Source organism: Xiphias gladius, chromosome 3, assembly GCF_016859285.1.
Source record: "Xiphias gladius isolate SHS-SW01 ecotype Sanya breed wild chromosome 3, ASM1685928v1, whole genome shotgun sequence".
Taxonomy (NCBI): Eukaryota; Metazoa; Chordata; class Actinopteri; order Istiophoriformes; family Xiphiidae; genus Xiphias; species Xiphias gladius.
This window is the reverse complement of record NC_053402.1, coordinates 23,219,923-23,292,011: the sequence shown is the minus strand read 5'-3', so window position 1 is coordinate 23,292,011 and position 72,089 is coordinate 23,219,923. Positions and strand designations below refer to the sequence as shown.

The 72,089-nt window shown below is 44.4% G+C and overlaps 2 protein-coding genes across 4 annotated transcripts; one reads left to right on the top strand and one right to left on the bottom strand.

The window, feature by feature from the left end:
• Positions 1-33,460: 33,460 nt before the first annotated feature.
• LOC120788383 (phosphatidylcholine transfer protein) lies at positions 33,461-39,729 on the bottom strand. The gene is made up of 6 exons (XM_040124174.1): positions 39,573-39,729; positions 38,026-38,143; positions 36,478-36,557; positions 36,159-36,330; positions 35,645-35,712; positions 33,461-34,345 (listed from the first exon to the last, which is right to left on the bottom strand). The coding sequence occupies exons 1-6, from the start codon at positions 39,699-39,701 to the stop codon at positions 34,271-34,273; spliced, it is 642 nt and encodes a 213-aa protein (XP_039980108.1). The 5' UTR covers positions 39,702-39,729; the 3' UTR covers positions 33,461-34,270.
• A 2,917-nt stretch (positions 39,730-42,646) lies between these two features.
• On the top strand, positions 42,647-46,438 carry tmem100a (transmembrane protein 100a). 3 transcript variants are annotated; one of them, XM_040155301.1, is made up of 2 exons: positions 42,647-42,857; positions 45,061-46,438. In XM_040155301.1, the coding sequence occupies exon 2, from the start codon at positions 45,151-45,153 to the stop codon at positions 45,553-45,555; it is 405 nt and encodes a 134-aa protein (XP_040011235.1). In that variant the 5' UTR covers positions 42,647-42,857; positions 45,061-45,150; the 3' UTR covers positions 45,556-46,438. The 3 variants fall into 3 exon arrangements, with proteins under 3 accessions (XP_040011235.1, XP_040011245.1, XP_040011254.1); XM_040155311.1 differs by having other exon boundaries at positions 42,647-42,914; XM_040155320.1 differs by lacking the exon at positions 42,647-42,857 and adding an exon at positions 44,430-44,957.
• Positions 46,439-72,089: the final 25,651 nt, after the last annotated feature.

The following is a 72,089-nucleotide window of genomic DNA, read 5'->3' as shown; positions in this document are numbered from 1 at the left end:
AGGGACGACAGCTCAGTCAGTTGATCTTTCATATAAAGAATCACCCGCAGAAATGTCTAAACGTGATTATTTCATTTAGTCACAGATCTCATTTATCTTCGATCCCTTAACAAGCAGCAGCCGGCTAAGCGGGTCAGTCACTACACACTCATCGGTCCGGGTTTCAGGAAACGTGTGTGTAAAACGATGCGCGGCGAGAATATTTCCCCTTTGATGGGATGTGTCCAGAGTCTTGGCTTTGAATATTTCACTCAGCGTAAATGTCACAAAAAGCTTCAACAAAGGCCAGGGACAAGCTCATGCAGAATCTATGTGATACTGTCAGACAGTGTGGACTAAGAGGACTTTAAGAACCCGAAACAAAAAGAAGAAAACCGGGGGGGTTGAGAGTGAGGGACATTTCGTCCCTTTCAAAATTGCTCACCAATTTCTTGATTTAAGTGCAATTTGTTTCTGACAGCAGAGCAATGCGCGTTTTTGCCGGAGACAGTCAAACAAGACATCCTGCAAAGGAACCAAGCGAAATCATATTACCCAATTATCAGAACCTCTCGCTCGTCTGATGGAAAGTACAATTTACAGCCCGGATAGGAGATGAAATGGCCTGCTAAGTGCACTTTTTGCAGTGTATTTACCGCCTGTGTCCAGCTCAAGTGGGACAATATTCCTGCCTGTAACGGTGCCACAGCAAGTCTCTCAATAAAGCCGGCCAAATTAGCTCCCAAACAAACAACGCTCACTAAGCAGCAGCCATGGAAAGTATCACAATTTGCAAAACCTGTCTAAACTCATGCTCACAGAATCATTCTTTGAAAAATAATTTAATGGAAGAACTTAGCCAGCTGCTACATCAGCCATAAACCATCCGCTTTAGATAAATGCATCTCTGTTTCATTTTGAATGAGCTAATTCACACAAGTACTTGAGCACACGACTCATTGGGTTTACGGTCGAACGATGGTGAAAAGTCTGGAAAATGTCACCCTTATATTTTTCATCTGACCAGCGCGTATCATAAACTATCGCTCCCCCAAAAAAAAAAAAAAAAAAAAAACGCCTGACAGATAGGCTCAATCCAGTGCATTCACATGTGTGACGGTGCAGAGTAAACGACACATACATGCATACGGGCACATGCCTAATGTGTGTGCCTGTACGTGTCCGCACGTGTGCACTGAATACGGATTTCTAACGCACGATGCAAATAAAGATTAAGACCACTCGCTCATTTTGTTTTGACAACTTAAATGAAGTGGCTGAATTTTTTCTCGCAGTGCTTAATCGCACACTTGAGGAAGTTTCAAAGTGAAAATGGCATGTTTTCCCTCCTACGAAATCATATTTCACACACTGGGATATTTCATTTCCAATGGGGCTGCATGGATGAAGTCCAAATATGGTTTTCATTAAGTGTCATCAGGATTGCCAGACTCATTTAACGCCGAGTTGTTTTAGTTTCTTCTAATCCCTTCCTACTGTTTTACCGCAGGAACATTTCGATAGTGATATATTCCTCCTTTAAAAGACAGGCTACTTGAGACAGACGCCTGCTTAATTGAGGAGTTTTTTGTTTTTTTTTTATTCTTATGAAGTTAACCAAACACGATTCCCTTTGGCTAATAAACTGGCTGACATAACCTTTTTTTTTTTTTTTTTTGCGGGGTCTGGTTCTTCAAGACTTTAAAACCTGCACTTAAGGACACACGTTCAAAATGAATCTCTCTGTTCGAGCCGTTCACAGGTCATTGTGGCCTTCCCTGCTGATTTCTCATTTAGTGAGGAAAAGCAGACTTCTCCCTTGGCAGACACTTTCAGTACTGGTACCAAGAAAAGGCACGCTCAGGTAAAAAAAAAAAAACACACACACACACACAACAGAAAGGACTCCGATAGCTTTCATCCATGCAAGGGCGAACCACAGAAGAGTTTTAAAAAACTAAATCATCCGAGCAGACTTTTGAAGATCGATGTGCCATCCGCAGCGGCTCTGCGCAGACGCTCATCGATGGCATGGAGCGGTCGCGGTGTCGTTCAGGAAAAACACAATGCACCTTTCACGTGCTTTATCTCCATCAGTACGTCGTTTCACACCTCGTGCTAATTGAGTCCACGCTGCCAGGCTGAATACACACAGGCATGAAGTGGGTGCTATTCTGTTTACTCTGGCACTTGGGAGGTGTGCAATTTGCTAGTTTGTTTAACACTTTTTTCCACTCCTCTGCGATCCAAGAGCACACAATCACAATAATCACTCCGGCTGTGAGCTTAATTAAAATTAATTGCTACTGTACTTCTGACCACTGACCATGAGTCAAGACGGCAGATTTGCAGTCTTGCAAGTCAGATGATTTTTGTCCTGTTTTAGAATATAAGGACCTATTCTAAATACTGTAAAAATCTCAAGTTTAATAGTCATTCTCAGTCTTTCCTTTATCTCCGGCATCAACCTGAATCGTAAAAATAAAACCGGCCTCCGTTTAGCTACTGATAATCTAAAGATTTCTATGTCTGGTAAGTGTTTCGGTCCACAAAAATCCATTGTGAAGGTTGTTTTATTAAACCTTTACCTATATAATAAACACGTCAGGTAATATATCATTCAAATCAAACCTTTATGTTAAATCAGGTTGTACAGAACACACATAAATATCTGTGGCTTTTAACGAGCACATTTTTTTTTTTCCCACAGGTTGCGGAGTTGATGCTCAGAGCACCCAAATCCCAGTGTGAGAGTATGTTCCTTCCATTCCTCCATAAAACTGCACAGACAGAAACTCTGCATCCAAACAAAGTCATTAAAAACCAAAGCTCAGAACAAAGTGCTCAGTGATCACTCAGAAGACTGACTCTGTATGTGGGCACGAGGGCGACAGATGAGCTTATCACTATCTCCTATACGAAAAGGGAAAGAAACAAGCATGATTGAGGTGTTCTTTGTTAGTGTAGGGATTCTTCAGGAGAAGCCGAAAAAGGAAAAATATATTAAACTTTTATTACTTTCAAAATAAAAAGACCAGGAACAATCATGTGGTTGATAAGATTCAAAAGTCAAACAGTTACACAATGTAAAGTAAGAGTACTGAAACTGGTCAACATGGCATTGTAACAAGTATTTTTATGTTTTGGCTCGTCACTCCTGAACTATGAACTGTTCTTTTAACTTTTTCTCCCTCAGAGCCTTTGGCTCATTGTGTGTACCAATTTTCCTTTCTGCTATAATAATTTTTCCAGTTTTTTTCAAATTTATTGAAAAAAAAAAAAACCCTTTGTAAAGGTCAATCTAAATTAACAGTTTAGACACGGTATATAAACTTCCTAGATTACAGCTAATGCCAAGAATTTTGATCACCCACGTTATTTGACTGTGATGACAAAACCTAATGGACACAGGGTGTCCAAACAAAGGAGGGGAAGCCTATTCCATGATTAGCCCAACTTTTACAAGAAAGCAACGTACTGTCATCTGGCAAGTCGCTGCGTTGGCCAATCAAATACATGCAAATTCGTGGCGTGCAAGTCTGTAGTGGGAACGCTGCATTTCTACTGTTTACCTGGCGATCGTTGCAACAAAAGATAAAATGACTTCCATCATCTCACCAGCTACTGAAGCGACATGCCCAGCAACGCAACCGTTAAATTTTTTTTAGCTGGACCACAACAGCAGGGCCAGCCTAACAAAAGCGAATGTCTGTCGCTGACTGACTCACTGAATGAGTGATGAAGTTACACCATTGGTTGGCCGCGGCCGAGTGTTGGAGTTTCCCCATTGGCCATTGGTCTTTCGAAATGAATTGGCGCAAACAGTTTCTCTTGCGTCATCGGGGGGGCATTTACAGGTAACGTTGCTATTCTAGTACCTTTGTCTCCGGATTTAGCGACTTTTCAGACGCCTTTGGCACCTACCAACAAATCTAGCGACTTTTTGGACAAAGCTACTTTCCGTAGAAGACAGTCGCCAGTATTGCCCCGCGAGCGTGAGGTCAGGCTTTCCCTCCGCAGGTACACGCCTCTATAGGCGTCTCATTCAACTGACCGCACGGCAGCTGCATAGACGTGAACGAGCTTCAGACTTTCTCTCTGAATGATCATTTTACATATATAGCGGAAATCCCAGCAGGAATTTAGCGGTGCACAGCAGCTGCTTGGATATAGCTCGGAAGTGACTGCTGGTTAACATGTGGTCTTCGTGGGCCACGTCGCAGTCACTATTCCATACTTGTTCCGTTGTCTGACAATAGAAACATGTAAATGAGAACAGCTTTATTGGGAATTAAAATGCTATATATGTGAGCGCAGATAGTAGGAGAGAAGCAAACAGATAAAGGGCTGAAACCGGCGGGAAACTAGGCAGATTGCAAATATGACGCGATGATGTCATGAATATTACGTCGTCTAGCGACATTTAGCGCCTTTTCCCGCAGGCTTTAGCCACTTCCCATTAAAAAGCAGTTGTTCACAGCGGCTCCACGCCAGTTTTCAACCACTTGCTTAATTTGCACTTTGACCATACGCGGTCCAGCCTTACACTAGGTTTTGACCTAGTCTTGTTTAGCACAGGGCTGTTTTTGGTCTGAAACGCTCACTAATGTATGGAATAGACGGCACCACCACGAGGACAGTTCATCAGCAATTGTGGTTCCTCCTGCAAAGTAGCTAACATGTCAACAAGTTTTCTACAGCCCATATCAACTCTATGTACAGGAGAGACAAGGATCTAAGCTCAAAAGTCAACTTACTAACGATTCAGAACTTTCCACTGCACCTTGCAGTCCTCATTCAGTGAACATTGATGGTTCTGGGATTATCACCACCAAGCTGTAAATTTTCAGTCTCTTTACAATTGTGACATTTATGCTGTGTTCGCGTCATATCGTTGAGACTGTAATTACGAGCAGCCGAGCGGGAACAAAATGGTTCACCTCAACCTCTAAGGAGTAATTGTAGTAGTTGGAAATATTGGGAAATTCTAACGACGACGATATCTCTCACTCGGCGAAAAGAACTACGGACGTGTCAACAAATTGTCGGCAAAATAGCACCATAGGTGGCAGTTACATCAAAATAAAATACAATATTAACACTAATACGATCGACTCAGCCAATAATACAGGAGCTACTGCAACTGTGACTGTCGTTGAGCCTTTTTTTTTCCCCAAAATGATTTGAATTCCTCACTGTGAAATGATTTTCCCCTTAGACGTGAGCCCCATTAATGGCCACTTGCAGCCGTTTACAGAATCAACTACAGTCAGCTTAATTCCATAGGATTCTCATCATCTTGTACCAGTCAAACCCTGATATAAACTGACATTGACAAGTACACAGGCACCACCATGCACTCACTCTTACTTTGCCATGTTGGCGTGACAGAGAGTCCAGGTCAGCAGTTTAAGATCAGTCTTTATTTTACTGGAATCAAAGTAAATACTTGCACTCTTGATGGATGGTTCAGCAGTCCATCAACCCGTCGTGTGATATAAATGAAGCCTGACGACCAGCACAGACGCACAGCAGGCGTCCTCTGCAGCCAGCGGGGCATTTAGCGCATTTCAACGTCCTGCCAAAGCTGAAGCGTTGATCACCACATGGCGATCTGGCTGGATTTCTACAGATCATCAGAAGCCAAAGCTGCAGCCGTGCCAGATGCTCCTGTAAATGAGCAAACAGGCCGGGAGTGAGAGCATAGCGGTGGGTGATGGTCGGGGGCGGGGGGCGGGGGTGACGGGAGGTCTCGGTGTCTGTAGCCCCTACAACACAGACGGCTGTTTGTGCCACGCAACACCCCCACCGACCCCACCTTGGTCTCAAACTCTCAACTCCTAATTCACACTTCATAAATCAAGATGGCCTGTCCTCATGTGAATTCGTCTCTCTCTGTGCTGGATAATAGTGGCACTATTGTTCCACCAAGAGGATTCATTTCAGAGACATAAACTACCCTCAAGGCCGATGCACGGCCTTGATAGGTCTAGCAGCTCCTGGATGTCCGTACGGAGACGTCGTGGACCGAAATTGCAGTCCTCCGTGTCAAGCCACGTCTGGTTGGTTATATTTTCAAATCCTCTGGCAGCTAAAATAGTTCCAAAAATAAGAACACTAATTGGCCAGTGTTTATTTCTGTATGGGAGAAATACTCTAAGTGTTTTTAGCAGGTTGTTTGTGGCACGATGGTTTAACAGTCAGGGCTCTCTGGGAGGTACGGCTCAGTCCACTGCATGGAAAAAGAGCCGACTCTCCCCTTTTTTTAATAAATAAGGTCTTTTATACGAAAATTGGTAATACAGTATAGTTGTGTGTGAGTCTGGCAAGGCGGCGTGTGACATCATGAGTGTTGACTCATGAGCAGATGAGTGATGCACACTGAGCTTTTTGCCTCCTCTCAAGCTCATGCTTAGTGCCACAGAGAAGTAGTAGAGCCTCGCTCTCCTCCTGTCTGTCTCCCTGTCTCTCGCTCCCCAGCTAGGAGTTGGGGGGGGGGGGGGTCTGGTAATGAAGCAAGTGTTTCTATGCGTCGTGAGGGGGCCTGTCGGCTCCACACACAGCAGACCTCTGTCACCTGTTGCCACCAGCGGGAGTCTCGGGCGACAGGCGTGGAGCCAAGCGTGGCAGCCAGTAGCGGGGGGCCCCCCGGCTCCACCTATAGACAGCTCGGCGGGGTGATTTACTCTGCCTCCACGCGGAGGTGTCTACGGACACTCGCGTAGCAGCGGCGGCATGCGGCCAGAGCGATGTCTGACTTTTTACACCCCACCGTCCCATGTCGACATTAAACAAAATGCAGTTCTCACTTTTGGATTAATCGGCAGGGTGATAAACACTGGGAATGGACGGCACGGCTAATTGGTTCTTTCGTCGCTGAACTAGCTGGGGATGAGAACTTTTGCAGGCAGCCTCGAAGTGGACACACTGAAAAGGGCCAGATGCGGTTCAGAGAACTTGGAGCACAGCAGCTTTATACCTATATCGAACAGCCACAACTGAGAGTGGGGTAAAAAGCGTGCTGTCGCAGCCTCCTCCTGGCTGCATCCCATTACCTCCCTGACCTCTCCTCAAGAACTCTGTGTCTTTTGCATTTCTTAGTAGTGAACCGTACAAGTAGCAAAAACAGCGCACGCTTTCTCTACCCAAAGGCATTCGTGGTGTCGCACTCCTCGGTTGCACTCATGAAAAGTGGCGTAGGTAGCTGTGTGAGGAATGGTAAAAGTGCCTGACGGAGAAGTTTATATCCTGCATACTTTCCCACCTCCGCACCTCACCTCGAGTGAAGCCCCGCCAATTTTAAAGCGAAAAAAGCGTCAGGGGAGGGGGATTTCAGACGCTTTGCAAAAATCCAAACTTAATCGGATGCAAACTGACATCTTAAACTTCAAAGTGTTTCTCTTTCGGCCATGCAGCTGCACGATGCCGTTGTTGTTCTCAGCGTGAGCGACAACAAAAAGACAAAGCGTTCAACTTTATTCAAACGAGCCGCAAGTCAGTGCAGCCGATTGGCGAGCACAGTGGAAGAGTATGTCTTCAAAATGACTGCAGCCTTTAGTGGCCTCCCACATGTTAAAAACATGAACATCCCTGTCTGTTTACAGGGACATCGACAAAAAGGAAAAAAAAAAGAAAAAGATCTCAGATTGTAGGGATCCCTGATGCAGTCCATTACATAACGTGACACAACATAACACAACACAGGACTTTGTTATGAACATACAGTAGTTGTAAAGATAACAATAATGGCTTGTGTACAGAAAAATAGCTATGGTCTAACTTTGTATACCTACACACTATTGAACAATTTTACGCTACTTTCTTGAGCACTAGAGACACAAATGCCCACAAGCGCGAGAGACACGATGCCAACAAAAGGCAGCTTCTCTCTAGTGTCAATAAAAAAAAAAAAAAAAACAGGTCAGAGTGAGCGCTCATAAGTTTTTCAGGTGAGCTGGCTGGCTCTCCCCGAAGCCAAAAAAGGAAACACTGCAGCACAAGATGAGACAGAGAAATGAAGACTGACAGCAGGAGGAATGGGACTCGGGACTGGGAGGGGGGGGGTTGGGGCTTGGGCCTGGCCAGCCACTGCAGCAGCAGCAGCAGCAGCAGCCGCAGGAGCAGCAGCAGCAGCACAGTGCTGCAGTGGAAAGGGTTAACACGAGACAGTAAAGTGAATCCAGATGTGCTGTTATTATTAATATCTCTGGCTGATGAATGGGAAGGTAAAATTACAGGCGCCAGCCAGGGAGGCCCCGTGTGCTGCCCTGCCACCCAGGCGCTTCCCAGCTCACCTCCACCGCTCAGGCAGCGGCACACCGGGGTGAGACCGTCAGCGAGCCTCCACGTGGCTTCGGCGTGTCAAACAACCGGGAGCCAGAGCAGGCAATTAGACAGACAGGCAGTAACTTTCGCTGGCCGGCGGTCCGGCAGTGACCAGAGCAACGGGCGACAGACATATGGCTTCATGCCTCACTTTCATCGCAGTCACTGCTCTGTGTCAGGTTAAATTGAAGGAATGATTCCACACTAGCGTCCAACCAAAAATGGGTTTTCTGGAGGACAATCTATGCGGCGATTTACCGACATTTTTGGAGTGAAACTTAGTCACTCAGCCACTTTCATGCCACATTAAAGAATGTTTGAGACAGTGGAACTAGTGCTGAAACCAACGGTGGATTAATCAATGAGTCAGTCTACAAAAAATAATCACCAACCGTTTCGATAAGATTAATTGTTTGAGTCCTTTTTGGAGCAAAAATGCACAACATTTCAAGGTTCCAGCTACTCGTCTCTGCTGTTTTTCTCTGTATCAAATGCCAGCAAGCTAAATATCTTTGGGTTTTGGCCTGTTAGTCAGACAAACAAGCAATCTGAAGACATCACCTCTGGTTGTGGGAAACTGCGATGGGCACTTTTCAGTATTTATTACCATACAAAAACTAAATGATTAATCGATTGAAAAAAACAAAAAAAACCAACACAGAATCAATAGCTAACAAAAAACCTGAATTGAACAAAGTTTTAAACTCGGCGACTGAATTAATGAATCAGAATAATAAAATAATCAGGTTGTATTGAAAAACTAAATGAGAAATTAACCGAAAAGGCCTCACGTAACAGGTCTGTGTGTTCGAGCCTCTGTGTGTTCAAAATCAGCGTGTTTGTTTAACTCCACTGAACTGTCAGGCAGCTCGGTGGGCTTGATAGGAAGGAACCTATAATCACTTTATTGGCTCTGTAAGCTCCTCACACCTCCTCCAATTCACACCTCAGTCGGCCTCTGTGTTGGTTCAACATGTGACTGTGTTGTTGTTGTTGTGAACTCAAACAGACGTGGAGACAGACGGGATTTCACACCATTTCTGGGAGGTTTTTTCTTTCCTCTCCCCCCCCTTTTTTTTCTTCTGTGACACGAGTCTCTGCGTCCTGTTATTTAACAGAAGCTCTGCTGGTTTAGATTAGGAGCCTCCCAAACATTTTCAAAAACATTTTCAAAAAGCTTCAGACCGCTCCCTTAATACAGTGTTTGTGCTACAGACAGACAATCACATGGTGAGACCTTTTTTTTTTTTTTTTTTTAAGTTCAGTTTACCCAAGTTTTTATTTTCAGACTCTTCAACCCTCCTCTTTTAGGCTGACGCATGTTTGTGAACAGTAGATCATCCCAAGTGCTACCAAACTGCACAGAAAAGGGAAAGAGAAGCTTAATTCATGTTTTTACACCATTTCTAAACTGGTTGTGCCTTATGATGATCAGTTTACAGTTTAAGGGCCGAAGTTGCACATTGTAATTGTCATCATATCCCTGTGTGTGCAGCTATCTCCTGCGAGTTGGGAGATTTTATTGCATTTGTGTGTCATTGTAAGTCAAACACTAAATTGAAATAGTTAGGATAGTGTTTTAGATAATTCTGAAAGCTTACCCATTTTGCACTGCAACCTTCTAAAAGTCCTGGAATGTTCTTAGGTCCCTGACTATTTCCACTTCTTTTTCTTTTAGTTTTGGGCTTCTAGCCACGCTAAGCCTGTGTTTTCCATTCCTAAAACTCAGCTTTTCGAGTACGCTCTCTGCAGTGGATGTATTTGAAAACTGTAGTGTCATTCTCCCATGGGTCCGGGAGAAAGAAAAAAAAAAAAAAAAAAAAATTTTGCCGGATGACTGTGCATGTATGAAATTGATTTCATCGTGGGTCTCAGTGCAGTGGCTCAGGAACTACCTTCGGCCTTGCTTAACATACCAATCAAGACCCATGATCAAATCAGAATTTACCTCGTGCGGCCGACTGACAACAGAAACAGAGCTATGATAATGTGGACACCTGCACAGTGTGTTCAGCAATACTGAAACAGAAAACAATGATCACGGAGAGAGTCAGTAAACAGTCAGTCGCTTTAACACCGCTTCCCCACGGGATGCCGTCGGTTCGTCCACGCAGCCAATTTCTACACTTGCTCATCCTGTTCAGGGTCACGACAGGCTGAGGCTTTCCCCTGCATGCAGTGGGGTAGGGGGGTGGGGTGATGGAAAAGTCTGTCACAGGATGACGGAGACAGTGCCAACTGAAAATGGAGTAAGAAGAAGATGACACACCTTTTTTATTGTTTCTGTATTTCAGCGTAGATGACAAACTTTAGGAATTTGTTTAAACAACTTTAACAGCCTACTAAGGTTATGTTAACTGCCAAAACTGGAAGTAGTCTGACGTTCTTATAGCTTGGCAGAAAGTTACAGGAAGAAGGTCGGTGTAGATGGAGGGTTGTACACTTGAGACTGGAGTCGGTGTTTTGTCTCCAACCAACAATCAACACTGGTTCCGTTACTGGTTCCGTTACTGGATCTTTCCCCAAACTTAGCCATGAGGCTGTCGTTGCCTAAACTTAATAGGACCTTAATCATACAGGTTTTTTTAAATGCACTGACAAGCAAGTTACATGACAGGTGATAAATGCGGCTGCATATTAACTGGCGGCATATCATGCTGATAGAGTCCAAAATTTCAGCTACGACTCGTGGTTCGAGGTGCACTCCCGCTGAAAACTTCATACATAATGTCAGTCTCTTGTTGAAGAAGCTGCTTACAAGAGCAGCAGAAGAGTCCTATAGAGGAAGAAAGTCAGGAAGAGGAGAAGGTTCCTGGCTAATGGAGGATGAAGAAGAAGAAGCAGCAGCAGCAGCAGCAGGAGACAGCGGGGAGGGTGTAGTAGAGGGTGGTGGGAACTGAGAAACAAGCATAAATCCAGTAGCGGAGATGGAGCATGGCTGGCCACGGGGCTGTTGTTTTAACTGTCAGACGCACGGCTGCAGGGAGGGGGTGGTGCAGTGGTTGTAGGTGGGATTTGAAGGAGAAGAGGGGGGTGGTGTCCCTCTCGGGTTGCTGCTGTCCCCAAACAGTCCTGTGGGAGCTGCCCCAGCCAGTCTCTCTGTCGCTGTCTGCGCAGCTCCCCCCCCTCCCAACCACCACCACCACCACCGCCGCCGCCGCCCGGCATGGGGCCCCCACCATCCTTCCACATGACAGCTCAGAAGACAGCCTCACGCTGGCTTTACTCTCCCTCCTTTGTGCATTTTCAACACCGGGATACCAGACAAATTATGCTTAATGACCGGCGCTGGTTGCCAGAGGAATGGCTGCTTTGTTGCCAATGCCAAGTGTGTAAATGTTCTGGTGCAACCTTACACAGTCACCCTGGAATAAACAGGCTGGACCAGGTTTGGGTCTGTGGGCGACATGCTGAAGCCCCTGAGAACATTTCCAAAAACGTTGTCTCCGACCGATAACCGAAGTCTCTCAGGTCGACTAATCAGCGGCTGCTGGATGTTCCCAGAGTCTGAGCCTTAGCACCCGAACTCTGGAACAGTTTTGTCTCTTTAGATAATCCACGGCAACTGACAAATTAATAACCAGAGACTCATCCCCTCGTTTATCTTAACAGATGATTTTTGACGTTTTTTTGTGGTTCAGTTCAACGCAGTTGTTCTTGTGCATGTTACTATGCTGCCTGTTTAACGTTTTGAGCTTAACTGTTTTATAATGAAGCAATTTAAAGTTTGTTTCGAAAGGAGCTGCATACTATAAATAAATATTCCACTTACTTAGAGAGAGAAAAAGTTAATTGTCCGGTCAGGACGGTGCTTGATGGGGTGGTTGATAACGAGAAAAACCGTTTGCAGAGCAGAAATCCAAGAGAAGTGTGTAGTCTACAACAACACAGCGCTGGCAGACTACGTTCGCTTTGCTTGCATGTACCTTCATTTTAAACATACCGGGAACAGAATAGAAAAAGGGAGTGAGACCAGTCCGAACCTCGTGTTAAGTTTATATTTTACAGCAGTCTTCACTTTTACTGCATCACAGTTCCTGGCGATCTCCGGTGAGCAACAGCCTTCCTTGTCAACAAGTCACGCGGAAAGCAAAATCGATGTCAGTGAAGCCACACGATAGGATAAAGACAAAGCTGGTGGTATTCTGTATTTATCTTATTGTCCACAAATCCCATAAAAACACCCAAATAAAACAATGACTGTTTCCTAGTAACAAGTAATGTGTGTGTATCCTCTGAGCCACAGAGCTCCATTGTTGTTCAGAAGCTATTAAAAACACATCAATGAGCCACACACTGTTGCACTGTGTGACATGTTCCTTCAGTACCGTGAAAACACACACACACACACACACACACACACACACACGTTTATTTTGTCTCAGTCCCACACACACCGTCCTGCTGCCCCATGCTCACTACAGCACCAAATGTGGATTAATCCACTGCTGAAAATAGTCCCCGACAAATGCACCACTCCCCTAATGTTTCAGTAATGTCTGCTAAAAACTACAGTGACCGGGCAATTAGGAAATTACTGAGCCCTTTTTAAAAGGTTTTGAAGATTTACGTCTTCAGTGTGACGTAACAAAGTATTTTTAGATGGACTAAAACATTGCTAGTATTTGTTTGTTCTTGACATTCGCTGACTAACAAATACATGAAATAATGCCAGCCGAGTCCTTTTGGGAAATCAGACATCTGGTCAGATGCACATCTGGTCCAAAAATTAGATGAAACAGATTCGAATTGAATTTTTCTTTGTGAAAGAAACATACTTGATTAAAAAAAAACTGCTCTCGGTTTGCCACATAGCCTGACAATTTATTTCATCCTTATTATATGTTGCAGTTCTTTAATCCCATGGACTCCTTATCGTATTTAGCATTGTTTGTTGTATTGTATCGTATTGTATTGTTCTGTATTTGACCTTACTGCACTATTGTTTATTGTGTTTTTATTTTTTTTTTAACTTGCTGCCAGCTCTGATTTATCTCCAGTGGAGTTGAATTACAAAGCGACTTTCGAACCAGCAAAATGTTAATTGATTTCTGATCAACGTAACCGAGCCGCGTGGGTAGGGAAAATGCTACGAGCTAGGATTTCGAACTAATTTCAGAAGTCTGAAAAATGAGGAGCGGCGGAGAGAGGAGACTTTTTAAAAAGCTGGAGTCAGTCTGATTGCTCCCCAGGGAGACATTTCCACCCAAGTGTCCCGCAAATGACATGTTTGTATGTAACGTAATATGCTTTCTTTAAGAGGTGACGCTTTAGTGGGAGACACATTCCTCCCAAGGGCCCTGCAGTCAAACACTGAAAATGTGCTGGCTGTTCTCCTCAATCTTTCTTTTGTCAAGCACAAAAATACTAATGAGAGTTCATACCTGCTCAGGTGCCTAATTAAGTTTGATTTATGCACCCTGCTGATTCACAGAATGCGAATTCCTAACAGAGCATAAAGAAGTCCCTTAATTTTACACGAATTCGCAAATGCTGCATGTACAATGCGAAGCAACAATTTGACTATTTTCAAGGTGGAATTTAATCAGATGTTTTTTAGAGGGAATCTTGTGGGCAAATTTATTGGACTATGAAATCACACATCTGTGTTGCACACAAGCAAATTAACGGGCAATTTGTACCAATGAGATCTGTTTTAGTTTAAATTAGACCATCACATAAACACAGAAACAAAGATATTTTCCACTGCTTCAGGCTGTGTGCTGTTTGTTTTCTGAAGCATTTTTCTCACGCAGAATCCGATGTAAAGACTTCCACGGAACTTTGGAGCAGACACCACTTGCATTTGGGTTTGTGAAGAAGAAGGAAAAAAAAAAAAAAAAGTTATAGTATTTAGATCACAGCCATGATAGGTTTTGGCCCTGATGTGGCTGCAAAAACTGACTGTTTTATGGGAAAGTGACCAATTGACGACAGAACAGACGGACCTGGTCTTTGCAATTTATAATTCCCCAAAACCTGATGTGTGAAACTGACAAAAATAAAAAGGAAAGCAGTGAAGAACGGTTTGCCGTAAAAGGTTTTAATTTCGTGGACCCCCAAACAGACAAACGCTTGATTAGATCTAGTTTGTGCTGTTTGTTGTTAATTTATTGTTAAACTGCATAGCTGTCTTTTGTACTTGTACTCAGGGAGGGGGGGGGGGGGAGGTTTGGTCTGGTAAATTACAGTGAACCTCATTTCGAATTCCACGTCGAGAACCACTGCTCCACACAGCTACACTCGTTACACTGGATGCAGCATCGTATTATTTTATGTCACTCTGGCATGACTTTTCAGGAGGTTTGGAAATTAACGTCAGAATTTTTTTTTAAACCAATTCGAAAATATAATTTCAACCATTTTTTGCAAATATGCATGAAATTACAGGGATCAAGACCAGACCCACTGTGTCTCTGCATGTTTATAAAAGTGTCCAGCATTCGTAGGGTTTCATCATAGAGATCTGTTCTAAAACATGGTCCATGATGTGTTATACACGTTTACAGTATATGTATAATACTTACTACAACAATACTACAGAAATAAAAACATATTACAAGGATAGGCTCACATTTCTCTTAAAGCAATACTCATTTTGACATATGCACATTGAAACAGTTAGGAGTCGCTCCATTCGCTCCCCCTGTACCAAGAGAGTCCTTTCCTGAAGCGATCTGCGGGACCAAATTCACAGCTCCTCTTCCGTGTAAAAATGCATTTTGGAGTTCGGCCGAAACGCGTCCCGAGGCTTCCGCGGCGCGAGACGGTCAAATCGAGTGGACGCCTTCCACGCTCACAATCTGTTTTAGTGCTAAAATTCCTCCTTTTTTTTTGTCGCCATCCCTCCGCCACAGCTCAGCGAGGAAACACCGTCCAGTGTATCTAAAAGTGCAAAAAACTAGTACTAAAAAGCCAAAGTTTGGAAGATATCCATTCGATTTGTTTAACTCAGACTCCAGACTGAATTTTCCACAGAAACAGGACTGTGGATTTCGTCCACATCACTTGCACGGAAATCTCTCCAGGAAAGGGAGGAGGAAATCATTACAGCGATGGAAAACTCTTTCAACGTACATATTGGGCGCTTAAGTATCGTTTTAAGACAGACTTCATGTAAATCCGATTTTTAAATTGCATATGAAACACTGCGAATACGTGAGAAGACAATGGTGAGAAGTCCAGAGTCCAGTGAGCACGGAGAACCTATTAATGCCTACGCCCACAGGCCAGTTCATTATCCCTACCAAAGTAAAATGTTATTTGTCATTCTTTCCTATTCAAGAAAATGAGGGAGGAGGTGTGCAGTGGTAAAAAACTACTCTCAGTGCTCTGCTAATCCCAAATGTCATATTCAAATATCCTCCAAGGCCATGTGAAAGGACTAAATTAATTATCATCATTGTTTATTAATCTCTTGGTATATAAACTCTTCAGAATTGAAAAAATAAATAAATCAATCAATCGCATTTTCCCCCAGATCTCAAGGTGACGTCTCTGAATTTCCTTCTTCTGCATTTAATTTAATTGTGTGAACTCAACGTACAACGGTCTAAAACAGCAGAAAGGAAGACAATCGTCACAGTTGAGCAGCTGGAACCCTTGAATGTTTGGTATTTCTCATCACTGTGCTGGATCTAAACCATTAATCTGTTTTCGAAATGGTTTCTGGTTAATATCCCGTCAATCAATTAAATCGTTTAACTGTTTCGGCCCAAGATTAAATCACATAAAAAAGGAGTACCAAATGCACATGTGCCCGCTGAGAGTTCCTTGTGTCGCCCGCCGCCTCCTCGTTGCATTTCAAATCTACAGCAGATAAATGTTGTTTCTTTGGGGAAAATCTAGACTGATAGATGGTCTGCTGTGGTGTGACACGGCAATTTGGCATGGAATGGTGCACTGTCACCAAGGTCCAGTGATCAAAGCAGTCGCAGGGGTCAGCAGGACAGTTCACAGCCTTTCACACCCGTACCGGCCCTCCTTCAGAATCACTGCATATTTTCTCCATCTCATCCCCTGCCGTGCGGACTCAGGAGGTCTGACTTTTGGCAGCGGGCAAACTACTTGGGATTTAGAAGCTTCACTTTTTTTTAAAATGCCATTTCCAACTTTTTGCTAAATGACTGAATGATGATTTCTCACGTTTTATGGCCAAGAAGCTGCCTCGACATCGCTTGTTAATTAAAGAGTGGGGTACCCCGATGTCTTCTTCTTTGGATTCTGTGTTGACAGGGTTCCAGTATCTGCAGGCGGTGCTCCTTTCTTGGCAAACATCGCTGCTCAGTTCAGAGCATTTTTCCCAGGACGACCTACCTGACACGTGGTATTTACAACTACAATAAAAACTTTAAGGTACTGGATACTCATCAAAAATCGCTATTGCGTGCTACTGTCGTGGCAAAACCGATATTTGCCTATTTTTGAACTACTGATTCTTCCTTTCGTTTTGTTAGTTTTAAGTTAAGTACATGTCATTGACCCGGCGGAGGGAGCGAATCCAGTAGCTCCGTCGGATACAGGCCCTTTGGGGATCAAAGAAATTCTCGGCCAGCATGGGTGTTGTTTGACTGTGAAAACTCAACGTTGTGCCCCTGACTAGAAGGGATTCACTGTGAGATAGAGACACAGAGGGGATCAGTGGCCGGCCCAGCTGGGGGGTTGAAAGCAAACAGCCTACTGCCAGTGTGATATATGTTTAAGCCCAATGGGTGCAGAGCAGAGACACCCAGCTTAAGATCTTTAACTCGTCTCAGCAACTAGGATGGTCGATCCCTGCCGACTCTGTGACTCTGCAGCGCTTTATTAAAGAAAAACAGAGAGGATAGTCTCTGCAGAAAAACCTGTTTAGTCATGTCAAATAACCACTTTTGGGTGTAAATACGAGCATGTGCAGCCCTGTGACTCTACCCTTCAAACTCATTTCGAGACTCTCTTGAATCAATAAAAGAAATATCACCAGGTAACTGTCGTATCCCAACACATTCCTCGCTGTCTTTGAAAGGGTTAAATTATGTAACTTCGGCTGAGGGCTTTTATTGCTAAAATGTTCCAGTAATACCTGTAAAAAATTTAGAAAGAAAAAATGTGCTCCACACGTTAAAGGGCACATTACTGAAATCTGGAGGTTCCGTTAAATGTATAATTTATGGGCTGGCGTGACAAATCGTTTAGGATATTGTGTATACCAGATACAGTGGTATTTCATCTGATTATATTAGCTTTTCATGGTTTGTTAAGAGAAACTGGTCTGATAACCAAACACTAGGAGGCTCATTTTGCTGTCAACCAGGAAAAATATCCACTCATCGGTCTAAAATTTTCAACTACATTCCTCCAGAAATTTACTACGCAATCGGCTGATGCAATTTTAATGTTCTCCAGTAAGTCAGCGTAAACAGATGCTGAAACTGGACAGTTTCAATTGACTGGAACGGTGGTGCGTCTTTATGATAAATACGACAACCGTCCACCACCATCAGCTTCGTCTGTTTTTTGCGTTTAGCCCGACACAGCTCTCCTCTGTCCAGCTGCTCCGACCGATTCTTAACGGTGCCGTGAAAATCAATCACACCGTCTATGAACATTTATTGCTCCGATTCAGCTTCCCAGACACTGAAGTATGAAAAACAGTGGCTCTGAGACAGAGGCCTGGTACCCGACCCTCAAACTGACTCACTGTTAAGGTTTTCTTTTTCTTCTTTAAATGTCAGTCCGACGCCAACTGAGGGCTGCGAGCAAAGACGGGGGACTGCTATTTGCCATGCTGTAACAATTAATTAGGAGTCGCTCAAATTACCTGAGTGGTCCACAGACAGTCAACTGAGAAGCTCCCACAAAGGAAGCGAGACCGACTCAGACCACCCAGATCCCTCGGAGAGCGCCGCTGCTGTTTGTGTGAAATCACTTTTTAAAAAATAATGGCAAATAAAAATCGTCTCGTGTCAACCAAGGCCACGCACGCATGCAGCTAAAAAAGCTGAGGCTCTCCTCTTCCCCCTGTGGAGCTTTTAAGAACAACAACGGCAGCGGCACTCAATCCTCCGGCCTTTGCAGAGTCTGCAGGAGAGTGGCAGTGATGTAGGCCGAGCTATGACAGTCACAGCTTGACGGGCAGCGGTTTTCGGCGTCCCGTGCTTCCGCGTGGGGCTGATTTATTTAATATCATGACCCATGTTCACAGAAAAATCTGGTGAGGACAGACGAGAGAAATGTTGACGGTGAAAGCCGAGGAGCCTGTGGTCAGGTCGTCTTTATCGTCTTTCTGATTCTGCCTGGCGGGGGCCCTGCTTCTGTGCAGCCCGATACGCCTTCTGCTGTGCTCCCCTTAGCCTGGCGGAGGTATAGTCCACACTTACTATAAACCAATATAGGATTCTGAGGGTTGACAGCAACTACCTGGTAGTCACTGAGCTTAACAGAACAAAACAGACCGTATATCTGTGGTTATAGAACACTACTGCTAGATTTCAAAGTGACAGCTAGCATATTGCTCCAGGAGTTACTTTGCGACAAAGCGTCTTGCTTGTGTAGTTCAGCGCTTTTCCCACATTTCCCAGAGTGAACTGTGACGCAAATCACAAAAAAGTATTTGTAACTGTGTCTCGTTTGCGTGAAGACTCAGGGAGAAGTTTAATTTCTCGATGAGGAAGAGGCTGAAGAGAGAGCAATGTTTCGGTGTGCTGTGCCCAGATGTTTATACCAAAAAAAATGTTTTTTTTTTTTTTTTTAATTGAATATTTCACACGACACTGACGACAGACCTGCAAAGATACAAACTGCAGCTCTAATCAGTTAAGAAAAAAATTAATTTCAGCCTCTTACAGTCGATTAGAATCAGAATCAGAGGTGGCAACTATAAACTCAGTTTACTGAAGAGCTATTAGAAGAATTTACCAGCACTTTGACTAGTTGAATATTACCATTTTGTCAGACTTTATGCTTTTACTCCCACTACATTTTATAAATTGTATTTCTTTACTCATTAGTCTGACAGCTGTAGTTGCAGGTGAGTTTGCCGATTCATATTTCGCTCACAAAATAATTTGCTTGTCGCGATGCTAATTCCAGCGTCCAACTACGCAGCGGAGTAGGTAACAGATGAATGTGCTGCCTTCTGGACCAGCTAAACTGTTAAAGGGCTGCTTACACATCAGCGTATCAATCATGTAAGACTGTTAGCAAAGACCCTAATAATTAAGTTTATTAGTTTAATTGCTAGTCAGTGCTGGTCAATGCTTCTGTACTTTTACTTAACTAGCATTTTGACGGCAGGCGTTTTTTTTTTTACTTTCACTTAGGCAAAAGGATCTAAACACTTCTTTCAGCACTGAGTTTAACACGTTCAGTAAGTGCAATGTGGCGGCTTTAGAAGCAAACCCTCTCTGCCTGACGCTCGATTCTGAGGCTCCAATATTGCGAACGCCGTTGAATTTCAGTCAGACAAAACGCCAAACTCCATGGCAACTACGGTCAAAACATCTCAAGATGACGGGGAGTCATTTTGAGATGTTTGGCCAGAACCTTAGAGGAAGAAATAAATGACCACTGTCCTTCGGGGAATTTTTCGGGCGGGTAAATTTTAACCAATACCTAAGGGGATGATTTCCCTCTGACAGTGAAGTCTATCCGTGTCTGTCTACTGAAGGACGGTGACACTGGTTGAGGAGCTGAGGTATGGCAGTAGATGAAGCGCTGGAGAGCTGACAGTGAATGATGTGCTGCCGGTCATTCACTCTTGAGATTGGCATCTCCAAAGGCTTTAGGAGCAGAAGAAACACACTGGGGTCAGACTAAACAAAGCCCTTTCCACCCCGGCCTCTCTCTGGGGACTACAAAGGGCAAAGCTGCTCCTCTCAATCCACTCTGAATCCAGACCAGAGCTCAGAGCAGGCGGCAGGTAAACCACTTAAAGAGTCCAGATGATGCGGTAACGCGAATAATCTGTGTCGTATATTCTTCGGGGCAATGATGAACACCTCGTCACTTCAAAGATGTACTTATCTGTCAGGTCAATGCTCGATTAAAATCAAGTATTACGGGCCTGTCAAGCCAACACGGCAAACGTTCTCTGATTCCAGCGGCTGAGATGTCAGAATTTGCCGCTCTACTCCGTCTGATAGCGCTGCAGTTGAAAACAAGCAAGATGGAGATATCGAACTGGTCTTTAACATGATATTTCTCTATTTTCCAAACTAAACGATTAACTGGTCAGTCAAAACATTAACAAAATTAATTAATAATGAAATTAATCAGTATTTCTAGACCAGTGTAAATGACATTATTTTCAAACGGCAAGCACAAGTCAAGGTATAACCTGTAAAGTTTGATCATTTTAACATCTTGTTGTTGTTCGTCTTGTTCGCTTCCTCTCTGATTGGATAAGTCCTAATTTAAATCAAAATTTTGACAATTTTAAACTCAATTTTCACCAGGCACGGTTTTTTGTTCAGACATTTAACATATGAGGACTTTGGTAGGGAAAAAAAAAAGGTTAGGTAAGGTATTTAAATTACTATTATTTTTCAATCAGTACCAAAATCACGGGCATCTTGCTGGCACTAGTATCAAAACATGTCAAATGATACTCAGCCCGAGGTGTATATCTTATACAACAATGGATTTTTTTTGAATTTCAAGAAAATTAATAACATGATTCCTGTCCAGAGAGAGAGCCAGAAAGGTATCAGTAAATCAAAATTAATAGAGTGAAGAAATATGCATGTGGAGATAAAGGGGCTGGTTTTGATCTACGATACATCATGCAACAGTGAACATGGAGGGGGCTGATGTTATTGCACGTCAAAACAGCTGCCTGGACTAAAGTCTCCATCCAAAGTCTATATAAATTTTCTTTAAACAAGCTCAGATTTTAGATCAACTCATCCCTTAGTACTTGTGAGGATTGGTATTCGAGGGTCAAGCATTTTCCTCTCACAATATTTGTACAGTTCAGCCTGCTAGTGATTGTGTATATATATCCTAATTTTGAAGAGTGTGTGTTTGTGTGTGTGTGTGTGTGTGTGCGTGCGTGCGTGTGTGTGTCACTGACAGTTTAGAGCTGCAGAGCTAAAACAAACTACAAAATGTGGAATCATCCCACGTAAGAACTGTGGCACCAGACTCATCCAGACAAGCCTGAATGGCGAGCTCTGTGAGAATCCAGTCGGCCGCTTGAACTCCTTCCAGTGTTTGTGAGACGGCTTAATAACTGAAGAATTAAACTAATTACAAACACAAAGTTAAAGGCAGCAGCGCCGATACATGCCAAGCTCAGGAAACCCTGAGAGTCTGGACCTCGGCCTATCTCCTGATTCCAAAAACACGCTAACAAAATAACTGGATTAAATTGAGGCAGATTGAATAATTTACTGTATGTACACAAGTCTCATTTTGTTAACTCCATTTTGTTTGTGGATGCAGTAGGTTACAGTACATTGCTGAGCCAACGTGAAATCAAAAAAAAAAGAAAACAGATGTGGAGATATGGTTCTGCTCTGTAACTGACGCTAAAACCAAACACAACTCTGCAGTGCAGCTGATTAAGATGCATTTTTCCAGGAAAGAGAGAAGGAGGCAAGAATTCCCGTTGCCATGGCGGCAGCCATTAAACACTTTCGATTCCTCCCGGTATGTGTGGATTCAAGGGCGAAGCCGTAATGAGCAGTGGCATTAATGATACTGCAAGATGTGCTCCTGCCGCAGCCGGGGTCACTGCAGTCAACCGGGTTCGTAACGGGGTAGTTTTTCAGGCGCGTGTTCGAAGAGAGCCGACGAAGAGCAGGATTCAATCATATCTAAGTGCATTACTGGAAAGCGGGAGGAGGATGTGCAGTCATTACCGCTCGTTACTGACGTCGTATGGAGAGAGATCGGGTCAGGCGAGGTGGAAGGGAGCGTCGTCTTTCTTGCAACAGGTTTTTAAAACACAAATACGAGGCCGTGGGTTGAAAAGTTTGACATTTCCCTCGTGCTTTCATGCATACGACACCTCATTACGTGCAGACTAATTAAACTGGGGTTTCAACAGCATTCTTGCAGCGACACATGAATTATATCTATGTGATGCGATAGTGTAGAGTGAGCAACAGCGGAATGATAATAGCAGTAATATTGTTATTAGTATTGTGTGTCCTCCTCCGACTCCCACTTTGTTTGTGAAATGCGACGGTATGAGGGTGACTGGCCTTTGATTCTGGGAATCAGTAAATCAGTCTGCAGACTACAATGAGACATCTCATTTGAGGTATTTGTGTATTTTGGGTTTATTGGTCCCAAAATGCCCCCTATCCATCTCTGACCAACACAGCATTTTTTTTTTTACTAGGGAATACACTGTTAGGAAGTTTATAGAAGAGCACTTAAGTTCACAGACGGGTTTACTGCTGGCTCCGTGCACTTGGTGTGAAATAACAAACGTTTCTCTTAAAACTGCTTCACTGCTCAACAGAAAGTGCGTGGTTACTGAAATCCAAACAGCAGTGGAGACGCAGAGATTCATATCTAAACACATTTCGACAGAAAAAAACAAAAAAAAAAAACAACAACTTTTTCTTATTTGGTGACTACATGTACTTTTAGCACAGTGTCATTCCTGGTTAATTTGATAATTACGGCACAAAATGCAGCCCGCAACAAAACACTGACTGAGGTGCTACCTAAGGCTTAACGAGACATTTAAAGAAAATCTGGCCAAAAAAAAAAAAAAAAAAAAAGGTTATAGTGCCAACACAGGATTGTACAGTGTACCAAACAGTAAGAGCACATAAATCTGTAGATTGTAAAAAGATGCAACTCCGCCGATCAGATGAGACCAAGATCATTTCCTGACACTTCACGCCACGTTATGGGCTCAAATTGGTCTTTTAAACTGGTCTGGTGTCTTGCCTACTGACGGCTGTTCAATCAGAGCTTTTTAGGCTTAGGATTAAAAATGGAGGACATCGTCTTCGCGCGCCGGGGCCAAAGAAATGGCGGGAAGCGCGGATGTGCGCGTCGCTTCAAGTCGACTCACAGACGGACCGGCTCTCCAGTATATTTCTTCGATGGGCGCGACAGACGTTGAGCTAACTGCTCCTACGGCAGCAGCCCCTGTTCCAAACAGAAAAACCGCTAATATGCCCAGATTTATTATGTCTGATTATCAGGCTACTATTTAAAGCCACCTCTGACTTTCCCAGTAGTTGTATTTTTTTTTTTTTTTAAAAAGGCACTGTGGCAGTGAGCCAGGCAGATTAACGAGCCGATGGCACCATGTGATTATCTCATTTGTCCACAGACACCAACATACACCACTCATCAGAATAATTGGAAAGAAGTTATAAATCACTATGAACATTGTGTGCTGCTTTGAAACAGCTTCAGCACAGGAACTGTGCTGCACGATTACACCTGCTAACTACATCGCGCGGAGTTTTCAGCGGCGGTTCTGGAAATCTCGAACAGGATTGACTTAGCACTACTCAACAGTACTGCACCGGTCGGAGGTGAGGAGCCTGTTTCATTTTTTCAAAGACGAAAACTTGACCTCCTTTTCCCGCGTGTCTATTATTCATCTGCTGTTTCTTGACTGGTATTAGTACGATCAAGTGTAATCCAAATAATCACTGAAGGTGAAACGCTGCTCCAAGGAAAGCACTTGGATGGTGCAATTTTTTCATTCCTCGGTAAACACGTCAATGCATTACAAGCAAATTTAACCAACACCCTTATTTTCTGGATGCTTTACACCTTCTGCCATTTAAATAAAACATTTAGCATATCAGCACGTACTTTAGTTTTATGAGTATGGTTTGGGGTGATGATATAATTTGAGGTGTGGGATCCTGAAAGTATTTTCTAGACAGATGAATCTGCTCAGGGGCCAATCAACAATGGCACTTAATTAGACAGCCAGCGAACAAACAGACCGTGGGGAAAATACGCTGACGTTTTCGATTCAGCGTTAGGTGTTAAAACACACAGTAGGACATGTTATGCTGCTCTCAGTTCCAATCCTGAGGAGGAAACTGAGCACGCCGCACTTTGGCTTATCATGAAAGAGAGGAGCTGTCCTCTGATGACAAAGAGCGGAAAACCGACAAAGCTGAGAGAGAAAACAGATTCTTCTCCTCAGTATCCAGAAAGAAACGCTTCACCTACTTTATGTTCAGCCGTTCATGCTGCTTTGTTTCAAGCTGCTTGGCTGACTGCGGGTCTGGCCTGCTGATTGCAGTGATAGACATGGAGGAATCTGCCGCTGGCTGCCAGAAACCACAGAAGAAAAAGGAGAGGACCCTCAGTCTGCCGTCGGTCTGTGCCGGTAGGGTGAGGTAAACACAAGTCGCCCCTCCTTGGTATGCAGGGCTTATGTTGGCCCGGAGAGGAGCTGCGACTCAGAGGAGGTGCCAGTCTGAGGTCTGCTCAGCAGAAAACACAATTAGTTTTAATGAATGCAAAAAAAAAAAAAACAACAAAAAAAACACCCAGGAACACAAATAGCTGGCATTAGCCGTTCAGCCTGCAGCACACAAGCATTACTGTTACGCAATCAAATCCATACTAGCACAGACAAGCAGAAAAGTTAAGCCTTTTGAATTTAGACGTGCATTCACTTTAAGTGTACTGTACAGAGTAGGAGGTCTTATTTGCTGTGTGGCTGCCTCTCCCCACTAACAGAAACTGCTGCACCGCTTGCTTCACTCGTGATGATTTATAGTTTAAAAGCCTCTTGAAAAACTATGTAGTGTAAGGAACCAACTTCACGGGACCGTACGTGCACGCTAAGCCAGTGAAATCTGATTCGTCCTATCTCACTTCTTCTTTCACACCTCAGCATTTATCTCCAGAGTTGTTATGTTTCACATTGATGAGGAAACCGGATCTTCTGGAAAACAATGACATACGCCTGCTCAGGGGCATGTGTAAAGTTAAGAAGAAAACTTTCTGCTGCGGCTAACCTTCTCTGTGATTTGACATGAATGTTAATATAGCGTACTGTGCAGCGCAGGCATTTATGTTCATTTTTTCACACAACACGGGGATCATTAAAGATAATTCGACTGAGTCCCCGGTCAAGCATCTGTGACCCGGGATCAAATCGCTTTTTTCTGCTTGTTCGGTTGTCGGACGACACGAGATAAAAATACGTGAATGAGACCCGCCACGAACTGCGAGCTCCGCTGTATTAAGCAAACACAGTTTGGGAGATCAGAGAACGAGAAGAACGCGGGTTCGACCGGCTGACGCTCAGACTGTCGGAACCAACTGCTGGTCACATGTTGGCTCTGACGCACAGCTTTTGTCTTCTGCCATCCAAGGGGGAACAAAGAAGAAGAGCCATTTTAAACTACCCCCCCCCACACACACACACACACACAAAAAAGGCCTGGAAAAAAGGTAGCTTGGATGCATGTTGTTTGTACTTGTTCTCTAACGATTACAGGGGGACACCAGGAATCAAAATGTGCAGCATAAATAGTCTAGGACTGCCATTCTGCGTGGCTGAGACGATTGTGTGTTCGTAAAGAGGCCATTCATTAAGCAGGTTAAAAAAAAACTAAAAAAAAAACGCTGGCACTGTAGGAAGTCTGTTTGCCGAGAATGAGGATGGAAAAACTGTTTCAAAGACAGAGACAAATATCAAACCTAAGAGGTCTGAAGACTGTTTGTTTTTCCAATTAACTCAAATTTTTATTGAGACGTTAAAAACATTAGGACGGCGATTACAAAAGTGTAAACGGCAGCTGGATGTTTCTGAGTAATGAGGCACTTTGTCAAATATTTCTCTATTCAAAATAAAGTAGAAATAAAGTAAAATCCATAGTTGTGTTTAAAAAAAAAAAAAAAAAAAAAAAAAAGTAGGACTTTGCTTGTAGTTTCCTAAATGCACACATAGATCATATCTAAATTACACAGCCTGAGGACAACTCCCTCTTTTATAGGAAACCAGTCATCTGAATAACCACTTAAAGCTTTGTACAGTTTGATGAATTATCATTCACCGAGGCTGAATTAGCTCAAACTGTCCAGCGTTTGATTTACTCTACTGAAGACTGGCAGGAGAAATACAGCTGTGCTAGAGTCACTGATGCGGACTGCAGTGAAAACCTGATTATACAACTCGTGTAGCCTGAGGGTGAATGTTACAGACATCAGAACATTATCAGCTGGTGTCTGTCCAAGTTTTTCTGTTGGTTAAAATATTTTTTCATTACATTCATGAGTGCGTGTATCTACAGACAAGGCTGTATGTATAACTTTGTTTTTTTATTGTTGGGGGGGGTTGAGGCACAGTGGTGCTAGAGAGGTTGAAAGTTCTGTGAAACCTACTAAAAACAAATTTAATAATGATACAGTTCATCATTTTTTAACTGAAAACTATAGTGTGACGACAGAAAGCAAGAGGTTGAACTTTTTCAAGAGTTTATTGAGTCAAAAACACAGTCACAACTGGTGTAAAATGGGTTTTACATAGGTGTATCCATGACTGGGGATTCATGGGTATCAAACATCAGCACTGACAGGAAGGTTTTTGTTTTGTTTTTTATCCTTTGTTTAGATGTGTTTTAACTTTAACTGAATTCTGCGCTAGATGGTTTACTCATCTCCCGATTCACTGTAAAGCTACTATAAGAAACAAAATATTTAAATAAACACAGCGCGGACACACACACACACACGCAAGCAGGTGGAAGCAGGGGCCGTGTCCGACGATTTCCGTAGCTGTGCCGAAACCGACGGTCCAACAAGCGCCGCGCTCTCGCTCCACCCGATTGGCCGGGTGTGAGGAGGCCAGAGGGCGGGCGGGATTTGGGCTCCTAAGCTCTCGTCTTTGTTCTCAGCGTGACCTCTCCCATCACTTTCGCGTGTACGACAGAGCGCGACACCGCGAACGCGTTCGAGGGCAGGCTCTCTGACAGTGCGCACCATTACCCCGATTTGAATGATTCATCGCGTCTCCCCTTTTAATGGAAGCAGCCTTTTCAGCCTGCCCCCTGAGCGTAGCCATTCGGAGCAGCTACAGACACTCGTGGCCTTCAAATGTGGTCAGACAACATGTCATACGAACTAGCTAGTCTCAAGTATAACCCTGCCTTAATAGTAGGGATCAAAATAATAATAATCTATGCTGCATTATAAATTCATGACAAATGTACCCTTTTACTTGAGCTGTTAAACTGATGTGCTTACACCATGACGCTTCTGGTTTAGATGCAAGAATGTCAGCCATTAAAGTGTCCTGACATCACAGAAAATAACAGGATTTTCTTTCATTCTGTGACAGGAGGGGGGAAAAAAAAAAAAAAGCATCGAAATTCAGAATCTGCAGTTTTCCCCTCTCTATAAATGGGCTCATGGTGAGCTTCCATGTGAAATCTGCGTGCAAACTGGTGCAGGAGGCCTCGCACCGAAATGGCTTGCAGAGCGGAGTGCAGAAAGAGAAGAAAAACGCATTTAAAAAAAAAAAAAGTCTATTCAGGATCGAGGATTCCCTCGAGTACACCAATATCTCTAATAGTAATCTATTAAAAATCACAAAAAAAAAAAAAAAAAAACGACATTGAAAAATAGGCCTCCAAGTGGAGCCATTATTTTGTTACCTCTGGCAGACAGCGAGGCACCTGGGAAATCTGAGCTGACGTTAAGGGGGAGCAGCAGTCCAGCAGAAAAACTATATCACTTTCTTAAGCTAATTAGCCCTGTACATTACCAATCAAAAGAACCTCACTCCGAAACACAATGGCCGGCCAAGAAATATATTTGTCTTCCATTTGTGAGAGACTGGCAGCGGGAAAGACTCCAGGACTGAACATTATTCACCCAAGACATTCCAGGGGATAAAATGTTGCATTAAAGTGGGATCTAAGCGTCTGATTTTTGTCACTGTTATTCCCAAACAAACGGATGAGAACTCTGTTGAAACTGGATCTCACCATTTCAAATCGAATCAGTCAGACAGTGACCATCGAAAACCGGGATCAACAGTGAAACTTTTTTTTTTTTTTTATTGTCACATTAAGAACTAACTAACAGTTGTTTGCCTAAAAAAAAAAAAAAAAAAGGAACAGTGAGCCTGCTGACAGTGATCTTACATTTGTCAAACATTGAACTTTACAATACTACAAAAAAATAAAAAAATCAGACAAACACAGCGTCTGGCAACGTTTTCCTTTGTAAATGTTCTGCTTTTCAGAGTTAAATTCATAAACTCTAGAACCCTAAACTTTCCATTAGGGTTCAATAGGACACATGCTGATAAGAGTCTGTGAAATATAATGATCTTTTTCCGCCATTTCACGTTACAATTTGTAACTTTCACTTAATTTTGAATGTTTTGTTTTGACAGATATCACAATATAACTGTATACAGACTCAATTATTTATATAAGTAAATTTCTGACTGAATGTCCTTAGATCTAACTTAAGATATTGATCCCCCCCCCCCCGATTCTGGCTGCATCCAGCTCCACTATGTAACGTTCAGTTTCCTGTTTATATATCGTGATATCTTCTTGATAATATTTTTCATGCTAATATTATAGCGTGTACCCGGTTAATGAATCAGACCAACAACATGAATTTGCTGCAGGATGAAAACCGAATACAGGGTTCGCCTGCATCTGACAACACAAATTAACGATTCTGTATGTACGTCGTAGAGTCCTGCAAATATGTGACTTGTCAAAGTGTGAGCTCTGCTAACAAATCATTGCACCGAGGCCAGAAGTGTGACTGCCATTGTTTGGATCTCTGTAATTCTCACAATTTCAGAAAATAAAAAAGAAAAACAGCACGTTGTGCCCACGTTAACCAGATATTCCAGCCCCGCATTAAAATTAGTGATCGGATCAGATAAAGGAAGCTGCAAGTGCCGTGCACTGGAGAGCCTGAGGTTGATGCAGTCTGAGAAAAATTATTAAGTATACTACTCTCCTCGGTCCACGAGCAGGAGGGAGGACCTCAGTCAATGTCTACCTTTCACCACCAGAGGGAGTGAAAACATCAAATATCACCGAGCTGCCAGCTGGTGAGGGTTCGGTACAAAAGCACTTTTGTGTGGAGCAGCTTAGTGCCGAAAGCCCCGTGGTCCTCTCAGTGTAAACAACCCACCCAAGGGCATGATGCTGCCTGGGAAAAGCAAGCTGCTCACACCCTGCCTCTGACTGACTAACCTAAAACCCAATTTCTCCTCTCGGGTCCACACTAAGCTTGTATAACATAACATAACATACAGCTCTTCTCCCTTGCCTGTTTTACAGCTGCACTTTTCTTTAAGTTTTTCAATAGTGAAACATACTTTGGATGTGAAATATAACACCTGGCCCAGTCTTCACCATCAATAATATTTTTGGACCAAGACATACCAGTGTTGATCTTCATCGCCTCGCAGATAACATCGTTTGTCGCACTACAATCCACTTGTCGAGCTTTAGTGAACGTTTCACTGCACAAGCTGAAGCGAAAACAGCCGTGACGCCAACTGTATCGCTGTCATTCATTCATGACCTGTCTGTCCCGCACAACATTTTCCTTCATTTCTATTCAAAATATCATTGATAGAGATCCTCTTTTTCCATCGTCTGGATGTGTTTCGTTACCCCCATCTCAAAAGTCAGATGATTTACATTTGGAAATGTCCTCCGTTTTGTTTGCACTGGTTATGAAAGACTTTTCAGTTATTATTTTCACAGGTCTAGATGCGGGTCAGCTGGTATGCCAACAATTCTTGCTTTGCTTCCCTCCTCTGTAAAGCCCGAATACAGGTTTAGGATTCTGTTTTGCACGTGGTCGAGTACAACTTTCACTTTGCTCCGACGGTGCTTTTTTGCCTCAGTCTCTGCAAAAGACAGACAGTAAGTGGGGGGGGGGGGTAAGTCAGTACAGACCACCGAAACCATCACTACACCACCAGCAAAGTGACCTCACAGGAAAAACTACAACGATCTTCTTCCACCAGGAAACATCTGGGCCAACCCTTCAGTTTCATGACTCAAAAAAAAAACAGGGAGGGGGAGGGGGCATGGGGGAGGGGGTGATGAAGGTCCCTGGCCTGGTTTCACCTTCACTTTTTGTGGTGGTGGAGTAATCAGGAGGATTATAGGGGCAACAAGGAAATGACCCTGTAATTCATTGTTTCCACTGAGAAATCCTCTGAGTCAGCAAGAAGTGGACTTATATTGTATATCAGGCCTTTGGTTCAACGTGTTTAGCGTTTAAGTCATTTAACTGAAAAAACAAAAACAAAACAAAAAACAACATCTACTCAAATGTGACCATTTGTTGCCGTCTCCAATTTTTTTCAATCACTGGATGTCAAATGTCTTTGAACTTTGGATTGTTGGTCCAAGATAACAAGCAATGTGAAGACGTCACCCTGAGGCCCGGAGGAGTGATATTACCCACATTTAACGGACCAACAGCTTAAGAACATACTGTAATCATCAGATTCAGTGACAGAGAAAATAATTATAAATTGCAGCTCTAGATTAGATTAATGGGAAAATGGCCGATAGATCGGTCAATAAGAAGATAATCATTAGCGGAAGCAATTTATACAATACTTGGCCAAATGTATATGGACAACCCTGTCCACAGACGTGTGGAATGAGACTGTAGCGAATCACTTTCAAGATTTGTGTGTCACACCAAGATGCAGTGATAAAAGTCCGTTATTAAACCCGGTGAACGTTTCGGACTCATCGACGCACCTCCGGCTTATCGCACGGCTGCGGCAGCCACGTCCCTACACCACACTACACACCGAGCCTCTCAAAGGTCTCTTGTGACCACGAAAAACTCTTTGTAAAAAAAACACATGCTGTAAGAGAGCGAAGTTGCCTCAAAAGCCAGAGGCCTAGTGTCTCATCGCAGTCGCCGTAACAAGTGAACATTTGCGCCCACTGAGGAACTTCCATAATGTCCCCTCTCAGCTTCTCTCTCTGCGATCCCGAATCCATATCATAAGAAAAGCATAAATTTATTCGTGTGAGACAAAAACATACAGGAGCGTAACAATAATAGAGACAAAAAAGATAATAAACATTTCAATTTTTGTTTTACAGATCGAGCAGATTTAGATTTTTTTTTTAAAACTAAATAAAAGGATTCTGGAAAACCTTCAAGACAGCGGTAAGTGTTGTTACATAACCTTCTGGCTTTTTTCTCAGCTTGTGAGGGATCTGTCCTCCGGGATGTGACTCAACTGGGGCTCGGACCACCAGCCCGGGGAATGCATCTAAAAAGGCTCAATACATCTTCCGAAAGGTTGATCGAGTCGTAAGGAAACACATTAAAAAGACCGATGGCTTTACAAAACGTAGCAAGTAAATAACTTTAATCTATTAAAAAAAAAAAACAGTGTCTGTGTAGTGTAAGCTTGCCCTGTTTATATCTTTCAGTTTCAAGTTGTATTGGAAAAGGCAAAGTCAACACACCTTTCCTGTCATCTTGAGATTGCCCCACTGATAGAAAACCATTGTCCTGCTGCTTCTAAAGCATTTTTCTTTTTTCTTTTCTTTTCTTTTTCTTTTATTTTCTTTTCTTTTTTTTTCTGTGACTATTTTTGTCAAGGACAGACACAAACTTCACAAGGAGTAGCCGGTTAGCTAGCAGGGTAAAGAGTGACAGACACAATAAGGTTGCTAGCTTGCTAGTTTGCTAGCTTGCTAAAGTTTAGGTTCACACACACACACACACACACACACACACACACACACACACACACACGCGCACACGCGCGCAGAGGCAAATGCCCTGGACGAGTAAACGATTCATTCCCGCCACAAGAACATAAAGAGGAGTCGTAGAACCACTTGTAACGCCTACCCAAAGCTTTACTTTATCCCTTAGAGCATGAAAATGCTGCAGCTAAACGTACTATAGTCTACGCGTGGCGCTTACCGTCAGCAGCACCCCCTCCTGGTCGGGCAACAAGATCCGCGCCGGAAAGTGGGGCTGTCTTGAAAGCCCGCCCGCCGGCCGCCGCAAGGCGTCAACGGTACCTGAACAGGCTTTCGCCGGATTGGACCGGCGGCCCAATCAGAGGCCGGAGCCCGCCCCAGTCCTCGCCAGTACGGCCGAATTCGCCATTGGCGCTTCCCGTTTGCTACGTGCCGTTGGTTGTGCCGACAGCTGTCGAGGAATTACTTTTATACTGAAGAAAACTTAAAAATGCGATGATTGTCAGGCAAGTTCCGGAGTTATTAGGAGCGTCTCATCCCTGTGACTTCTAAGCGGGTTTGTGGAGATGATTCAGAGGTAACTGTATCAAATCACAAACCTTTCATAGGGGGAGACCGAACTAATGGTGCAAAAAGCAGCCCCAAAATATAACAACCCACCCAAATCAATATTCACCCGCCCATAAAAGAAAATGTGGCCTAATTGGCGGAAAACCGCCCGATCTGGCAACACTGGAGCTGCCATGTTAAGAGTTTCCCTCTGACACTCATTGTACAGTCTAGTGTGGAAGTGCTGCGTTTATTTTGTGAGATCACCTTCGGGCTGTAGCAGTAATATCACATGTATTTTGATGGCAGCTATTAAAATGTACGTCAGTTATAAAAACCAGTAATGGAAAGTGTTGGTGGCTACTCATGAGGAACCAAGGCTTTAATGAAGCACAAAAGCCCGACTAGAATTGATTCAATATAATTGATTAAAAATAAAAAATACATTTTTTCATTGTTTGGATTCGTGATGACGTCCCTTACCTGTGCATCAACTACACTGCATATAGCTAATCAAGTCTTTTCATTTGAAACTGGGGTTAAAGTTCAAAGCAGAATAAAGAAACATTTCAGAATAAAATGTTCAGATGAGTCTGGTTCGTCTGGTTTTTTTTGTCTCTATGTGTGGGCCCTGTGATAGACTGGCGACCTGCCCGGGGCGGACCCCGCCTCTCGCCTAGTGTCGGCTGGCATTGGCTCCAGCGAGGGGGACCTGATAAACTGGCCCCTGAATGTCTCGGCCTAATTCCCAATGTCAGCGTCGAACCCTGCGTTGCTTAGCAGCGATCGGGGTTCCCATGGTAACATCCCATCCGTAAGACACCGTGACAGCGTACCAACCGGCTGACCTTTTGAGATGATCGCTTTACTTGTAATACATCATGGTGTGATAGTGGATGTGACTGTGATGGCGTGCTGGAAAAAAAAAGCAATAGACAGTTTACACCTCTAAATGTCAAATTTGAGTTTATTAGTTTCAATAACGCAGCAATATTACACAGTAATAGGCATTTCATGACCAGATTAAACCACATTCATCTGTATCAACAGGAGTGCTGAGGTACTGAGGAACAGCCTAAGTAACAGATACTCAGATACCACATCTTTGACCATATGCATCCATAACATGACACAAGAAGTGTAGATTGTTCAGTTTCACTTCATTGTAAAAAAAAAAATAAAATAAAACGATTGAGTTCCAGTGAATTGAAAAGGACAAGAAGATTCCAGTGTGACCAAACAAACGATAAATCAAATTATATTGCATCTGGGATTCTGTCACAGTTAACGTGTGGAGTAAACAAAATGAAAAGAAGGAAAAGTGACTAAGACCTATGCAGGAAGCTGCAAGTTTTCCTCATCATTGTTTCACCGTGTGGGGCCAAAAGTATTTCTATAAAAAAGAAAAACTCAAAACGTATTAAAATTGGCTTAATAAATACCTCGTGAAAGTTCCTAAATCCCGGTGGGGACCGGAGCTTGCAAGGAGTGCACAGAAAAGACATCATAGTAGTGGTTAATACAGCACAATGGAACAGAAGTGATTCACAGCAGCCTGAGGGCGGCTGGTCATGCAGATCATGCCTGAGTCAACAGCATGCTACGGCGACAAGGTAGCAGCCCACACCATGCCACATTCAACCCCACACAGAAAAGTCAAATTTGAACACACAACATCAAATCATCTCCCGAAACGAAAACAATAAAAAAAATGGATCAAAGCCCTTGTGCAGGAGCCCCCGTCCCGTCAGCCGGGTTCATTTCTTCTGGCAGTAGGTTTCGTAACTGCTGCAGGCCTTCTGCATGTCCGTTAGGAAACCTGGAACCCCACTCTGTTTAACAAAAACACACAAACAGTATCTGTCAGCGAGCTTCACGGACACGTGTGCCACGAGGACCCACGCAGGAGGGGCAGCGAAGTGCGGAGCTGTTGACATCACCCCGCCGCACATCTGCTAACAATCACGCCGGAGAACCATAAAGCGGGCGGAGGGATGGAGCTCTCTGGGGCCTGTGAGTGAACCCTTTTAACACCCCCATTTAAAGCCCCCATCAAAGATCTGTTTGTGTAGGCCGACAACGAACAGATGCACAGTTCGGAGACCTAGCTGTGCTGGTGGGAAATGGTCTCTTCACACTTTCCGCACGTCAGTGAAAGTCTGAATGCTCATTTTAATAAATGTAAGACTGAATACATACAATACAGGATGTCCTTCAGATTTTCAGAATAAATGTTTCGCTGTCACTCTCAGGCTTTGTCAAATGTAAAAAATTTTCTTTGTCTTTTTTTAACCGTCCAAACAAGAAAATCAAGCCTTTAACTCTCAACATCAGCAGTACACTTAAATGCAGACATGTAAATCTGCACAAAAAAAAGCGCAGGCACAATAAGCTAAATTTAAAATGAAAAAAAAAAAAGAAGAAGAAAGATAATTAAAACAGAGCCTGTCAAATATGATCCCCAGAGTGGATCCATCTAAGAACGTCAGCCCGGCGTTTTAATCTGGAAACTTCTCTGCAAGTTCGGTTTTTCTGACAAGACAAACATAAAAAAATATGTCAATGAGAACAACTAAATCGTGAGTTCGTCTGTGTTAAAACAACCACCCAAAATGAGATGATGGAAAGCAGGAGGGGAAAGAATGAGGCTGACGCTCAAGAGGCTGCATGTGTTACATATCAGTATACGCTACAACCACCTCCTCTGTGTTTTTTTTTACACTCCTAGTCTATGTTCTTTCTCCCTTTTGTGCAGCTCGATCCTCACGCATGTCCCTGGTGAGAAACATCTCCAAACCGGGCTCGTTTACACAAACTAAACCCACTTTCTTTCTACAATAAATCACGCAAACGTTACACGAGATCTTTACGGGCCAATATTTTGTTAACTTTACTTCCAAAACAAGAGAACAAAACAAATGAAAAGACCCAACGCTGCATCTGTTATGTTTGACATGAAGCCCTGATTCAAACCAGTCACGTTAACTCGCCCTTTATTTATCCCAGTGGAGGAAATTCTCTGCGTGTGACCCGTGTGCATCTGAAGTTACTTTACGTGTACTTGCGTTGTTTGTGTGTGCTGCATTGCAGTAAAACTGAACTTAAAGTAAAGCAAACATGCATGCGCTCACCTTAGCTGCCCAGTTCACCAGCCAGGTAGGAATCATACCACCGGGGTTGTCGAAGTAATTCATGAAAACTAAAATTAGAGCACACGTTCATTCATGATGGCAGGGCTGCGACTGACGATTGTTTTCAGAGATTAATCTGTAGCTCTTTTGTTCAAATGGCTTCACACAGTATGTCCAAACTGACGAGTCGAAACCCAAACAAAATGACTGGGCGGCAATTGTAGCATAATAATATGATCATATTAAGTTCATATTTTGCAAAATGCTTTAAACTTAAACCTACAGTTTCATGCACATTTCAATTAAAAACAAACAGACTGAATAAAACTAAAGAATGCCAAACATTCACTGGAACCCGCAACTGTTTGACATTTTTGCTCGTCAAAATTTTAAATATCTTTATATATAAAATCTGTCAATAAATTAATCAGTCAGCTAATAATTCAGGCACTCATTCATATGCACGCATGCAACAGTGGCAGAAGTATCATTATATTCCCTCATCGTATGTCACCTTTAGTCCCACAGGCTCCGTCGCTCTCCAGGGCGAGGCTCTGCTTGTAGTCTTTGACCCGCAGCACGCCGCTCTTTTCTGCAAACGGCGTCTCCGGAGAGCTTCTGGCCAGGATCACCCAGATCTTCCTGCCGTCCACATCCAGGTCTCTCCTCTCCCGAACGTACACATACTGAGGTTTGGCCCCGTCAGGGAAGATACCCTGTGAAAGTAGGATCTCGGGGGAAAATGCGCTCTCCGTGACCGCCGCCTTTCATCTCTCCGCGCCACATTTGATGCCAACTGCGAGCGCAAATGCATTTTCACGCCAAAAGGATACATCTCTGTTGGACAGAGGAAACGGGTACTTCACTTCCCAGTAGATTGCTGACTGGCCATCGAAGTCCTTCTCGTAGAGCTCTGAATAAAAACAATGAGAAAAACATTTGGTAAAGAGCAGGTAAACATCGGCTGTAGATGGAGGGAGACGTCGTGCACTGAAAGGTGATTCCAAAGGCTGCACTAGCACCTTCCTACATGTTCGAAGCATTCACTGGAAATACTGCCCTGCTACTTCTACCCGATTCAAGGACGAATTATGCAGGTAAAGATAATAAAGCAGAACTGTAGCCTCCTGCTACGCTACATGTGTTTCAATGCAGCACAGTCTCCTGTGGCCCGTATCCGATAGATTTGATCATCTGCAAATAAGTGGAGGGGACTTCAGGGGAGCTCGGTCGTAGCGGGACGCCGTTAGACACGAGACAACCGTCGACCGGTGGCTCCAGATCATTCACTGCTGGGCTCGTTTTAACCTTGTGGGCTCACTGTGTGTGTGTGTTTACTGGATGAATTACTATGCTGTACTTCTTATGGAAATTTAACGTCGACCTGCCACCGACGATACTCCAATTCTTCAAACAGAGCTAAGCTGACAGCTAATCTAACATTAACTGTGCTTTTTCTCAATCCAGTTTCTTCGTAGCTACCTGTATGGTATCCATACCGTTGTGATATCGATGTCCAGCAGCGTTGGACATCAGCATAATTTCCTCCGGTAAAGAATTAAAAGGCCACCTCCTGTTTCTCAGTCTTTACTGGACATGGGTTTAGCTCGCTGCATAGGGCAGAAGACTGAACTAAAAAGCAAAATTCAAAAATCAAATCAATCTATGTGTGTTAGTGGCATACTTATGGCTTAAAAAAAGAAAAAAATCAGCCTGTGTGTGAAAATCTGAGCAAGCATAGCCACTAATCTCTAATCAGTTGTTACTTGGGCCAAACTTGTCCATCGGATCACACTGACGGACAACGTAGGCAAAACCTGAACCGCTTTGGTGGGGAAAACCTAAGATGGAAAGAAAGTCATGCCCTGGTTTCTACATGAGGGGAAGACATCTAAACAGGACTCCACCACGGACAACAGGGCTATCCCGGAAAACATCCCACGACTGAGACGGTGCTGCTTCTAATTCACGCTGGGTTTGTGTTTCTAAAAGACTAGGCGACTACAGACTAGGGCTACTGTACAACATGTTACCTTGTGACTTTGGAGGTGCATGAAGACGAGGATCAAAAACAAATTGGAAAAAATGTTACTTCACAGTAAAACTGGAATGGGGAAACCGCGATTACAGGCGGAACGTTATTTTGAGAAAATAAGATCTAAGGCGAGAAGGGTACGACATCAAAAGGCTGCACGTGGGCTACAGCCAACAAACCGCGGTGAATGTCAGAAACTGAACAACTCTTAAAACAAATGAGAATGTAAAGACTATTTCTTAGGCAGGAGAGAGATGAGGGAAAGTTGATGTGTGTTGGACAACGACTGCGTGAACCTCGACTTCCTGTTTTGTTTTGTGTTGTTTTTTTTTTGGTTTTTTTTTACCTTTCACATATCCATCCCACTGTTTCCGATAGGTCAGGTCCATGTAGACGTTTGCGCACAGCTCTGGAGTGCAGGGGGTGAGCACACCGAAGACTTTGTACTCATAAAGTCCCGTTTCCTGAAAGCAGCACATGAGAGTTCTGTCGTCCGACTGCAGGCTACACGCCACACCTCACAGCGTGCAGCTGATCTCAAACCACACAGCTCTGACTGGAGCCAGTCTGCGTTACACCCCAGTCTCCCTCTGAGCGAGGAAGTGCGTTGGATTTGATTCATTAGTTCGAAATACAGTTAACAGCCTTTCAAGCAAAAAACAAACTGCACTTCTGGTCACAGATTTTGTGGCCGAATTTATGTCAACTTGAACAAAAAAGTAAACTCATGCCAAACTCCATTCACAAAAACGTCAGTTTAAGGTCGCTTATCTTTGCCTTTGCAGTGAACAGCACATAGTGGCCTCTAACCAAATTAGTTTTTAGACGTCTTTAAAATATTATGCTTTTGATTACGGAATACTGCATTAGGAGGACTGATCAAGCAGCGTCCCACCACATCATTCTAATGCTTTAAGCCATGCATGAAAAGGAAATGCTTATTTGGATGACAGGCTTGAACACAGTTCACTCGCTGTGTGCAAAATTCAATGAAAAAAGGAAACTGACTGAACGATTTATTTAAGATACACGGTTGTTGGCATTAATACCAGAAGTTGCGTGATGAACCTCATATAAAATATCAGATTTTTTAAATCATATTTTTATTATGAGGGAAACTTTTTGCTTACATTTTGCACATTATATAAATATGGAGGTGTACCCTGGTGTCTAGGATACACAGAACAGATTTTTTTCTCTGTCACTTTTCTACTTGTTACAGGCTAAATTTTCCTTTTAAGAGACAGAGGTATTGGAGAGAATAAAGAGTAAACGAGGACTTCCACAAGGAAATGCATTCTTTTTTTTTTCGTTTCAAGTATTTTACAGACTTAACTGCCACCCAACATTAGTCAAAATAAACCATTAAATAAGCCATTGTATTATTCAGCTCAAAAGTTATTCCCCAAACAGCATTTTATTTAAATCAAGTTTTAGAACCTGATTTAATGTTTATTTACATTAAACTTCTTTTTAAATTCAGTTTAAAACTAATTAAAGGCAACTGTATGGGCCCGGATTTCTCAGGCGTATGCCGAGTTGAAGAGTGGATTCCATAATTTCAGAAATATATTCAGTAGAGTTTAACCAGGGGAGCATTCCTGCCTAAGGGTGAGGCATTATTAAATCGACAGATTTCTAAACGGAATTTGGTCTGACCGGTAGAGCCAGTTTTTTTTGAGTCGCTCAATTTCCGGATATTTCCCATGCTCGCCGCTAGGGCACCGCTGCCGGGATGTCTACGAATGTTGTCAACGGATAAATTATATTAAAGACAACAACGTCAAATCATCCTCGGGAACGAAAGAGCGCAACTCGGTGACACCAGACGTCAACACCCCACTCGTTCCGCCGGTCTTTAGGAGCCGCAGCGGTCTTGGTCACTGCCTGTACCTTGTCGTGGAGGCGGTGGATCGTGACTCCCATGGTCTCGGTGAACGGCTCCCATCCTCCCGCCAGCTGCGGCTCGTCCAGCTCCCTCCAGGCACTCTGAAACTCCTCGTCTGTGAACGGCAGCGACATGACGCCCCCCCCCACCCCACCCCCCCAAAACAACAACAACAACAACAAAAACAACACCAACAACCGCCCCCACTCCGAGCGGCAGCGACAGCGACAGCGGCGAGTCGACCGCCAGGCTTCCGGTCACGCCTTTCAAAATAAAAAAAAAAGTCATGCGTCGCGCTGCGTCTCCTGACGTCGTGAGCATCGGTCAGCGACGGGAAGTTTCGCTCGGCGTACTTCTTGTGTGAAATACTGTACTTTTTTACTCCGCTACATTCATGTTTGCGACCTAGTTGCCAAGTTGCTTTTGCAGATTAATATTATACATACAAATATGTGTGTTATGATCTTATAACACATGATCAATTGTAACATGGAATATTAATCAATAAAATGCTTCTTACACATGAATTAATCAACAATAATATATGTAACAATACTATTTATGTTTTATTAGCAGTCATATGAGCCAATTTTTACGTTTGATATTGTATTTTAGGTACATTTTGCTATACTTGTGTACTTTTACTTAAGCGCCATTTTCAGTGAAGGACTTCTGCTCGTGTTGCTGCCCCTGTTCAAGTAAAGGATCTAAAAACTTCCTCCACCACCGCTGGTGCTTGACTAAAAGATATTTCTGTCCCGAGGACTTTTCCTCCGCTCCAGAGTGAAACGCTGCCTTTTGTTTTACTTTAATACCTGAAAGCTTGTTTCTTTTACAGATTTAGGGTTTCGGCTGCATTCGGTGTATGAAAAGCTCAGTGAATGTCCCTGCTGTCTGTCATATACTGAAAAAGAGAAAAAAATATAGATTATTTCTTAGTTTGCACCTAAACAAACAGGATCAAGCAGATACCGGAAGTGAACAAATGTGACAGCAGAGGTAAAAAAGAACAAAAAACAAAGCCATCGGCTAATACGGTCCAGTCATGGATTCCAGTGCATCTTCCAACATTAGCATTAGAATTAGTGTTAGTTGCAGGGGGTCAAGATATGATTGTTCCAGCTGCAGCAGTGCATCATATTTTATGACTGAGTCGCGTGTTCTGTAAATAAAGGAACGTGCTGCGTAAAATCTTAATTTACAAAACGTTCAGATAAATGAAGAAGAAAAAAAACAAACAGAATATTTCATTGTGTAAAGTAATATAGTATTTTAAAAGTATCAGTGAGTAAATCGAAGATAGATGAGGGGAAATCGGCAGAGACGGGGCGGAGGGGGCTTTTTAAAAGTTTCACTAATGGGTAAACCATGGGTGGTATTTCACCTGAGTAGCTCCGCCCATGGCTCACTCTGGTGCAGTACTTCAATGGTCACATACCGTATGAGCATCAGTGTCAGTAACACAACGTGTACTGGCCCTGGATTCAGAGAAAAGGGAAGTGGATTAATGTAGATTAAATTAAATGTAATGGAACAAACGGTTTCTGTTGCTTTGGAAAAAAAAAAGTGAAAGACAACACAGAGTCCTTCTTACTTTAAATCTGCATCAGTGTCTTTTTGAACACAGATGCTGTTGTTTACGTCTATAGCCTCCAAATGTATGTGTGACACATTTTATCTAAGGATTTCGATTGTTCACTTCCTGTTCTCCTGGATAATAAAGCGCCAGCACTTGAGCCACCAATTGCCCTGCGACTTTTGGAGTCATACGTGCACAATGAGAGGCGTTCTCGTACATCTTTGCTCAGGCGAACACGCCGCAGCCACGCAGTCTCATCGGCACAGGGGAAGTAAACACAACAGATGAACGCGAGCTACACGCGCCAGCGGCCAACGACGTCCACCAGTCCCCACTGGTTTTTCATGCCGTGAATCGGTGGCTGTTGTGGGACACGGGATTCGCACGCTGTCAGTTTTGACAGTGTTCGGTCAAAACTGCATCTAAATCCCGGCACGGGCCAAAAAAATCAGCCACGAACAATTTCATTTGGTTTGATTTCGGTCAGGAAATGGGTCAAAACGTGTTTTACTGGATGACACTTGATCACATTGGAGCATCTCCTCTTAGATGCTCAATCTTTGCCACGGCTGCAGTTGTTCTGCAAACAAACCAATGCTTTTATTTGGGTGCCGGTGCACGAGGTCCCCGTGCAGACATGCAGACCATGTTTCAGAAACCTTTCAATGAGAAAACTCAGGTGGAACATAAACACCAGCGCGATCGAGACGGAGGCAGTTGCAGAGGAAGTTTCGGGGCTCAGGATCCCGCCGGACTCTGCTGACCGGATTCTTGCCGCTGGACCGGAGCAGAACCGGAACCGGCTTCGACGTTCGGCGATTTACAGAATCTTCTGCATTTGCGGCGAGCACGAGGAAGTAGGTGATATTATGAGACAAGAAGTGTTATCATGTGCAAGTTCGACAAAGCCAAAGCTCTACCATTGTTAGAAACCAAAGAAAAAGCCACACACGACTCAGGCTCGATCACCACCGGCAGGCAACGTGGGCCCCGGAAGCCAAGGGGTCCTATGTAATTAGGTAAGTCGCAAATTCAAAGAAGTCAAGCAGCAGCAGTGAGGAGGACATGATCGAGCCCTTGTCCTGTGACGGGAACCTGGTCAAAGCCTCGCTTTAAGGCTTGAAGTATCCGAATTTATATAGAGCTAACATGGTGCACATTCCTAAATAACTGGTTAGTCCTGCCACACCAATAAAAAAAAAAAAAAACCTTGAATTTTGCATCTGGCCACAAACAGAAACATTATATATAATCATCGACATCGTGATAAAATGTGGTTTTAACAGGCAGAAACAGAAGAAAACTGATTTCAGATTTGCCACAGATTTCACGTTAGCAACAAACTGTTGAGCCAAAAAAACCGAACTAGCAGCGGAAGCCCGCGAACTGGTACTTCAAAATAAATGCACCCGGTCGCGCCGGCGGCAACGCGGGCTTTTATTCTTCGAAATGCGCGACCGGAAGACGCGGCCGTTCGCCTCCGCGCGGGCTTCACGGCGCGGTCATCGACACTTGAAATAGCTGCTCGCGACGGGGATGGCAGTCCGAGCGACGGCGCTTGACCCGGGGGCCGCACGGACGGACGCGTCCTCATGAATGGGAGCCGAGACTCCAGGGCCGGAGGGAGAAGCTCCGACACGGAGGGGGAAGACGCCTGCGGCAGGAGGGGGCACGCCGGGAAAAACTGTGCGACGTGCGGAGCGGCCGTCAAGTAACTCGCTTTTCCCTTTTTCTTCGCTCGGTGCAGAGGCTTTGCCGGACGCGTCAGGTAGATCCGCCGCACGGGGGGACGACCCACCGAGAGTCCGGGCTCCACGGTGACTCGCCCGGCTCTCGGCGGGCCGGAGCCGGGCTCCATGTAGCCCCGTTCTCCCGTGGTTTTACGAAAATTTAGGGGACTTAACTGCTTAAAACACCAGTTCTGCAGATGCTTTTTTTTTTTCTCAGTCATGTGTGTGTATATATAATATATAGTCAATAAGTCAGTCAGTAATCAGCCCATTAACAGATTAGTGGATGGACAAAAATTGTTTCCACAACTATTGATAATTGATTTATTGTTTGGAAAAGTATCCCACCGCGGTGAAGTGAACATCTCCGGGGTTCGGACTGCAAGACGTCACTTTGGGCTTCAGTAAATCCCGGTGCGCATTTTCAGCTGTTGTCCGACATTTTATTTGAGTCGTTTTAAAAAAAAAAAAAAAAGACTCATCGATGAATTGACAAAATAATTGGCGAATGAATAAATAATGGAAATAATCACAAGTTGCAGCCCTAAAGTGATGGAATAATAAAACAAAATTTTAAAAATCAGTGAATAGAAATAGGAACACACCAGTCAGATGAAGTTTAATCAGAGAATCCATAAAAGGGGCTCAAGTGAATTTTCTGATGGTTTCTGAGGTTTTTACTCTACCAGATTTAAAGCTTCTGTTTCCAACTAATAGGGGGGAAAAAAAAAAAACGAACCTGTTCTTCGATGGAAGTGACAGGAATACAACCTGTATCGGTTGGAGCACTGGCTCCCAACATTTTTTATATAGCAAAGCAATGTCTACATCCGACCCCTCACCGCAGGTTGTACCCGTGAGCCCTGCTCAGGCCGGTCCGTCCTGAGCATTGAAAAGAGTCTCCGGCGTTTCGCGAGAAGAGCCGCGGAAATGTTTCTTCGCTCGCTTTTCTAACGCAGTAAGAATCCTGCGACCTGCCAGATCCATCTGGTGACCCCCCTGCTGGGCTGGAGCCAGGACCTTTAAAAAATAGCAAAGTCAACCCCGGAGGCCCCCCCCCTCAGAAAATTGTCGACAGATCCCAAAAGGAAAGTTTCTAAAATTCCTTGGAATTTTTTAAAATATCATATTTATGCAACAGTTTAATTGCAAATATTTTTAAAAGTTTGTGTACAGGGCGTTTTTGATGGCGTCTGCTTTCTGAAAAGATGCTGTTGGTTGATGCAGTGATTCATTTTTGCTTTTTTTTTTGTTCCCACCGGGGACAACGTGGGGAATGGGACTCGGATCGTTCTACCCCTGACAAAGTCCAAGTCAGAGATGTTGTATTTTTTTTAAAAAACATATTAGAATGCTGTCCGTAAACCGAATGAACCAAATTTAAAAAAAAAAACCAAAAGGCTTCTCCACACTGTCGGGATACAACCCTGATGGAGAAATAGCGAAGCCCTTACTTTGTTCTTAATATCACAGTTTTAAGAGTAGTAACATTTCAATATATTGAGTCCAAAAATACTGGAAAATTAAGTGTTAACCCCCCCCAAAATTTTCCCCTAAAATACAGAGGATAGGGGCCTGGCCTCCAGGTTGGGGGACCACTGTTCTAGAGCATGTAAGTCCCCTGAACTACATTTCCTCACTCTACAAGAGAAAACGGCTGTTCTGTTAATAAAGGGAGATGAAATAACCCTGACGGGGATGAAAGTATAACTGAAACCACATTTCCCATTTATTGTCACTCAGCGTCTGAATCGCAGCTTTCCACACACCACGCATTCGGCGGGGGGGGGGGGCTCGGGCTCTTGTGAAATTGCTGGTGATTTCAAAGCTCCTCGCATTTCACGGAGCAGTTTGTAATGTCATATCCTGCGCTCTCCAGGGAATGTCTCAGCTCGTGCTGGGCTGAGTGGTCCTGCGTCATTCAGACCAGACAACTCCTCCGACTGGGTCATGAGGTGGCTGGGGCTGTGCGCGGATGTGACACGGGGTTATTAAAGCAGCATGTGGCAGTCACTGCGGTGGTGGTGGTGGTGGTGAATTGTGAAACGTGGGGTCGAGTTCCAACAAAAAGCATCTGCGAGGTCTTTGTTTTTCTTTCTGCGAAGCTGCATCCAGTGTTGAGCAACAAGTTTGACTCATTGCTTTCACTGCCCCCTCTAATGAATGGTTTGTTTTTCCACACAGCCTGGGAGATCCTAGCGAGGAAAAGGGGGGGAAAGGGCAACACTGAGGAACCGTCTGTGGTTGGGTAACGGAAGGCTGCCGAATCCTGCGATGCCAGAAGAAGCTCTTAAGGACGCCATGAGAACACCTGCGACCCCAGAGAAGGCCAATAACAATGAGCGCCCTGCTGCAACCGCGACGGCGGTGAACATCCCCCTGGTCAATGAGGTCCAGCTGACAGCAGCCACCGGCGGGGCGGAGCTGTCCTGCTATCGCTGCACCGTCCCGTTCGGCGTGGTGGTGCTCATCGCGGGCATCGTGGTCACCGCCGTGGCTTACAGCTTCAACTCGCACGGATCCACCATCTCCTACTTTGGCCTGGTGCTCCTCTCGGCCGGAGTGGTGCTCCTAGCGTCCAGCGCCGTCTGCTGGAAGGTGAGGCTGGAGAGGAAGAAGGAGAGGCGACGGGAGAGCCAGACCACTCTGGTCGCCAACCAGAGGAGCATTTTTACTTGAACTAGCAGTTTGACACGACACAAACCCTGGTTTCCAGAGCCTAAAAAGGCCCGATCTTGACGTGGTTTGGGGCTGGAGGACCAGCTGTAAGCAGACGCTGTCCAGCATGTGTTGGATTTCCGACCTGTAAAAGCTTTGACCGCAGACTCCCAAGGCCCAGAACTTAAAGCTTTGAAGACACTGTAAGGGATTTATTTGTCAAACAGACACTGAGCATCTGGCGAGCTGGGAACGCAGCCAGAATGAATGTATCACAATTAAGATGAATTACCACTGTGCAAAGCGATGTAGAGGAAGTCTCCCATTAATCTGCCGTCGAATGCCGTGGCTTTGATTGTAATGGGACGGACTGCGGTTTGAGGAGCCCATGAAAGGAGAGGGAAACTGGAAAATCCCGGACAATGGTTCTCGCCTCATTTTTTTACACTTCAGCTTGCGCGCATCTGTCAGTATGGTCTCGTTGTTCATCTCACAGGAGATGATTATGAATTGCCTGCTATGGATGAATGGTACTTGGTGAGGATTTTAGCCCAGAAATCTGCCAATGATTAGATGGCAGATGATGTTATACGCAGAGAGGCGATATTTAACCTCATGTATTCACTTAAAGCACTTTGGTCCTTCATAACCATCATATCCAGTATTAAACAGCATCTTTTAACACATTCAATTAGTGATACATCAGTTTTGAGTAGTATTGCTTTGTATGGAGAATTTTGTAACATTTAAATTGTGTTGCGGGAACGGCCTTGTCGCCCCCAGTGTACTTCCATATTGTAAAAAAATATCACATGTAGCACACCTTTTTTGTTCTGATGTAATCATTTGCATGTATTAACTGTTGACGGGACGTCATGAGGTTCAATAAACTCATTAATACTCAAACGTGTAACGGTGTCACAGCTGGGACGAACGAATGTTGAAGGTCTATTAGAGCTCAACCGAGCGTTTTTAAGGTTTTAGAGTTAAAGGAACAGTCGGACGAGATGAGAAAGAAAAGTAAGATGATGGGGGGACGTATTTATGGAGGAACAGCAGTACTTCTTTGTACTCCGTCTCCGGCTGTAGCGGGGGTCACCGCTTGGCACAGATTTCGGTTTCTGCCACGGTCCCGACGCCATCAACCCCCGACGAACCTCGCTGTAACGCCAAGACTCCGGGGGGGCTGGGCGCCGTCGGCGCCCTCGGTTGCTGCTCGCCAACAGACGGGTCCGGCACATGCCGCAGCTCTTCACCGCGTCTAAAGCCACATTTCTACATTTCTGTTTGTGTACAGATCCAACGAATGAGATGCAATGCGTTGATGAATCAAACCTTGAGATGTTGGGATGTGTATCCTGGGCCAGCTGTTTCCCCCGAAACATAACACGCAGATGAGAGACCGACATCGACCCTGTCATTTAATTCTGGGAAACACCGTGATTGAGTGCACTTCCCCCAATGTCGAACTAATCCCTAAAAATTCTCGATTACCCAATATTCTTCTTTTTTTTTAAACAGACAGGAACGTTTTAAATAAGGACCCCTCGAATTTGAAAGAACCGTGAGCAGGATGCCGTTTGTACCGAGCAGGACGTTCTAAAGGTGAAACATAAACCTGTCTCCGCTCTCAGGCGGACGAACTCAAATGCTGACACTGCTTCCAGCGATACCTGAACCATAAATTTGGCGGTTTCTCGCTAAGTATCGGGCAACGTATAGTCCGGTCCTGGTAAGCTGCAGTGCTGCGTCTGTCGCAAGCTAATGCCACCTGCCAATGAACCCGTCGGGGCTTCTGGTGTTTATGGGAAATGTGACTCTTGATGAGTTGACGTCAGTGTTTGTATTTCTTAGAGAAGGTTTATGTGTTGGAGACGCGGTGAGTTATTATATTAACATTCAGCTCTCTGCTTTCAGCGCTGAAGTGAAGGAAATGTTTCTTTCTCTCATGACGCACATGGGTGTGCCTGAGTGTTCTCTCACACACACACACACACACACACACACACACACACATACAGACTCTGCCCCTTATGTTGATTATTTGAAATGATCAGACCAAATGTGGGAAACATTTCTTGCTTTGAGTCGTGATAGCGTTGTAATGCAGTTCAATAAACAGATCGGCTAATTAAAGGGTCAGTTCATCAGAATTGTATTTAAAAAAACCCAAAACAAAGCAAAGCGTCTTCTCACTCACTCCCAGTGGCGTCTAGTCATGCGAGTTTTGGTTTTATTTGCCGTGTTTTTGGCGCTAGGTCACGGGGGGGTTACATTACCAACAAAATAATTCCTCTTCCTTCTTTTCTCCATATTTACAGATGTGCACCAAGGAGACACAGTAGTGTTTTTGTCCTGACATTGTGAGTCATCCCAGATGCTGTGCTGGTCGTCCACTGTGACGGACTACACGGGAAAGAAGAAGCCATTTTTGCGCCCGATGACGCTCATTCTGCTCGGCCAGATGGTTTTTTTGGGCGGTCAACTGCCCCTTTAACCGACCGTGTTCATTGCGTTTATTTTTTCAACTCAGATTTTGTTTTGCCACCTCGTAGTTAAATCAACTGTCCGACATAGGACTCTTGGTCATTGATTTCCTATTTCAGCATATACGGTGAATTCCCAGTGGTAAAAAGAAGTTGAGCGCTCCTGTTTGACCCTGTTAAGTTTAAAATAGCCTGGATGTGGAAGTATATTTATAGGCCGCATGTGCGTTGCTATGCGTCCCTGTGACACCAGACACTACATCTAAACGGTTTCCTTGCGTCAGAGGAGAACCTACAACACATTTTGACACTTTTGGGAGATCACCACCGCACACGCAGTCAGCTATAGGCCGGTACCTTATGGACTCGGATCAGATCAGTAACGCATTTATGGGCCACATGACGCGGTGAGGTGCCACCTCCCTGTTTTGTCAGGTTAGAGAAAGGCAGACTGAAGCTGGAAAAACAGGTGACTTGATATGAAGTTTGACAGGTGCTCTCCGACGGCGTCTCTAGCCTCTTTACACAATGCTGGCGTCCCTTTCTGTGCCTCACGTGGTTTGGTATTGATAAACAGCAAAGAACTCGAGTCATTAACGTAGAATTAGTGAGCTCACGACGGAGAAATACTCCAGAAATAGAAATAAAACATTTAGTCAAGTATGAGTCAGAAGAAGGAGATAAGAAAGGAAATAAATAAGAGTAGAAATGAGCACTGGAGGGAAGGAAGAAGGAAAGACATAAAGAAAGAAAGGGACAGAAAAAGAAAGAAATTAAAGAAAGAAAGATGGGAACAAAAGAATTAGAGAAGAAAATAAATCAAGGAAGTAAATAGGGGAGGGAGTGTCTCGAAGGAAGGAAGGAAGAGAAAAACAAAGTAAACTGGAGAGATAGCAAGGAAACAAGGAAAGAAATAAAGGAAAGGGGGAAGTAAAGAAGGAAAAAGGGAAGAAATCAAGTATGGTAGGAAGTAAGGAAGGAAAGCAATAAAGAAGAGAAGAGAGCAAAGACAAACTGGGAAAGATGGAAGGAAAGAAGGAAATGAGAAAAGAAGGAGGGAAGAAGGGAAGCTGGGATGGAAAGAAAGAAATAAAGGGAGACAGAAAGGCAAGAGGAATGAAGAAAAAAGAACCAGAGATATAAATAGGAAGAATAGACAGAAAGTAATGAGGAAAGAATGAGAGAAAAAAATCAAGGATTGCAGTGGCCAGAAAGAAGGGAACATAGGGATTCAGAGACATTGTAAAAAAAAAAAAAAAAAGAATTAAGGTGAAAAGTGAGGAAAATAAGGAGAGAGAAATACTGAGAGAAGTTAGAGGGGGAACATGACAAAAGGGAGGAAGAAATAAGAAAACAATGAAAGAATGAATGAAAGGAGGAAAGAGGAGTGAAAGACGGACTTCATGGAAGAAAAGACAATGATTCTAGGAATCATTTCAGACCTAATCTGACCCTATAAAGTATATACTGTACACTAACTACAGATAAAAGTAGTGGATCAATAGTCCTCCAAATATAAGTATCTCAATACAGTAAATACAGTGAGTACAGTACTTACAGAGCTTCTTTCAACAAAGGAAAAGCCAAACACTGAACAAACTGAAGCCTGAAATTCCAGCCTTCAACACAACCGATTGCACATTGTTCAAATCCAACACAATTAAACATAATGAGCTCAGCATTACAGGGATCCTGGTCAGTTCGGTTCAGTCTAATAAAACAGCTGTGCAGACGTAGCATGAGCCGGCTGAAACAGACCTGACCTGACAGCTTCCTGACCAGCTGACTGGACTGAGCTGACATTTGGTTATTTTCTAGAACGACGTGGGCCACAGCGAAGCCAGATGTTTTTATAGCAGGTTCTGAAGGTTAACGTTATTCTACAGTGCGCCGTCGCTGGAGAAGGAACAAATACCGCGTTGACAAGATCTGACGAAGAAAAGGCCAAAACCTTAAAAACACTGGGTGTCAGGACATGAAGGCGACAGATCAAAACTAAACTCGGGAGAGTTTAGATGATTATTTTCATTGGATGTCGTTGTCGCTCATTCAGACTAAGTTTCATATTGGCTCATATTTCACAAAAGTCAGTTTTTCTTGGTTATTTCTTAATTTTTCATTTCTGTTGTGTTTGCAATTTTCACAGTGGTGCTTTGAGCTAAACGATAACATCAGCAGGCTAACATGCTGACGTTTAGCAAACATCTGCTAATTAGCCCCAAACACGTACAGCTGAGACAGATGGGAATTAATTTCGTAGGTATTTGCTCACGAGCTGACATTTTGACCTGACTCTGGTGCTAGATGAAAAGTTAAGGGGTCACCAAAGAAGTTACAGTTCAACCCAAGGGGAACATGAAGGCGTGCACCAGATTTCCTGGCAGTCCGTCAAATTTTTGTCCTGACATTTCGTGTCAACCCGATGGTGGACCCGGAGGAAAAGTCAGGTGATCAACAAGGTCAGCAGGATTCATCCTCTGGGGACCTCGGGTGGCTTGTCAAAATGTCATGGCGATCAATCTAGCAGCTGTTATTTCAGTTATTTCGGTGTGGACCAAAGTGGCGGACCAACCGACCGACCGACCCTGCCATCCGTAGGGCCATGCCATTGTAACCTGCTTCAACAAATAACAGGTGACTGGTTGTATCACGAGGTGTCAGACCTACAGTCCCGTGCAAATGTTTTAGACACAGATGTTTAGATTTGTATCCATCATACAATATCATCAGGGAGGCGTCTGATCGGTCCTGCAGCAGGACAACGAGGCCAAACACACAGCCAGAGTCATCAAGAGCTGTCTTCAGAGACAAGAAGAACAAGGAGTCCTGCAGCAGATGGGTCTGGTCCGACACAGAGCCCTGATCTCAGCATCATGGAGTCAGTCGGGGATCACATGAAGAGACAGAAGACACCGAGGCAGACTAAGTCCACAGAAGAAGTGTGGCAAGTTCTCCAAGATGCTTGGAAGAACCTACCTGCCAAGAACCCTGCCGAGAGTGGTCACGGCAAACATTGATCTGATTCAGTTTTTTCTGTCTTTGCTGCACATTGTAGAAAGTTCACTGATAAATGAAAACTGGTCATGGCATCATTTTTGAAAGTATCCTCACTTTACTTTCAGTGCCTGAAACCTAAAAACCTACTCTAGCGTGTACGAGCAGTGTTGTGAGAACACATGGGTCTGCTCTGAGGTCTGTGCACACGAACAACAGCTGTGCAGCAGCAGGGATCCGTGGGTGTCTCCGCTGCCTCGTTCTGGACTAATCTTCCATAGCAGGGGACAGCGCCGACCGGAAGGAAGTTAAGCTCCAGAGTCAGATCTGGGCATGAAGGTGAGCCAAACCGTATCTATGAAACGCTTCTCGGTCTCACGCATCAGCTCAGCTCCTTCCTGCCTGGAGAGGTGTGTCTGCTCCACGATCGCTAAGTTTCTTTTTTAAATCGAACCGAGGGGGCATTAGAGCACAAGTGAAATGTAGGAATATGACTGATGCAGTGGAGAGAACGACAAAGTTATTCCGCGTGCATTAAGATGTTAAATTCGAGAGAACTATTTCCTTCAGCCAAATTGATTTCGAATGTGCAGCAGCAGCAGCAGTTTGATCTTAGTTAGCAAGAGCAGCATTGGCCGAACTCCCTAGGAAAAGCCATCCTGAGTCAGACATCGTGGCGGCCGGGCCCAGAGAGGCACAACCACTACAAAATAAACAACATTAAAACAATTTTCTATGTATAGTGAGCGATGGAAACAGCACTCATGAGTGCGGGCAGCCACACGGCCCCAGACGTGTGGAAGCCCCCGGAAGTTTTGTGCATCCTTTTACGGGAACGAACGGGGCCCAATGTAGCAACACGAAATCCTGCTTTTACCACCCGGAGCGGATGAGGCAGCGCCATTAAAAGAGGGGCTATTTCAAAGTTCAAATGTAGCTTCGTTTGAACACAGTGTGGGAATTACACCAGTAGAAATGGGTTTGTGAAAATGGGCGGCGATGGTGTTGCTAAAGCAAAGTTTAGTGTGAAACTAAGCAGTCACAAACGGAGCAGTTAGTGTTGACTTAACACCAGGACCTCAAACGTGACCAAACATAGTAACATCTGGTAGTTGATTAAATGCTGTGGTTACGAGCTTGGTGCAGTATCCTGAATCCTCTCTTTCCTCTGGGTTATACACTGTGTCTTTCTGACAAACCTGTCCCACAAGAAGTTAATACAGGACACCGTTTATGGCTTAAAACCAAAGTTCAAAAACCCTCTCCACTTAACACAATAAGAACCGGCAGTATTTTACAGTGTGACAGTGGCTCTGCACGACAGGCCCTGTCTTTGATTCTTTCATGTGCTGCCAGTGGTTCTTGGAGTTTCTGAAGTGTTGGCTGCCCACAGTCCCAGAGGGGGCCCGGCGGCGCGGTTCGCCCTCATTCTTCCACATAATAAAGAGACAGCTCTTCCTGACCAGTTCCTCCCAGTTTTACAGTAAATCCCACCACAACAGGACTATGGTGTCATCGCCAATGTGAAACTACAGAAATGTTTTTCCTTCAAAGCTTTACAAGGAATTATCACACTTACAAAATCAAAAACACAGCAAGGGGGTTGCAAACCACAATACCCTTCTTTCCCCGAAGATAAATAAATCATGTCTTCGTAAATCTTAACCTCTCAGTTACGTTTAAGTGTTGTTAGTGCAATGCTACTCGTTTCACAGCTTTTTAGCAGTGTCGGTCGTGCAAACGCACAATTTTATCAGTTAATTTATTTTGTAATTCTTCCGCCCTCTGGTGGCCAAAAAAGAAAAAAAAATCGATTAATGCAGCTTTAAAGACGAGAAAAGTGAAACTGTAAATTAGGTAGATTTTTTTTTTTTTCCCCGCCGGAACAAAACTTTAAGTTTCGCATCTGTTCGACCGCTCAACAGCCTTTAATTGAGGCTTTTTTTTTTTTTTTTGGAAAGTTCATTTATCTCGTCAGCATGGATTCTGCCTACAAAATAAAATGGCGGAGATGCTCGTGTAGAGCTTTTTGTAACGAGTTGTACAGCAAGCTGCTGAGACTGTCCTTCCACAAAAAAAAAAAACAAGACGAATGACCCCATAGGTCATTCGTGCAAGCAGCTTGTTACGATGAATAGTTACCTTTTATTGATAAATGTCGGTCTGCATCAGTCTTTTCAGCAAAACGGCATGTTTACGTTAGAGTGACCAAGCCCCCTAGTGGCCACAGTAATTGTGACAGGAGCAATGGCGGAAATCATAGCATTGTCCCGACATAGAAGGGTTAGTTATTTATTTTTCCAACGGTAATTAATAATAGGTATAGCTGTTGATTTCTTGTGCCTTTCCTGTTGTTTGTATAGTGTCACCTCCCTGTTAAACCCGTGGCCGTGAAACTGTTAAAATAAATATGGATGTGTTTTCTTCCCAAAGAGCAGGAGACGATGGGAAGTGTGTGAATCCACCTCGGAGCACATTCTACCCAAACTCTGATTTAAAGATGAGAGTTTTTTAAAAAGAATCCTCTTTCGACAACTCTTCAAGTTTGTGGTCAACACCAGAGGAAGAAGAAGAAGGCCTCTTCGCCAGAACAAAAGAAAAATAAAACAAAAAAACTGACAGAACAAAAGGAAAGTTAACACCCCGGCGTCAGCCCCATCAGTCATCAGGAATGATTAGGTCCATATGTGTGAGGAGCAAACCATGAGCAGTTGTTTGAATCTGAATCGAACCAGGCTTTTACAGGCAGCTTGTTTGGCTTTTCCCCAGCGTGTGATTGGTTTCGCCTCCTCTGACGCACATGCCTCGCAAGAGATGGGGAAACTGCTCGAATGACTAATGTGTCGGCCTCATATTCATCTTCCCATTGGAGAAGAGTGAAGTAGACACTGTAGCTGGCCGAGAAGCATCTGTGAATATCAGGTAACCGCCTGTTGTTGTTGTTGTTGGTGTGGCACTAAGCTCTGTCAAACGATTTCTGGAAAAGCTGGTCCTAATCTGCGGCGCCCACTTCACGGACTTGAGAAACGGAGTCACAGGAGTATTTGTTAATCGCAGATTTGCTCCTACTTTGCCGAATTAAATCGCTCACTGGCCTATTGCATAAATGTCTGACGAGAGCCCATTAAGCAACTGAAAACTGTGTCACTGGTCGCATATGATGCAGCTGCAGGCACGGCACTTTAAAGTCCAGACGGTAATGACTGTGCCTGGTGGAACGACCACGGGAGTTTTATCATAATCCTGATGACAGCCTGAACCCGATGACCAAATGACCACGAGCGAGTGAGAGGTACACCAGACCCTTTTTGTGTTTAATCTAGAGTTCGCTGCAGCTGTCCGATGTCCAATAAAAATAAATAAAAATCCAATAAGAGTGAGCCTGCAGCTCATCCTCGTGAGTCTTGAGTCTTCTCGGTGTCTTGTTCCGTGCGTCAAGGACAATCTTGGCAACCACGAACCCCCCCCCCCCCCGTGAGTAAATTAAGTAAATAATTTGAATGGCTCAGGGAGGAAACGAGAAGGTGTGTCCGACATGGCCGCAGAGGTCATTTAACAAACACAATGATGTCATGGGAAGTAGCTTCTTCACAGCACTTTGGTTTCCTTTTCGTCCGAACAGCTGAGCCACTTTGTGGAGCTGGGACTCACTCCAAGACTGTTTCCACAGTCCGCTCCACCTCGTCACACGCGGCCTATGCACCGCTGTCCGCAGCGACGCACTGCACTGCATGTGCTATTGTGGCTCTCAGCGAGAGAAAAGCCCCCCTGGGGGCATTCATGCCAAGTGAGAAGAGCTGCTCACGAGGAGAGGTCCCGCAGGACTGCCCACATTTACTCCCATATCTGAAAAAAGAACGACATGCGAACATCTGTTTCCAACAAGATCCGTGTTCCCATTTAAAGTTAGGCCTCTCCCTGAAAAACAAACCAGGTTAGCTATCGCTTTTCCTTCATGTGCTGGATGTTCAGGTCTCCAGGCTTCTACGGCAACAGGGACGGACTGTAAGAATCTGAACGCAGGCTGCGCGTGCTCAGGGGGCCGGAGGCAGTCAGCTGCGTTGGGCCACGGCGCTCTCCACCTTTGGCCACTTTCAAATGAAAAGCTTTTAGCCGTGCTAGCCGGGGCGGCTCCACGGACGACAGACTGAAACATCTCAACAACCGTCGGACGGATGTGCTGTGAAATTTCGGTGCCCAGAGGACGTATTCAACTGGCTTTTGTGATCCCCTGACTTTTCCTCCGGCGCCACCATGAGGTTGACGTTTGTGGTTCTGAGCAGATGTTTCGCTGACCACTAGACGGAACTGCCGTCAAATTCGGCACAGGTATGGCCTTTTTCCATCCAGCGCCATCATTGGATCAAACTTTTTATCGCCCGAAGACTTTGGTTTGTGACCAGACGGATGCAAAAGCGTGTCAAAAAAGGCTCAGCTCTTTTCTCTTTTTCAGTAACACACACGTAACAGAGCCATTTTCCCCGCAAACCCTCCGCTTTATAATTCAAGCCCTACCACGCCCTGCTACATCCTTCTAGTGTTGCATAAACCAAAACCTCCGCTGTGGTTGTCCACAGAGGGACTCCTGTTAACCCCTCCGCATCGAGCATAAACCCAACCTCAGTCTTGTCAGTCCTTCCTTTTCTCCTCCAAAGCAGGTTAAACTGGCTCTATGCTTGAAAAATAAACTTTTCTTGCCTCTACACTTGTAGTGCAGGTCGAAACTAAAACATGCGAGTTCAGGCAGCATTTTACTCCTTTCTCATCCCTGTAAATGTCACAGCTGAGCCGCATAACCATACGTTTTGAATCTTGTGGTACATTTTCAGCAACAACAGCGTGAACAAACCAATGCGAAATTCCGGATTTTGTTCCGCTGTCTACATGTCGGAGCTGTGGCCCCATAAAACCAGCAGGCCGCCGCCCTGGATCCCCGTCAACAAGAGAACCAGACCCGTCCTCGGACCCCCCCTTTTCACCCTCCTGAGCGAGTGTAAACAACGTTGCTGTGAGCCCACAGAGGGGGAGGTGTGTTTTGATGAGATCTCGGGGTGCTTCTTTGGTTTTTTTTTTTTTTCTTTCTTTATCAGCTCTGGACAATCCTCCGAGCGCCGCCCGGGGAAGGGAGCGTACAAGCCGTCGCGATGACGTGCGGGAGACGATGGTGAGGAGTCGCTTTTCACAGCTCCCCCGCCGACCCAAACCGGGTGTCAAAGGGGGCTGCAGCACAAAAGAAGAGAGGCATTTAAACCGAGGCAAGGCTGGAAGAAGAGACGCAGAGAGCAACGTATGCCATCCATTAGAGGTGTACTGCAGAGTGCTCTCTAATTCACCAGACGAAACAGAGAATGATCTGCGCTGAATAATAATCCAAACTGAATTCATATGTGGATCTATTTGTGCTGAGTTTGGAAGTTGGTCGGGTTTTCTTGTGGAGAAATGTGCCGGCAGGAGGAATAAGTACTTTAATTTGATGAGTGTCATTTCTTTTCCCCTGTTTGGTCTGTTGCAAGATAACATTTGATCTAAGGCGCCGATGGGAGGGCTCTGACACAGCTGTTTAAAATGACCAAAAGTGCCAAATGAGCTCTACTGTGGACCGATTCTTAACCCCGTCATTCCCACCAAAACGCCGGCATCCTACCCTGTGCTTAAGTGAGGCGCACGCACGGACCGGTTCGAAATCAAAATGAGTAGCAAGTGATCGTGTTTAGCTACAAACGTGCGCCCTCACGCGTTGTCAGGGCCACAACTGGGTCTTTATCTCGGACCTTAAAAACCCCGACATCACGAGTCCCCCGACGCAACCCCACCAACCCTGAGTAATTACAGACCGGGCACCAAACGTTTGTTTATTCACACTCATTCCTCCGAGGGACGTCAGAGTTATATTCCCCGATGTTTTAATGATGTCTGTGGCTGTTTTTAAATGGTGCATGTGTGCCGACTTCCTGATTAAATAAAGCTTTACTAGCTAACCGTGTTATTTATTGGTTCTGGAGCAGCTGTTAAGTCCATACCTGGTGTCATTTACACCAAAAACCTCACAGATTCGAATGATTCTTTGGATTAATGTTCTGAAATGAGCTGTCTCATTCAACACCTCCCGAATTCCAATAAAAGCATTTTGTATTTTGGTTTTTTTTTTTTTTTTTTTTAAAAACCTTAATTAAATTCTACAGGTATAGGATCCTCATAAATCGCGTGTGCAGCTATTCACATCAAATGTTTCCTCATTTTTTATTAAACTTTTCACCCTTGAAAAGAAAGATGTCTTCCTACGACCAACCAATTCCTTGTTTTTAAAAAAGTTGAATTATATTCCATTTCACCCCAAAACAGTAGACATTTCTAAAGCAGCATCATGGACAGATGAGATATACAAAAAACCCACACGAGGAGAAAAACAAAAAGAAATATATACATATAACTAGATCTTTTAAGACTCCTGTTAATAGATCAGTACATATAGATAAATATGCAGTACACAAAATATAAAAGAAAAATTTGGGCAATGAAAAAATGATCTTATATACAATGCCCCAGGAAATAACTATGTTCTTTATTAGAGATTTCAGCCGATTTCTAATGTCCCGTACAACCCTCCTCAGTCAGTTTCGAGGCTGAACGAGACTCGCGTGCCGGCCGGTGGTGGGTCCTTGACGGGAGGAAACCGGGAACTCTGGGAGGAGCGGGTTCCCACACCCAGAAGAAGAGCCGCGGATGGCTCTAACACAAACAGTCCACCACTCAGGAAGGAAAGGGCTCCCGTTGGGCCTTTATCAGATCTGCGAGATCCTCGGCCCGTCCGTCACCCGCCCGCTCTCCGGGAGGTTGACACCCCACCCTCCTCCAGTCTTCTTCTTCACGCAGGAGATGAGGTCGCTCCGCGCACGTCATCGTCAGACCCGGGGGGCCTAGATAGAGAAGGGAAAATTGGACTGATGTAACGGTTTGACGCCTTGCATGTAGTTTTACCATGATGAGGGGCCCAGTGGTGTCTCTCTTCTTCTGCGCCTTCGTCTAATATTTACGACTATTATGACTAAATTTCCCACGGTAACATTTGACCACCTCCGAAACACTTCACTTCCCCTCGCTGGGGTTGGGAGGTGGTAACAGTGGCTGCAGGTCTTTCCACCAGACCTGACAAGTGCTTTGCAGGATTTCTGGTCAATTGTTGTGGGAGGAGGCTCCTGCTCTTTGGCCCCGACTGATCCCTCTTGAGAGTCAACTTTTCCCAAATCTTTACCCTGGAGGTGGAAAGTGAAATGTCATCATGGCCATAACGGAGTCATAGTGGAGTTTAAGACCCTGGCAGGCAAAGACCAGTGAGTACATGCACTATGGGGTCTGCAGGCAGAGGTGTTTCCCTTCATTGCGCTCAGTCTTAAAAGGCTTGACAGATTTTGTTTCGCATTTCTTATCAATTTATTTTTCAAGGCTTCGGTTGATGTGGTCAAGAGTCATTTGCCATCCGCTTTCGCATGCGCCTTAGAACTTCTACACCTGCGACAGAGAGTTAACCACCGCGCAGAGACGCGCCAGTGCAAAACGACGTTGCCACGTGTTGAAATCACAGCGGATTGTTCAAACTTTGCCAGAAGGCCCTGAAGACTATTGGGCCATAAATGGCAGGCAGGGCAAATGTGGTCTGATACGGTGAGAGAGTCAGAGAAATATCAGTCTCTGTCGTTCGGGAACTTTATCGTATCGGGTTCTGGGAAAGTAAGTTATACTGAGAGAGGAAAACTTGGCAGTATTTTCTGGCTCTGGGTTTGATATCTCACTAAAAAAAATTTCTCATCTAATGTCAGTTCGTGGACCAATCTTCCCTTTTTTTTGTTTTTTTTTGCTGTTGTTCAAACAATGGAGGACTGAAAAGACAAATAAAGAAATAGATAAATAGAAAGAGTTCTTACACAGTGAGCAGCCATTAGATCCAGACGGTGTGTCTGAGTTGGCGGCGCAGCCCGGGCCTCCCTCAGCTGTCTCCTGGTTGTGTAACAGCATCCCCCTGCTGACCTCATGGAACATCTCTGCGGTAACTCAAACAGTCTGAAGACACAAAGGAGACGGAGGATCGCGTTAACCGCGTCGGGATCGGGCCTTTCTTTCTCACGTCTGTAATCTCAGCTTGTCCTTTGATGTGGAGAGCTCACAAATGTAGCATCCTGGCTATCGTGAAACCAAAATAAATTAACCGTGTGATAGTGTCACTGCGGACAAATGTGCAGCAGGTCATTCCTGCAAAATGAAAGCAGGGAAACTGAATACATGGCATCTCGTTGCCTCCGTCGCAACTAAATTTAGCCAGTACGTTTTGTTTTAAAGTCATGTTTATTGACGTCTTTGATTAATTATCTTTTTTCAATTTATGCTGTGCGGTAGAGGCAAAAACAATGCAAACTAACTAACTAGCTAACTTGTTGGTTTTGCTAGGAAGATGTGTTTGAGTGTTAAACAGAAGATATCAATAAAGACAAAGTTTTTGGTTCATTTGATTTAATCTGGTTCGTTTGTGAACGTGTTACTTTTTAATATTTATTTTGTATTCATTGTTTTGATTTATTTTCTCACGTTCTACAGGGGTTTTTTGCTTTTTACTCCCCTGAACGAAGTCTGAACAACGTACGTGGATATTCTACTGACCTGTATTCCAAACTGCTTGAAGTTATAAAACAATATCTCTACGTGAGTCATTTATCTCAGGGCTCTGAGATAAAGATGTTGCTCCCTGCGTAGGTTCCCACCAGGTGGCCACAGGGAGGGCAACGTGGCTCGTTTCTGGCTCCTCGCGTGTTTTTGCGATGGTGGACGGTGGGGGAGCGGAGGCGAGGTCAGAACGTGTCTGGTCGTGGCGAGGACCACCCCAGGGAGACTCGGCTCCCGGCCACACGCAGCTTAGAGGCTCCTGCGGGATTTGTCAACACACCCTTCCCCATCTCTCCCTGCTGTCTGTGTCCGGGTCCCGGCGAGGCTGCCGGACTCCCTGGCACCAGGGTCGGTCGCTGGGGAAGATCTATATCTCTGAGATATGAGCTGGAGAAACTCCACCCAAGAAGCCTGATACACAAACAGACAAACCTGTTACATCCTCTGAGCTAATCATCCCCCGACACCACAGCAACACAAACATTCCCAGGACAGAACCACAGCTCTTCCTGTGACCTGCTGCTGCTGAAACTGACATTTATACAACTGACTACATTCAGACGAAATGTGGCTTTTCTTTGTCTCAAATGGTGCAAATGATTTTTTGGAAGTCTTGTTTTTTGTCTTGAATTTTTTTTTAAAATTACTATTACTGACACCATACCACATATACAACAAATGCACCCCCTGCTCCCCTTTTTCCCCCCATTGTGTAGCCACCTAAACCTAAACTTAAAACAAAAGCACACGTAGCATCAACCGCTATGTACAAGCTCTGACAAATTACAACCTGCAGATAGGTGCACACCGATAAGACAAACATACAGCAGACACATACACAAACAGAATAAAGTTACACAGAGCAATGAGATTCCAGTCTTTGCGTGTGTGTGTGTGTGTGTGTGTGTGTGTGTGTTAAAATCATAGCTAATATGAATTTTTTTCAACAAATCCGGATGTACAGCTACTGTAAAACATCTTAAAAGATCCAATTCACATAACGGAAATGTCGAGTCAACATCAGAGCCGTAGCAAGGATCTTTGAAATACTGAGGTCAGAGGCCACAAACTCCCCATTTATGGTTTTGTTTTTTTTTCTTTTTCTTAAGCTGCATTCCCCCCTTGTCTCTGCCAGGAATAAAATTCTGGTGAAAAAACACTGAATCATTCAAGTTTAAAATGTGTTTCGTTGACTTAAAACTTCTTGAATTTAAATAGATCGGAGTCGAAAGGTACTGGAATCAGCCTGTGAGATTTAAAGCTGCTCGTCAGGATCACCTTCACGTCTGCGCCAGGGGTGAGGTTCCAGGTCTCAACTGAGCACACGAGGACCTTTCTCTTCTCTCCAAGTAAAAACAAACTTTTGTCTGACCGTTTGTTGTATTCCGCCGCAGATGGTCCCCTGAAAATAAAACGTCAGAAAGAGCCGGCTCTAGTTCGAGAGCTCAGTCCACCGTGAAAACACTTTTCCTGGCAGCCAACAACGATAAATCTATACAATGTGTATTTTTTCATGTAAATCCCGTCTGTCCTGCCTTTCAATCCATACAAAAATACATATTGAGAAATTAGAGATACAGTGGCATGAAGACGTTTGGGCACCCAGGCTCAAAATTTCCTGTCACTGTGAATAGTTAAGCGAGTAGAAGATGAACTGATTTCCAAAGGGCATGAAGTTAAAGGTGACACAGGTCTTTATGATTTTAAGCAAAATTACTTTTTTATTTCCGTGTTTTACAGTCTCAGAATGCCGGAGCGCACCACCACGACGGGTGATTACGCGACCTCCTCGGCGCAGGTAAGTAATCGTCAGTCGCAGCCCTATGTCGCAGGGTAAAATGGCAGAGCGATGAAAAACGCCACAAGCTGCCGGCCTGACCCTGCTAGAAATGGTTTTCCAGCTGTTCTCTGCTGTCCCACAGGGACAAGGTCAAGGAGCGACAAAATATCCACAGCTGGAGCTTGCCGGGTTTATCTTTTATATTTTTTTTTATGTTCTGTGGATTAGTGTTTTTCCATCCACGGTGGACGTAGTGATACTGCAATTTATTTATGATGATTTCCAAAATTAAAACAACTTTGATGGATGCAACGTTGGCCGCGTGGAAAATTAGGAAAAAAACGGTACGTGACGTCTCAACATCACACAGTCAAAGAACAAGATGGGCCCGGAGGTGTGGCCACGTCAGCAGCCGCCGGTTTCTCTGATGGAGGCTCAGGTCTATGAGCGTGATGAACGTTATTCTTATTTTGCTAATCGATGATCGTTTCTGTTTTTTTTTTTTTACTGTAACGTGATAATGCTCAGTACAGTCGCACCAAGATCTTCCTGATCGATCGGATGGTCTCCAGTCACTTTTCCAACGCCACAGAGGATTCTGATCTTTACATCTTTACATCGTTTACAGACACCTCACAGATACATAATTATATTTTTTAAAAAGGTTCAGTAATTTCCCAAAACGGCTGCTCACTGTAGTTTTTTATCAGACGAACAGTACAAAATGGTGCATTTGCTGGGGACTATTTTCAGTAGCGAATGAATCCACATCTGGTGCTGTAGTGAGTATTTCCAGCAGAAAGGAACGAGTGTGTTTTGGAACGAGTCAAATAAACAACCGTGTGTGTGCTCATGCAGATGAAGGAGCACGTCACCCAGTGCAACAGTGTGGCTCGCTGATGTGTTTTTAATCGTTTTGTTGGTTTGGATCATCACATTTAATTCGATGCCGAGAGGGAAAAATATAGAATATCACCAGACTTGTACATATTTTAGCACTGACATCTTTGAATCTCGTCCAGCTGAACCCCGGGAGGCCATAATGACCTCCCAGGGTTCTGTCTGATGCCGCAGACAAACGTTCTATAGCAGAACTTCGGTGGAGGTGAATCATTTGTCGTTTCAGACCAACAGTGCGTTATCGTCCGATGTTCTGAGGGAGCTGCTTGCACCGATCGGGAATGGAGCGACCGAGAGCCCAGCATCTGCGCAGCAACCTCTGTGATCGAGGCCCTCTCCAGAGACACGGAGGATCTTCAGCTGGAGAACCACCAGCCGAAACGGTCCAACAGAGAACTTCTTCGACAGCTCGAAGAAGCAAAGCGGCGGCATTCAGCTGAAAAGCCGATGCTTACTGCCGAGCTCACCGCAGCCGCACAGCAGCCGAAGGATCTCAACTGGCAGCTCCAGAGAGAAAAACACTTGAGGATGCAGGAGGAGACAGACAAACTGGAGGCTGTGGAGATCGCAGAGACTCTTCTCAAAAAAACTGGAGACACGCAGAAGGTCTCTGAGGAGCGTTCCGCTGTGAGCCGGCTGCTTTCGGCTGAGCTCCGATCAGCGAAGGATCGTCTTGAGGTCCTGGAGATGCAGCAAACGCTCCGGAGAGAAAAAGAGCTGAGGATCCAGGCAGAGGCTGAAACCCTCACGGACTTCAGGATCCAGGAGGCCTTCTGTAAAGAGTTTGAGCAGCGGCTCCAGGCAGAGAAGAAACTGAGGGCGGAGGCAGAGAGGAGCAGACTGGAGGCCGTTAAAATGAGCGAGGCGCTTTTCCAAAGATCGGACGAGGCCCGCAAGGCCACAGAGAAGCTGTCAGCTGAAAGCCAGATGCTCGCCGACAACCTCAAACAGGAGCAGAGGGAGCGGGAAGCTCTGATTCGAGACGCCGTGGAGCTCACTCAGATGCTGGATAGAGAAATGGCTCTGAGGGTCCAGGCAGAAACCTACAGAAACTGGAGGCCGTCGAGGTTGTGGAGGCCCTCCAAAAGAAAATGAAAGAACAAAGAAAAAGAACTTCTGCCGGTCTGACGACTTCCTGCTGGAACAGAAGGAGCTTTCCTCTTCCATCGGGACCAGAGGGAGAGGAGCTGCCCACTGAGAACCATCAGCCCTCTCTGTTTAATTTCTTTTCACGTGTTATCACTACGATTTGTTTTTGCTTTTTGCGTGTCATTTCTCAACTAACCCCAAGCCCTCCCCCTAACCCCTAACCCTTAATTAAAACAGCGTTAAATGACTCGTGAAAAGCTTAAAATGTGCAGACATTATCTGATGTTTTTAGAGATGAACTTGTTTGTAGTGTCTGATTGCGTTGTTACCTTCAGATCTGTCAGTACAAAGTGTTGTGCTACATTTTTCTTCACTTTCTTATCTTGCTCGTACTTTCATTGAAACTTTGTGAGGTAGAAAATGCTTTTTATCATTCGTAACCTTTTACCTGTGTCGGGACTGCTGATGCCGGCTAGCTGCTGAGCTAACGCCGGAACATTTACGCTGATTGTTGTTTAAGCAAGCGTCGACTCATGTGCACTAATAAAGGCGCAGCTCAGCCTGCAGGTCGCTGCTTTGTATTCTTTCACGTCTCCGGCAGCAAATCTATACCGGACTTTACTGATCCCCACGGTGAAATCAACAAACTACCCAGCAGTATGTAAAGTCATTAACGTTAGCTCCACCTTTACCAGCTGCGACGCTAAAGTGATGAACACGTTGATGCATCAGTTATTATAGTGTATAACATAATAAACATTCTGCCAGCTACAGCAGCAAACTTTAAGAGAAAGAAAAAAAAACTACCAAAAGCTACTACTGCAAAGTTCAGTCAGAAAACTACAGAAAAATGACTTGCTTTTATTTATCGTCTGCCTTTTTCCCTGTGGTGTGATATATCATATAGAACTTCTTTAATAGAGGTAACCTAAGTCATAATGTGTATTTATGAAGCGTGAAGCAGAGTTATGTCCCCTGGACACGGATGAGAGAAACTGTCTGACATTTAATCCAGATTTATATGATATTAATCCTTTTTAAAAATCCAGATTGTTACATGAAAATCAATCAGTCACCACGAGCACATTACGACATGTGTTATGGAACTATTCGAGGGGGAAACGATGCGGTCATCGCCGCCTCCCGTATGCAGAATGCACTCTGACTCCTCCAGATGCCGACTTCTGGAGCAGGACCGGGAGCAGCGACGCAAAGAGGTCATCATTTTTCCAGACAGATGATTCGTTAGCCTGAAACTCCCCCCCCCCCAACATTTATTCCCATCCTGAGGCCAAAGGAGCTGCGTGGGGGTCAGGCAGGTTCCGGGTCAAGCCTTTTGCCTCTGACATCAGTTTCCTGAACGTATACGGGGAATACAGGCCTGAACATCAAGAGAGGAGTGAGGTCATACACTGCGTACATCTGCTGCCCACCCTCGCCGGAGGATACCGGGAGGCAGGAAACATCGCCAGTGACAGAATCTGTCCTGCAGGAGAGCCGGAGCAGATTGGTGCTCGATTTCATGCTCTCCCTGCTCATGTTACGAACACAGAGGGAAAAAAAATCCACTGTGCCCCCCGGGTTGGTTATGTTCTCCCTTACTGCAGTTGTTGAAGTTTAGGTTAATGCGTAAAGATGCCAACCGTCAAGGATTTCAAGGGGTTCTAGTTGCAAAACATATGCGTGTGTGTATATATACACATCAGTCTCTAGTCAGGAACTGGGAGACACAGCCGTAACTCTGCATCATAAAAGAATTAAAAAGGGAGGACGTGCACAGAAAATCCACAATCAAGTTGTCTTTATTTTTCATGTCAAGACTGTCAGTATGAGTTACGAGGGCTTTATTTGCTCTTGGCGTGTGTGCCTCCCTCCCTCTTTCCTGAAGTGTTTGTCTGGGTCAAAGTTCAGCCTCCAGCTCTCTACTCCTTCTGACTCTTCTCCCGCTGCTATCCTTGCTAATTGCCGCCCTCTGCTGTCCACCAGCATCACAATAATCTCAAATAAGTGCACCACGGTAGCAGGTACAAATGACTTGTTGCGCCCCCCCCCCCTTGTTTTTCAGAAAGCCTGTGTCCACCTACACACAAAACACCCACTGACATGCACCTGCACACATGGCTTGTATTGTCACGTAACACCAGAGATTGTAAACCTGAGGGGTCTGTCGTCCACTGTGATAATCCCGTCTCCGATTCCCTGGAATCCTACAAGGAAGAGTCTGACACACACACACACACACACACAGAGGATGAGGGCTGCTGTGATCTGTCTGGATTTCACGCTCAACAAAATCACAGGAGATCATAGCTTTTGGAAAGAAATGTCTTTCACCTTGTTGTGTGGTTGATTAAGTCTTCTGTTAGCATGTTAGCATTTTTAGCCGCACTCTCCGGCCTCTATTTAGCCAGATGGCTTCCTCTGTCAATCCCTACTCACAATCAAGATTAAGATTACACCACACACACACACACACACACACTGCACGCACACACAAAAACACATGCACTCAAATACGTCAAACACACAGTAATTAATGTTCCCTTGCTAGCAGATGATATAACACAGAATCTGTCACAGTTGCTGAGTTACAGCAGAAGCTTAAGTTATTAAAGCGATCCATTGATCGCAGAAATTCGAGGTTGGAGGAGTGGCGCGGATTAAAGTATTTTTACCACAAAGCCACGTATCCACAGCGCTCATCTGAAACAGAGAGGTGGGAGACAGAAGTGAGACAGAGAGGATGGAGGGAGGGAGGGGGGAGGACAGCAGAGAGACAGATTGAAGAGGATAGAGGGGAAGGAAGCCCTGCTGCCACCGGGCTTGTTTAGTGTTCCTCAGCTGGCAGTCGATACCTTCTACATTCCCTTCCTCTGAGGTGCTTGTTCTCCGAGGCCTCGGGGCCGCCCAGCATGAAGCAGGCACCATGGGCTTTCTGGAAAACTACCAGGAGATCGACCCCGTCACTTTGAACCTTTGCATCCTCATCGCCAGCTACGTTATCTTGCTCCTGGTCTTCCTGATATCGTGTATCATGTACGACTGCCGGGGCAAAGATCCCACCAAGGAGTACGCTCCGGACCCGCAGCCGACCCAGTCTCCCATCAGGCTGGTGGTGATGCAGAGCTCTCCAGCCCCGGTGGGACGGTGGGACACGACCAACATGATCACAACCTACCACGAGCCAACGCACTCGGACTTCAGGGAGAAGAAGAGCACGATGGTCTGATTGAGACTCAGAGGACTCACCGTTGTATATCCCTGACTGTTTTTGTACATACGTTTCTTTTTTACATTTTCCTTGTCTTTCGCTGCTTGGACAATGCTAGGATTTGACGTACACAGGACCAGACTTGGACGGTAAGGGAGAGTGACATGTGTTGATCTCTTTAAGTGCTACGTGTATGCATGTGAAATCCCTCTTTATCTCAAGGATCTCAAGCCAAAGCCTGCGGTCTGCTCTGCAGAGGAAATGTCACAGCTGATAAAGCACAAGGAATAAAGAGGGCCTTTCTGTTGTGTTGTGTTGACCGACAGAGTGAGAGAGAGGTTTAGGATTAAGGTTAGGGTTAGGAAAACATTCAGAGAAGTGTAGCAGAGGAGAAACTCAGTTAGTGTCTTAACATCTGTGACTCCTTAGAATTTCAATGAGCCTTTACGAAAAAAACCAGTGCCTTCGTTGCACCTTGTTGTCTTTGGACTTTGTTCTTCCCCAACATGTAGATAAAACTATTCTCTCCAACTTAACTACTCTATTGAAATCAAAGATTCATTGCTTTTGATTGGCTAGCATTTTAAGGAATTAGTGTTCAACTTTTGGTTAAGTCTGGACAGACTTTAACCTCTTACATAACTCAAGGAAGCATGGTGTGCATGGATGGGGCTGTCAAAGCGGCGGACGGTTGGGTGAAAGCACGCCGATCAAGGTCCCGACCCGACGTGTCTAGATTCTTATTTTGAGACGTCTGTTTCTAATCACCCCACCCACACAGGAAGATGTTAACCCTTTGATCGAGTCAGTGCTCCACTTCCCTGCCACAGTGCCAGAAACTAAAACTTTACCTGTTGTTCGTCGATGTCGGTGAAGATGATGAGCAGACAACCCACATAAAGGAAGGCTTGAACTTTGGACGGGTTGTCCTTTGTCTCTCGTATTGCTTCTTTTTTTTTTACTCAAGTGCAGATATGGTTTATCAAGTCTGCAGGTGCCATAAAGCTACTGTCATGTTGACGGTGTACATGAAAGTTTTTCCGAGTTCAGGATCAATAAACTGCCCGTTAAGTCTTGATGATAAGTTGTTATGATCAGTTTTGCCTTTAACGCCCTCAGTATTCATCCTTTCAGGGGCATCTGCAACTACCTAACTTCAGTTATATTTGGCATCTGCTTTTCTGCTCCTACCAGCTCCTACCAAACAGTTTGACGGGGTCATTCATTGTGTTCATCTTGCGTGCATCATCATGCTGTAATCTGTGGCGAGTCAGACCGATTAGTTGGCCCGTTAGAGGGGTCAGAGGGTCTGAAATGAAAGCAGGGGACTTGTTCCACGAAGGAGGTTTTACTGAGCTGTCGGGATAACTGCGCTGAGAGAAATCTCAAAGCCTTTCGAATCTGAAACATTGACTAAAAAAAGAGCCTTTCCTGGGATTTACTCAACGAAGACATGGAGATAATTCACTGAGCCAGCCTCTTGGAAAAAAGGCCCCCACTTGCAGTTTTAATCAAACGTTTCCAAGTCTCTTCCGGAGGAAGAAAAATCAGTGAGTTGAGCCTACGATCCACCAAAGTAATGAGACGTAGACATCTGGAAGCTAATCTCATCAAGCATATGTAGTGTTATATATTGTATATCATATCTATATTTACTGTATATTAATCATAACATAGTGCATCTCCTGATAACTGAAATAAGGCCTATGCTAGGCAGCCTAGCTTGCCAGGCTTATACCATGACCATTTATGCCATGTTGGATTTGACATAATTACCAGTTTCCAAATTATAAAAAAATATTCAATGTCAACATCCAGGTACAATTGGTGCCAAAATAATACAGAGCTGAAAACCGAACAAAAAACAGATGCTTCACGTTAGCCTGAGTTTTTTCGTCACATGTAACACGAATGCAGCATCAGTGTCTATCAACAGCGCGCTCAAAAAAATTTTGTGCACCGACACGTTTAATTTCCAAAGTCTTTGACTTTTAGTGTACTTACTTTTGTCTCTTTACCAGCGTGAAAGCATTATTAGTACGTAGAACAGAGCTGGGACTCAGCGGTCCGACGTACAATGACCTGTTCGGGGCGTTGCCCAGCAAAGTCACCCGGGCAAGTGTCAGTGAACCTGCTACTTGGAACGGGTCGGCTTTTATTTTAGTTAAACAAATGTTTCCCGCGGACAGGGGTTTTCCGGAGGCAGAAATAATCCCACTGGTTGAGTTTAACCGCAGTGGGTAACCTGGACGTTAATATTAAGAGGCCTAGTATATAAAGTATATCGCGATGTGTTAATTCATGCTCTTGTTAATACCTGAAGATATGCCCAAAGTATGTTGTTTTATCTAGTTAGCTTAGCTCTCAAACTGAGACAGTTCTGATCTATGGAGGTATCGAGGCTAATTCAGCGTGCTAACTATGCAAGTGACAACCACCATGACCGCTAATGAGTAAAACATGGAAAGTAGTAGATATCCATATATGTTGTTTTTAGTTTTTGATCAGACCTTTGTCTCTAGCTCCGTGTTTGCTTGTTGCCCTCTGACTCCGTCCACTCAGGTTCACCTCCATCAGTGCTATTTGTTTTTCTGGCTCTTGGCTCTCGTGCCGTCCAGAAACACACAAGTATACACATAAGTGATAGTGCTATCTAACTCAAAGAAAATACATAAGGATAAGGAGCGGTTATCTGCCCCGGCTCATGATTATTCAACAGACTGTGATTACAGCCTCGGTTTGTGCTGCCAACACTCAACAGAAATAGATCTCATAGCTCTAAGAACTCTTACTGAAACCGGGATGGAGCCCCATGTAATCCTGCTTCTGGGAAACCTGTTGTAAATGGATCTCATTCATAAAATAGGCCGAAAATATTCTTCGTAAAGTTCGCAAAGATTAGCCAATGGTAAATACATTGTGTAATTGAGACAAATGACGAATCTCTTGTCACTTTAAATGGCTCAATGGGCTCTTCCGTTGCATGCTTTTCTCAATTTAACGTCTCATATGTTGTGCTATTCCAGTAAAGACCGGACGGGAGGCTTACTGTAATTTATCAACTGAGCTCCATCCCAGCCGTACCTCCTAGCAGCTAAACAGCCGGGGGAATTCTTCTCTCTCAAAAAAAAGTACCATATTTGTCTTAATACCATGAGAACTAAAAAAAAAAAAAAAAAAGACCCCTGTTTCAAAGACAGAGATGTGTTTGTGTAGCCATGAATAATGTTAGCTCAAAGACCGACTGGGTTAAAACTTTTATCATGGGACCAGCCCAGGCTGCTGCTCTAATCAAAGAATGGAAACACATGGTTCCCCTTCATTTTGTTTTATGGAATAGTGCCAACACACAATTAAACACAACAAACGATTTGATTTTGTTTCTTTTGTTTTTTTTCCCCTCTTTTTTTTTTTTAGAAAAGCATCCTCACCGCTTGACAATTAATGTGGGTGCTGGGAGTTTAAGGTATGACATTATCGGCCTTTGCGAAAAAACACTAGAGGAGGAAAAACCGTTTCCCAGTCAGAGCGGTGCTGTTAACATCTGTAATTAATAACATCTGTAAATGATCGAAATAGCGCCGCAGCTGATTGTATTTGACTATAAAAAAGCTGTATATCAGACAATGGACCTAATTTGATCATGTTTTCTCTCCATCGATTAATGTTTGTTTTTTTCTCCTAAATTTGATTTAAAAATAAGAAATGTGTGTTAAAACATGCCTTGAATGAAGGCCAGTCAGAGTCGTCTGCTAAAATAAATGCAATGCAGTGTCATTATGACAAAATATAGAACCCGCTCTTAAACTGTATTGGTTCTACTGTACCATTATGGCAACGTGCCTGAAAGCAGGAATATATATTTTATTGGTGTTACCACTTGATGGTCAGGGGCCCAACGAGTCAGCGGGCCCCCCGGGACCGCAAAGAGATGCAAAACAACCATAAAGGGACCAGACACAGTGGATGAGTGGCATGCCATACCAGTAGTATCTGGGACATTTTGTGCTGTAAGTGATATTTTTTTCAGCATTAGTGAATGTGAATACTGGTTAAGGGCAGCTTCACAGTTTTGGCCTCCAAATCCTTCTGAAGTAGTCCAAACAGATGCGGACACGATGGAAAACACACTGTCCCGGTTCTAAGTGTTTTCGTCACAGGACCGGTGAGGCGAGCGGAGGAAGGCAGCCATGCTTCGGCGCACACAGTAATCCTCGGCCATGAGCGTCAGCGCGCTTTCCACTATAGAGCACGCTAGGCTCAGCTCGTTAGCTGCAAGATTAATTAACCTGGGTGCGGCGGAAAAAAGTGCAGCAGCAAAGCTCCTGACCTGAACACACCCCTCGGTTATGTGTTCAGATGGACATTAATAAAACTGGGACTTTAACATAGTGAAGGAATATGAAATATGTAATAGTCTGATCTAAATCTAACTGGTACATATGTATGTGGATATTTAATTCTTTAAAATTCAATCAACTCAGAGGTTGCGTACAAAAAAGTTCTTGATTTATTTATTTTTCTGAATTCCTGCAGCGCCTTTACCGTCACAGTCACCTTTAAAGCACTGCTGTTTTTACGCCGAGGGCCGCTTCCCCCCGGCAGGTCCTACAGTTAGTGTTCACTTTGCCACACAGTTGATTGTGAAATCGGATACATCTCCTCAGCGTTCACTACCTCAACCCCCGGTTCCCCACTGGAGGTAAACTATGGGCAGCGCATTCTAGCGTGAAACGGTAAACCTGTTACAGAGCCGTTTAACCCTGTGTCACGTGTGGACATAAAGCCTCTTTTATTCTAAGGCATTCCCGCCTATAGAGTGTGTTCGTCCGACAGGACCAGCCGAAGATGTTATACTGACGGCAGCACGTTTGCTCCAGTCATCCACAGAACGTGTATTTCAGGAGACCGTAGTATTTATTTGTGGATGGTTGTAGTGTTTTTTTTTGTGTGTGTGTGTGTTTGGGTGTGTTCGTGCGCTCAGGATTTAAATTATATGACTGCTTATCTTGGAGCTGAGCAGCTGGGAGGTAAAGTTAAGGACACTGGAGACAGGCCAGCAGGTTTCTGACCCTCACGCGACGATGAGATTGTTTTCAGACAACGTTAGCATGTCCTCGCACTAACCCCCCAGTTATCAGGAAGATTAGATGCTTTATGATTCAGAAAATTGCTGCTATTCATACGTTGTTTTTGTTTTTTTTTTAAATCAGAGGGTCAGTACAAATATTTTACTCCCTGCAGTATTATACGGCAGATGTTTTAAACGCTTCCTGCGTATACAGATGAGCAGCCAAGAGGAAGGGAAATGGCTGGAGCCGAGCCGATGATCAACGCGGGCGAGGTGGCAACCGGGAGGGTCAGGGTGGCTGGTATCCGTGTGCCGGGGAGCCGGACGAGGGAATGAGGGGGCGGGTGGTTCGGTGACTGGCAAGGGAGG

Coding starts and splice junctions, on each gene's coding strand:
- tmem100a (XM_040155301.1), top strand. CDS start 45,151: ATGCCAGAAGAAGCTCTTAAGGACGCCATGAGAACACCTGCGACCCCA.
- LOC120788383 (XM_040124174.1), bottom strand. CDS start 39,701: ATGTCGCTGCCGTTCACAGACGAGGAGTTTCAGAGTGCCTGGAGGGAG. Junction 35,713..36,158: donor CGGAGCCTGTGGGACTAAAG/GTGACATACGAT, acceptor CTCTAATTTTAG/TTTTCATGAATTACTTCGAC. Junction 34,346..35,644: donor TGGTGAACTGGGCAGCTAAG/GTGAGCGCATGC, acceptor TTTGTTAAACAG/AGTGGGGTTCCAGGTTTCCT.